The sequence below is a fragment of the Podarcis vaucheri genome (assembly GCF_965113315.1).
Source record: "Podarcis vaucheri genome assembly, chromosome: 17".
Classification (NCBI taxonomy): domain Eukaryota; kingdom Metazoa; phylum Chordata; class Lepidosauria; order Squamata; family Lacertidae; genus Podarcis; species Podarcis vaucheri.
Window position 1 is genome coordinate 14,580,594 of NC_138755.1, and position 63,316 is coordinate 14,643,909.

Genomic DNA, 63,316 nt, shown 5'->3' on the forward strand with positions numbered 1-63,316 from the left:
GAGGTCAGCGAAGTAAGTATAAGAAAATTAGAGACTGAAATTATACTTGTTTTTTTGTCTGTGTTTTGTTTGTTTTTTGTATATAGTTTCTGAAATTTTAATAAATATCTATTTTTTTAAAAAAACCAATTCTCTCTAACCAAAACCAAGTTTTTAATACGTGATGACTCCAGCTGATGCAAATAAGAGGAGGAAGACAACATCCCATAATAAGCTTTAGGGCACCACAAATCATACACTGCCACAAGCTAGAGAACGTCCTGCACAAAACACTATAGTTTTGTGCTATATTATGTAGCATGTAAGCCAGGGGTCAGCAAACATTTTCAGCAGGGGGCCGGTCCACTGTCCCTCAGACCTTGTGGGGGGCCAGACTATATTTTTTGGGGGGGAGAACAAATTCCTATGCCCCACAAATAACCCAGAGATGCATTTTAAATAAAAGCACACATTCTACTCATGTAAAAACACGCTGATTCCCGGACAGTCCATGGGCCAGATATAGAAGGTGATTGGGCTGGATCCGGCCCCTGGGCCTTAGTTTGCCTACCCATGATGTAAGCTGATGACATTTTATTCCTGCTGCCATGCATGAGGTTGTTTCATGTCTGAGTCATGCCAATGTATATATGCTACACTGGAAAGGCATATAACCTTTCTGATTCAACTGGAATAGAAATCAGCAGCCATTCTTTAAAATCTTGGTCCTACCTGAGCACTTGGACAGCTGGTGCTGGAAATCAGATTAAACTAAGAAATTATGTAACTTTAAACAGTTCACACTTACCTTTGTATTGTTACATATTTTTTATCCTACTCTCCCACCTACATGACTCGACTCCCCCAGCCACCCACTTTGTCCAGCACATCAACCCTGCAATGTAGGATAGGCTGAGAAATAGTGATTGGCCCAAGGTGACTCAGCAAGCTTTGTGGATTTTCACCTGAACATCTCTAGCCCTGATCCAACACCCTCACCCTCATGCCACACCGTTATTCCCTTCTGCTGATTCAGAGTCAGGGTGTTCACACATTACACTCGGGAAGTATACAACCTGTGTACACAACAGCTGAGCTGCAAAATTAAGTTTACTGTCTTTCGCACAAAAACTTGTGTCACAGACAACTTGGACTTGTGTCAGTGCAACATACAAACAAGCCTATTGATTTGTGATATCCGCTCTCATTATCCCTCTAGGACACCCCTCCAACTGTAAAAAGTTAGAGTAGAGGCCTGGTGTGTCAGAAAAACAACAAGGTGGCTTCTTTCCCCATCTCTTCCTGCCACTCAGCACTGTGCCATCTTGCTTCAGGAGAAGGCCTGCAGGCAGCTCAGTGAGAGAGTTGCTGCCTTGATGTGGGTCGGGGCAAGAGAGTATTCTCCTCCTTTCATCGCTCAGCTTGCAGCACATCTCTCACCATGGCAGCACCTCTTGACCAAGCTATTGGTCTGCTGGTTGTCACCTTCCACAAATACACGGGCAAGGGTGGCGATAAGAGCAGCCTATGTAAGAAGGAGTTGAAGGAGCTGATCAAGAACAAGCTGGCCATTGGACTGAAACTTCAGGACGGAGAGATACAGGCACTGCTTTTCATCATATGTGGTGGGATTGTAGCAAAATTAAAAATTTTGGGAAATGATATATAAGGAATTGAAGAAAATGTTCCAACTAACATTTGTTTAAAAACCTGAAGCATTTTTGTTAGGGATTGTAGGGAAAGACCTGCCAAGGAAACTGCAAAATATCTTCATGTATGCGACAATGGCGGCAAGAGTTGTAATAGCACAAGGATGGAAGAATGAAGAAATCCCGACCAAAGAACTGAGGAACTGATGGACTACGCAGAATTGGCAAAACTGACACATAAATTACATGACAAGGATAACTGTGACTTTAAAGATGAATGGGAACACTTTACAAAGTACTTAGAGAAACAACAAAATGAACTGGACTCCTTGGCAGCTTTTGAATAAACATACACAAACTTTTTACTGATAACATTTAGATAGATAAATTAAGGATCTGTACAATTCTGTAACATGCAGAGAATAACAAATGCTGAAAAAACAGAGAGGAACTGGGGGAAGTCTGGGGGGAGGGGAGGGTTTTCTGTTTTCCAGGGAGGGGGAGAAATGAGGATGATGTTTCTTTGAAAAACTGTTAATTTGAAATTCCTAGTAATTTTTTTTTTTAAAGAGAGACAGAGAGATACAGGCACTGAATAAATATCTGAGCCACAATGGGGATAAAGTGTTGAACTTCCAGGAATACGTCACTTTCCTGGGTGCCTTGGCAATGATTTACAATGAAACTTTGGCTTTGTAAATGTACCCCCCCAGTGGGGTGAGGTGCTGTGGTTTGGAATCATACCTCTGTAGGCGGTTTCACATCCAATAAAATTTAAGTTTTGTAAAGAAAAGAAAAGAAAAGAAAAGAAAAGCAAGAAGGCAATACTTTTCCTACTGCTAACCCTGCTCAAACAACCCAGTGAATGTAGCCTAGACCACCAGTACATTGTGGTTGACACATATTTCTGGCATAGTCTTTAGGTGTTCCCGCTAAAGTGTTAGCAGGAATGGAGCTGTCCTTGGTCCTATAGGTTTGAGACAGAGGGAACGCTGCACCCTAATTCGGTAACAGACAAGCTTGTGTGCAGCGAGAACTCAAGCAAGTCACGAGAGATCTGCTAATGTGCATTGAGACATAAACAGATCAAAGTGCCCACTGGCAAGAGGTGCTGCCCGCAGTCTCTCTGCATAATCTATTGCTTTGCCATTTGCCTTTACACGGTGACGTTCTTCCACATCAGGTCGTGTGGCTCATTCAATCCCTCCTCTTGCAAAGATGCAGTAGAACAAGCTACCCTCTGAGAAGGCAGCCTAGTATTAGCAGGGGGCACTGGGATCTAAACCACTGAGCCTCTTGGGCTTGCTGATCAGAAGGTCGGCGGTTTGAATCCGTGCGACGGCGGTGACCTCCTGCTGCTCTGCCCCAGCTTCTGCCAACCTAGCAGTTCAAAAGCATGCCAGTGCAAGTAGATAAATAGGTACCACTGTGGCAGGAAGGTAAACAGCATTTCTGTGCACTCTGGTTTCCATCACGGTGTTTCTGTTGTGCCAGAAGCAGTTTAGTCCTGCTGGCCACATGACCCGGAAAGCTGTCTGTGGACAAACACCGGCTCCCTCGGCCTGAAAGCAGCATGAGTGCCGAACCCCATAGTCGCCTTTGACTGGACTTAACCATCCAGGGGTCCTTTGCCTTTTACCTTAATGCGATTAAATTTATATCCTTGCCTACAGCTGGCTTACAGGAATAAAGAAAACAAACTGGCAACCTAGTGAAGCCACAGCTTCAGAAACAAGTCCCAGCGGCCTGTCTCAGTAAAGCATTGTCATATTCCTCCATTATATTCTGTGCCTCTTTTTACAGAAATTTCTTGCCTTACACAGAAAACAGCTTCCAAAATGGGGCTTTAAAAACTTGCTTCCTGGTCCTCACTAGCAAACTTCTCTCTCTTTTTGTGAACAGATCCACTCCCGCATAAAGCATTATTCCTTCGTGTGTTATGCAAACACTGTACCACCTGAGAATATGACATTGAGATCTCAGATGGTGACTTGGCCTCTGGGCTTAATTCAGCTGTTCCCATGACAGTCCCCTCCCTTATCACATTTCTCTGCACTGACATAATTTACATTACCTTTAGCACCCTTGATCGGCCACGGGCAGTGTGCCAGGGAATTTAGACCTCATTTCTGAGAACAAGAAAAACAGGACCTGTGCGGTTCATGAAAAGCAAACTAATGCAATCTCCTAAGTCTCTTCATGCCAAAGTAGAACTCAGAAAAACAAGCCAGTTCCATGCTGTTAGAATCATAGAATTCCTGCAATGCAGGAATATGCAGCTGTCCCATTGGGGGTTTGAACTTGCAATCTTGGCATCATCAGCACCAAGCTCTAACCAACTGAGCTTCACTCTTCACTCTTCACTCTTCATCTTCACTTAATGAACACATTGAGGCTTTTTATTTGTATTTTGGAAGTTCAGAGATTTAGGAACAATCCATTTAATCCCAGAAGAATATACAGGCAGATGAATAATAAACAGTAAGAGGGGGTGCAGACAGGAGGGGGTGCAGACAACAAGGGGGGGTGCAGACAGAGACACGGTTGGGACAAGATTCATGTGGGATGTGAAACACAAGAGCAGTCAAGTACAACATTCCTAGAGTGAACATCTTTACACATGGGGAATAATGTTTGTCCAGCCAGCAGGTAAACTTCCTGTTTCCTTCTGGGCTGGGACAGACTTCCTCTGCATGGGACTAGAGGTGGGCATGGCCTCACCTGTGCAGGTAATGATGAAAGCACAGGGCAGGGCAGCCACCTCTCTCTCTTTGACTACATGCATCGAAGAAGCAACATCTGCTTAGCCAAAGATGCTCTCTGCTTAGCCAAAGATGCTTCCAGCCAAGAGAGGACAAAGGGGCTGTCTCTTTATGAGATAGTTTCCAGGTGTACAGTGGTGCCCCACAAGATGAATGCCTCACAAGACGGAAAACTCGCTAGACGAAAGAGTTTTCCGTTTTGGAGGTGCTTCGCAAAACGAATTTCCTATGGGCTTGCTTCGCAAGACGACAATGTCTTGCGAGTTCCTGCTGGGTTTTTTTTCCTCCCCCCCTTTCTAAGCCGCTAATCCGCTTATCAGCTGATCCGATCAGCAGATAAGCCGCTAAAAGCCGCTAATAGCGCTAATAGCGCTAATCCGCTAATCTGTCAATGGGCTTGCTTCGCAAGACGAAAAAACCGCTAGACGAAGAGAATCACAGAACGGATTCTTTTCGTCTTGCGAGGCACCACTGTATGTTACTTTTCTAAGATAAGTCTGCCTTCTGGGATCTGATTGTGAACAGAATGTGAGTGAGTAAACTCTTTTTATACTTCCATAGAAGACTGTGTCATGTCTTATCTTTTATGAGGGAATAAGGGGAAAATACCAGAACAGTTATTATAGAGGCTTTAGCGAGCGTGAGCAAACGCATCCACTGCAAGTTTAAAAGGGGAATGTTACTCCGCTAAGTTGTGAACTTGTTAACACAAGTTGGAAAGGCTATTATCAGACAATATATCCTCTCCTGCATCCCTGAACATTCCCACAATTCACTCGCCCACTGTAGGGAGAGAGTAAAATTTCCAAGGCATGAGAAAAGAAAAACTAGGCTGTCTTCCTGTGCCTTCAGCAGAGCTTTGAGAGCTCAGTGGTGAAGCTTTTCCCAGCACAGAGCAAAAGTTTGCCATCTTCCAGTTGCTCAATGCAGTTGCACCAGCTGCAGTGAGAAGTGGCAGACATACAGTCTGCTTCAAAAATTGGCAAAATGTACCGCAAGGGAAATTTCCACATACAGGCAGGCGTTGACAGTGATATCAGGTGAGTATCTCCCCAAAGGAGGGGGAGCTGGGCTGAGACGAAATGGAAAACACCGGTGACACAGCACTCTTTTGTTCTTGCCAACTCCTGATGAGCATGTAAAGACGGGAGCTGTCTGTTGCAATGATTTCCTATATGTTTTTCATGTCTTCAAAAGCACCAGGAGGCTTGGCTATGTGCACCATCCTCACAAAAGCCTGATTGCAGTAACCAGTGGCAAGCCAGCTGACCTCCTGTGCAGCTCCCATCTTTATCTCCTAGCACTGGGATGTGGAACCTGAAGCTCTCCAGAAGTTGCTGCACTACACCCCCCCTACCGGTCATCCCTGGCTGTTGACCATACTGGCTGCGGCTGAGATGGTTGCTGGGAGTCCAATAACGTCAGGTTCCCCATCCCTGTTCTAGCAAGCTTCTGATGTCTCTGAAAGCAATTACATCAGCCTGTCTCACGTTGCCCAATGGTAGTGCTGGCTCTGCTCACACTGATGGGACCTTGAAGCACCTGCCTTATTTCCTATCACAGTGGGGGGTTTTCCCCTCAGGTAATTCACAAGCTCACCTCCTGTGAGCCTGATGTTAGAGCTTCATTCTTTCTTATTACATTGGTACCTCGGGTTAAGTACTTAATTCGTTCCGGAGGTCCGTTCTTAACCTGAAACTGTTCTTAACCTGAAGCACCACTTTAGCTGCCGCCGCCCCGCCGGAGCACGATTTCTGTTCTCATCCTGAAGCAAAGGTCTTAACCTGAAGCACTATTTTTGGGTTAGCGGAGTCTGTAACCTGAAGCGTATGTAACCTGAAGCGTATGTAACCCGAGGTACCACTGTATTAGTATTTTATTATTTATACCCAGCCCATCTGGCTGGGTTTCCCAGGTGGGTGCCTTTCATTGTAAAAAGCCTATCCCCGTTCTGTGCTCTTCTGGAGAGTCATACAATCGTAGAGTTGGAAGGGACCTCAACGGTCATGTAGTCCAACCCTCTGCAATGCAGGAATATCCGCTCAAGCTTCCATGACAGATGGCCATCCAACCTCTGAGGAAGGAGAGTCCACCACATCTTGTGGGAGTCTGTTCCACTGTCTAACAGCTCTTACTGTCAGAAAGTTTTTCCATATGTTTAGTTGGAATCTTCTTTCTTGTAGCTTGAAGCCATGGGTTCGAGACCTACCCTCCAGAGCAGGAGAAAACAAGCTTAGTCCCTCTTCCATGTGACAGCCCTTGAGATATTTGAAGATGGCTCTCATATCTCCTCTCAGCCTCCTCTTTCCCAGGCTAAACATCCTCAGCTCCTTCAACTCCTCCTCATCAGGTTTGGTTTCCAGACCCTTGGTCGCCCTCCTCTGCACACCTTCCAGCTTGTCAACATCCATCTTAAATTGTGGTGCCCAGAACTGGACACAGCATTCCTGTCCTTATCCTGTCACCATTAAGGATCACTTTGTAAAGTCATGTGACTTGTCGAAAAGCACGCTTAAACTGTCAGGTGTAAAGGCTGTGTACAATTAAAGCACACTTCTTCCCCCAGAGAAGACTGGGAACTGTAATTTACCACTCAGAGAGCTACAATTCCCAGCAGCCTAAAAGAACTATAGGATTGTTTCAGGGATGTCATGTGCTTTAAATGTAGGGCATGTAGTTGTCTAAGTCTGAAGAAAAAGCACCTGTGAGCCCACATGCCAGTTTCCTTCTTTAAAAGACCATATTCTTGCCCTTATAGCTGTTTTTATTGCAGGGGTGCCACAGCAATGGAGAATTCTACCTGTGATACTACTGAGTGAAACTTTGCCAGCTTCCAGTTTCTAAATGAGTTCCCCTAGGGCAGGCATGGACAAGTAGAGCGGAGGACAAGTACAAGTATATTCAGAGCTGATGAAATGGCTGGGCCAAAGCTGAAACGTCGCTCAGTTGCGGATATGCCTGGAAGCGAAAGGAAAGAAAATTATTTACAATGCTGTAAAGAAAAATATTGCATAGGAACCTGGAATGTAAGATCCATGTACAATGGTAAGCTGGATGTGGTCAAAAATGAGATGGCAAGAATAAATATTGACATCCTGGGCATCAGTGAACTAAAATGGATGGGAATGGGCGAATTCAGTTCAGATGACCATCATATCTACTACTGTGGGCAAGAATCCCGTAGAAGAAATGGAGTGGCCCTCATAGTCAACAAAAGAGTGGCGAAAGCCATACTGGGATGCAATCTCAAAAATGATAGAATGATCTCGATACGAATCCAAGGCAGACCTTTTAACTTCACAGTAATCCAAGTTTATGCACCAACTACCAGTGCTGAAGAAACTGAAATTGACCAGTTCTATGAAGACTTACAACACCTTATAGAAATGACACCAAAGAAGGATGTTCTTCTCATTATAGGGGATTGGAATGCTAAAGTAGGGAGTCAAGAGATAAAAGGAATAACTGGCAAGTTTGGCAAGGTTACCACAACAAAAGACAAAAGTGGAAAGGACCTAACAGAAGCAGAAGGCATCAAGAAGAGGTGGCAAGAATACACAGAGGAATTATACCAGATAGATATGGAAGTCTCGTACACTCCAGGTAGTGTGGTTGCTGACCTTGAGCCAGACATCCTGGAGAGTGAAGTCAAATGGGCCTTAGAAAGCACTGCTAATAACAAAGCCAGTGGAAGCGATGATATTCCAGCTGAACTATTTAAAATTTTAAAAGATGATGCTGTTAAGGTGCTACATTCAATATGCCAGCAAGTTTGGAAAACTCAGCAGTGGCCAGAGGACTGGAGAAGATCAGTCTACATCCCAATCCCAAAGAAGGGCAATGCCAAAGAATGCTCCAACTACCACACAATTGCACTCATTTCACATGCTAGCAAGGTTATGCTTAAAATTCTACAAGGCAGGCTTAAGCAGTATGTGGACCGAGAACTCCCAGAAGTGCAAGCTGGATTTCGAAGGGGCAGAGGAACCAGAGACCAAACTGCAAACATGCGCTGGATTATGGAGAAAGCTAGAGAGTTCCAGAAAGACATCTACTTCTGCTTCATTGACTATGCAAAAGTCTTTGACTGTGTCGACCACAGCAAACTATGGCAAGTGCTTAAAGAAATGGGAGTGCCTGATCACCTCATCTGTCTCCTGAGAAATCTCTATGTGGGACAAGAAGCTACGGTTAGAACTGGATATGGAACAACAGATTGGTTCAAAATTGGGAAAGGAGTATGACAAGGCTGTATATTGTCTCCCTGCTTATTTAACTTAAATGCAGAATTCATCATGTGAAAGGCTGGACTGGATGAATCCCAAGCCGGAATTAAGATTGCCGGAAGAAATATCAACAACCTCAGATATGCAGATGACACAACTTTGATGGCAGAAAGTGAGGAGGATTTAAAGAACCTTTTAATGAGGGTGAAAGAGGAGAGTGCACAATATGGTCTGAAGCTCAATATCAAAAAAACGAAGATCATGGCCACTGGTCCCATCACCTCCTGGCAAATAGAAGGGGAAGAAATGGAGGCAGTGAGAGATTTTACTTTCTTGGGTTCCATGATCACCGTGGATGGTGACAGCAGTCACGAAATTAAAAGACGCCTGCTTCTGGGAAGAAAAGCAATGACAAACCTAGACAGCACCTTAAAAAGCAGAGACATCACCTTGCCAACAAAGGTCCGTATTGTTAAAGCTATGGTTTTCCCAGTAGTGATGTATGGAGGTGAGAGCTGGACCATAAAGAAGGCTGATCGCCAAAGAATTGATGCTTTTGAATTACGGTGCTGGAGGAGACTCTTGAGAGTCCCATGGACTGCAAGAAGATCAAACCTATCCATTCTTAAGGAAATCAACCCTGAGTGCTCACTGGAAGGACAGATCCTGAAGCTGAGGCTCCAATATTTTGGTCACATCTTGAGAAGAGAAGACTCCCTGGGAAAGTCCCTGATGCTGGGAAAGATGGAGGGCACAAGGAGAAGGGGACGACAGAGGACGAGATGGCTGGACAGTGTTTTTGAAGCGACTAACATGAGTTTGACCAAACTGCGGGAGGCAGTGGAAGACAGGAGTGCCTGGCATGCTCTGGTCCATGGGGTCACAAAGCGTTGGACATGACTAAACGACTAAACAACAACAACAGGGCAGGCATAGGCACACTCGGCCCTCCAGATGTTTTGAGACTACAACTCCCATCATCCCTGACCACTGGTCCTGTTAGCTAGGGATGATGGGAGTTTTAGTCAAAAAACATCTGGAGGGCCGAGTTTGCCTATGCCTGCCCAAGGGCAGGAGCAACCAACAGGGTGCCTTTCAGATATTCCAGCGATGGGGTACCTGTCGTCCTCCAGATGTTCTTGAACTACAAATCCCATCATCCCTGACTATGGACCAGCCCTTCTGGAACTGATGGGAGCTGTAGGCCTCAACATCTGGAAGGCAATTCCCAATAAACTGGCAGAGAAAACAAATGCATGATGCAAAATCAGGTAAGTTAGAGCAGGGGTAAGCAAACTTTTCCAGCAGGGGGCCGGTCCACTGTCCCTCAGACCTTGTGGGGGATCAGACTATATTTTTTGGGGGGGGGAGAGAACAAATTCCTATGCACCACAAATAACCCAGAGATGCATTTTAAATAAAAACACACATTCTACTCATGTAAAAACACACTGATTCCTGGACCATCCGTGGGCCGGATTTAGAAGGCGATTGGGCTGGATCCAGCCCCTGGGCCTTAGTTTGCCTACCCATGAGATAGCACCTTCTCACCACCACCACCAATGTCAGAAAACACAGGCTTACTTAAGTGAAGCATCAGGTTTGTAAATAAATAAACACACACAAAAAAAAACAGAATCGCAAGACAGGCCTGCAGCCGAATATTGCAGTATGGAGTAGTCCTGAATAGAATGTTTCATTCTGTTCCTTGTCTCCCCTCCTTTTCTGTCATTTGCCTTCTGTGGCCAACTGAGCACAGCTCTTGGGGCTATTTTTATTTATGTATTTCTGCACACCTCGGGATTTGCTGATACTGCGCCATTTTTGTGTGGGTAGTACTGTTTCGGCTGCTTAAACAATAGCACTCTGTACGCTGTTGTGGAAAGAGAAGGAATGATTCTGCCCCATCTTATGGGCAAAGGCAGCAGCTCTGAGTAAAAGCCCAAGTCCCCGTCTGTTGCCCTGGAAGAAGATGGAGTTCAGGGAGCACAGCTTCTGCTGCAGCCCTAACAAAAAAGTCAGCTGTATATTTATAGGAGTCTAGAAACTGACTGCTCAGCACAAGTCCGTTTCTGGGAATGAATCTGTAGCATATGACAGGACAAGTCTAGGCTTGTTCTGAGAGGGTTCCCTGTTACGGAACATACTAAATGGAGGCAAGTCTAGGCTTGTCTAGCGAATACATATTCTCTGTCTGGAGTGAAACAGATGACAAGGAGCTTTGCCACTTAAAAATGGTTCAGAGGCTTCAAACGCACCGTGCATTGAAAGCAGGTGGCATCTCCCAAAGAATTCTGGGGATTTTAGTGGACCCTTCACAGAGAGCTACAACGCCAGGTAAGCACCCTTTACAAACTTCAGTTCCCAGGATCCTCTGGGGGAAATCGTGTACTCCAAACATACGGCGCATACGCAGCCAGGTTTGCAGAGAAAGTGGGGTGTCGCAGGAGTCAGAAAGTAGAGGAGGAAAGAAAAGAAAAGAAAAGACGAGGCTGAGGGCACACATCTTGCCCAGATTTTTTTTTTTAAAACAGGATACTTTCTTCACGGGTTCCCTCCCCGCTCCCCAACCACCATCAAATCACAGAGCACGTCTCTCTCCATCGCTCTGAACCGGTCTTGCGCTGCCAAGCCGGGCTATGGTGCAAAAGCATAGATCCAAGTCCTTGTGGGTCCCCATATATATTTTTAACAAACTCTCTCCTCAAAACCACCATCAAGTCACAGGTCACCCGCTACGGCCAGAGGTGGGTTGTGCGCTTCGCAGCCATGCTGCGTAAAAATCCTACCTCCGATTAGTCTTTTTGTGATACTTGCCAGCAGCGGATCTTTGAATTATTATTATTATTTGCTATTAATGTAAATCAACTTGCTTCTGACTTTTGGGGCGGCGGGGTGTAAAACCAGAGGGATTCAACATCACAGCAAACGTTTTGCCAGACCCTTGTGGAAAAGCAAACAATGACTGCACCAAAACTATACATTTAGAGCACATCCTTTCGCACAACGTATCCCGGGAGCTGCAGTTTGTTAAGGGTGCTGGGAATTGTAGCTTTTCGGGGGGCAAACTACAGTGTGATGTGTGCACAGCTAATCTGTGTGTGTGTGAGAGAGAGAGATAGGTGTTCCTATGAAGGCTTTCTTGTATGTTTGTATGTGAGGAATGCGAGAACGGGGTGTGGGGGGAGGAGAGAAAGGCGGGGGGGACGACGATGATGCACAGAGCACTCTCAAAATGCCAGATGCGCCCACAGCTTGGCGACCCCCTGGACTGTGCATGCAGAAAAGCAGCACCTCAGGGTGGCAGGCTTTATGCTAGCTTGCTACAGGCGAGGACCTCTTCCCAGAGAGCCCTTAAGGGGGAGCGGATGTCCAGCTGCCGTTCTCGGAGTGACCCACTTTTGATGGGGACGTTCCTGCACATTCGCCTCCGCTGTCCCGGTCCTAGGCTTGTTCCTCATCGCGACGTCGGGCCGCCGAGAGAGGGAGCCAGCGGGCCTGGATAGAGACCTGCGGATCCGTGGGAAAGGACGAAGGGAGACGCAACCCAGCGCAGGATAAGAGTGGACTGGACGGCTCCGCCCGCCGGGGAAGGTCTGCTCGAAGGGCGTCCGCGCCGTCGGGAAGCGGGCAAAGTCGACCGAGAACCGAGTCCTGGTCACAGGCGAAGGAGGGGAGATCGCTGCTGCGTCCTTGCGCGGACGCCGGGAGGGATCCCTCTGATGATCTGACGGATCCTTTGAGGGAGCCCGGCAGTAGGGCACCAAGGGGGCCGGCTGCATAGATGCCCTACTGACAACCCGTGAGGTCTTCGGCTTCGTGGGATGGATCCTGCCCCCGGCTCGGACATGGATGGAGGGGGCGGCCGCGGCGAGGCGGATGAGCTGGCCAACGCCGCTGCCCGGGGAGACCTGGAGACCTTGAGGCGGCTGCTGGATGGTGGGGCGCACCCCAACGCGGTGAATCGCTTCGGCAGGGCCCCGATCCAGGTAGGTCCGTCCGGGGACAGTAGGAGGAAGGCCGGAGAGCCATAGATAGGTGGGTGAGAGACTGCCGGGGGGAGTAGCCAGGATTTAAGTTGGGGTGCGGGCAGGACACCCACCTGTCGCCATTCTCTGTAGACCAAATTCGGAATGAAATGTCTCCACACCAATTGACTTGTTTTTCACTCTAAGTGGCCAGGAAATAAATGGTCAAAACTTTTCAAATATTCTGATCATTTCTACTTTAAGTTAAGTATTTTTTATTATTATTTGATTTAGGTGTCAGGGCAGCTGACCCCCTGATCCCGCCCATGGCTGAAATTTTAAACGTGAGGTTTAGAGGTGCGGAGTATGAGTACCACTCGGGGGCTAAACTAGATTTATTGGGGGCTTTGCAGAGAGGGGCTTATTTTGGGGAGGGGGTTAGTTTTAACAACCCATAGTCAACCCGTGTCCAGTGAGAGTCAGATCCTAGTAGCTGTTCATTCCTAGCTATGCGCGCGCCATACATTTAACGCGCATCCATTCCTCTCAAAGAAACTTGGGAACTGTAGTTTAAGGGTGCTGAGGACCCCGCATAGTACCGTGGTTAGAGTGCTGGACTTGGACCTTGGAGTCCAGGGTTCAAATCTTCACTCAGCCCTGAAGCATACTCGTAGCGACCTTGGAGTTAGTCACTGCCTTCTGTCGACCTAACCTACCTCACAGAGTCCTTGTGAAGATTAAACAAGGAGGGGCAGAACCACAGAGGCCGTTTGAATTCCTTGGAGGGAAAAGGTGGGATTTAGCTGCAGTAAATAAATACACAAACTGAAGCTCTGGGAGGGGGTGAATTAAGGTTCCCAGGATTTGGAAGGGGTATGTGTGCTTTGAACTGTATGGCGTGCACGCAGTAACCCAGGTGTGCTTTAAAACAGTGGCGTAGCGTGGGTTGTCAGCACCCGGGGCAAGGCAAGTAATTTGCACCCCCTAACCCGTGGATTTGCGCCCCCTAACCCTAACCCCCAGATGTTGCGCCCGGTGCGGCCGCCCACCCCCCACCCCCCACGCTACGCCACTGCTTTAAAATCACCTTCCTGGAAGTAGAAGGCTTATGCAGGGCCCTGATCCAAAACACGCTTGCTCGGAAGTCCCCTCGATGGCACTGGAATTTACCTTCCTAGGCTCAGCCCACGATGCAACCTACAAATTTGGCGCGTTCCAAAACACAGGACTGATCATCCCCCCACCCAAAAAATAACCACACCCAAACTCAGGTGGAAGAGGAGGAGTCAAACCAGATTACACCCAGATCCGCAATACAGTAATTAATCACAGTTTGTGTGTGCCGCTGACTGACCTAGCGAGCGAGCAGCCTGTTTAAAATTGGGGGGGGGGGCAGGATTTAACGTCCACCCTTTTAACGTCCATCAGTGGCAAATGGATCCATGAAAAGTTAGAAAAGTTGTTCGGATGAACCCTAAACGCTGGAGGATTGGCTTCTGCCACCCCCAAGTTTGGGTCCATGTTGCGCAGCTTGCCCTGTCCGAGGAAACTAAAAATAAATAAAATAAAATAGAAAGGTGAACAAAATGATTGGAGAATAAAATTATTGGAGCAATCGCTGTCCCAGGTTCGGACTCTCATCCCCGCGCCCACCGCCAAACAACAGCAACCACAGTGTCGTCTTTGGAAAATACTACAGTATATTTAAATAAGGATCTTGTTTCAGTTTATGTTTACGTAACAGAAGTACAGTGGTACCTGTGGTTAAGAACTTAATTCGTTCTGGAGGTCTGTTCTTAACCTGAAACTGTTCTTAACCTGAAGCACCACTTTAGCTAATGGGGCCTCCTGCTGCCGCTGCACGGTTTCTGTTCTCATCCTGAAGCAAAGTTCTTAACCAGACTGAGGTAATATTTCTGAGTTAGAGGAGTCTGTAACCTGAAGCGTATGTAACCCGAGGTACCACTGTACTGTATAGAACAGATCCCCACTTCGGAAACAGATTTCAATACCAAATATTAACATTTCAAGTGAGGAGAAACAGCTCCCTAATAATACATTCAGTTACCAGAATGTGTCCTGTTTTATTCTCAAAACGATTTGAGACCCTCCCAAAGTCTGTCTTCTCAACCTTATAAAACGCAACCATTTAAAACACATGACATCCCCCCCCAAGAATTCTGAGATGTGTTGTTTACCCCTCACACGAAACTACAGACTGGGGGTGGGGGGTGGGCTGGAGTCGTGTGCTTCAAATATATGGTGTCTGCCTAGACTGAGAAGAGAGAATGAAAAATCACTGCAACCCCGAAATGACTGGAGACATTAGACTAAAATCTAGAATTAATCATCAACCATATACATATTCATCTCACTCTTATTCATAAGCTGTCAACTTTTCCCCTTTTTTCAGGGAAATTCCCTTATTCCGAATAGGATTCCTCGCAAGCAAAGGGAAAAGATGACAGCTATACTCTTATTTAACCTCATTGGGGTTTCTTTGTTTTTCACAATGGGAAAAGTTGCTTTTAAAAGTCACCTGGGGGTCACACATCTCTCAAAAACTACCTCCCCTTTTCTGTTCTGGGTTTTATTCTAACTTTTTGATTCCGTAGCTGGAGATCGAGAAATCCAACTCAGATTTCAACCGACGGCGGCAACTCAGCCTCACTGACCGATTAATTTAAAGTTCTTTGCATGAACACACACGAAACCTCATACCAATAACTAACTTAGTTGGTCTCTAAGGTGCTACTGGAAGGAATTATTTTGTTTTGTTTTGTTTCGACTACGGCAGACCAACACGGCTACCTACCAGCATGAAATGAGCTAGCGAAACAGAGAAAAGACTTCGGGTATGAAATGCTATTCGTGTCTACTCAGAAGTAAGCCCCATTGAGGTTAACAGAAGGCTAGCGCTCATGTAAAGTGAGTATTACATGCAATCATGAGAGCCGACTCCTAGGGGCCAAAGTCCCTTCGGGCCCCCACCCCCATAAAATATTGAGGGGCCCAGGCTGCCATGGACTTAGCCAGGGGGAGGCAGGGAGGGGCCAATTAAGTAAATAAATAAAAATACTTAACTGACCAATTGTGTCACAGATAACTGGGTTCTGCCCCCCACCCAATAAATCGTGGCTACGCCCATGGACGACCTCCCCCCCCAGTTGAGGGGGATTCTCATTCAAATGGTGTGTGTGTCACATCATGTGATCGATTATGCGGGGTAGGGCTTAGTTGCCCCCCCCAATATTTTAATCAAGTTGCCCCCCACCCCGCGATTCTAACCGCATTAACCTGGGAGTAAGCCCCGCGCTGGATTTTGTAAGGCTCCCTTCCAGCCTTGCATGTTTTTAAAACTAAGATTTGCAAGCTCTTCTTCGGCAACCGGAGTTGCCCCCAAACCTCCAACGTTTTTAAGCTCAATGGAGCTTACTTTCGAGTGATCGCGGATTATACGTTCGCGCTCTTAGGCAGCTGCACTCTTTGATTTTATCAACGCGCGAAATCAAGCAGAAAACGGGCATGACATTTTGAAGCAGAGAGAGGCAAAAAGAGGACCAGAGATATCAGTACAGTATAGTGGTACCTCGGGTTACATATGCTTCAGGTTACATACGCGTCAGGTTATAGACTCTGCTAACCCAGAAATAGTGCTTCAGGTTAAGAACTTTGCTTCAGGATGAGAACAGAAATCGTGCTCTGGCGGCGCGGCGGCTGCAGGAGGCCCCATTAGCTAAAGTGGTGCTTCAGGTTAAGAACAGTTTCAGGTTAAGTACAGACCTCCGGAACGAATTAAGTACTTAACCCGAGGTACCACTGTACTATATTCCAGATTTGGGTATAGATAATTAGAATTACAATAAGTCTGTTTTAAAATAAAAACGCAACCCGCACGGATATCCCTTCTTTTACAGAGGAGTGAGCTTTTTACAGAGGAGTGAGCACAGAGGTCGTGCTTTTTCATTTTGAAAACAAATGCGTTGTTTTTAAAATGGTGCCGATTTAGCACAATCGGGCGCTTAACTCCTTCCATGAACCTGCACCTCTCAGCATCCTAACCTTTGGCCATGCTGGAATTCCAACGTCTGAAGGGCCACACATTCCACATCCTTGGTTTAAACTGCAGGCATAGGCAAACTCCGGCCCTCCAGATGTTTGGGACTACAATTCCCATCATCCCTAGCTAACAGGACCAGTGGTCAGTGATGCTGGGAATTGTAGTCCCAAACATCTGGAGGGCCGGAGTTTGCCTATGCCTGGTTTAAAGCTTCTGCTGTGACGCGTCTTCACTTTTCCTCCTGGCGTCTATAGTTTGAATCCGGCTTCCGGGAAGAAAAGTGAATTCTGGTAGACTTTTACTTCACTGCGCCTCTTTTAGAAATGATACCTTTGTTACTAATGCCAGTCAGTCATTGTATTAAACTGAAGTGGGGCGGCCCACCCACATTTCTTTGATGGTGCTAGCCCGACTGAATGAAAAAGGGCAGCTTTCATGTTCCCAATTGTAGCAGCTCGTTCCCTCTCCAAATCACAACCACGCGCCAGTTGTTGCATTGCGTTTGTGAATCGATTTACTCTACCTACTCCGCCTCAGCTGGGCTGTGAACAGAGAGCAACGCGGAAGGATGCACAAATTAAATTAAATTAAATTAAATTAATACTGCTTTTTAGTCCTTTTAGGGTCTGAGGCAAAATGGTTCCGTCAAGCAGAGGTTTCGTTTGCGTCCGTCCAGCTTCGCACTCGTCTCTAGAGATGGCTGCAGCTTTTAATTTAGCATTAGATTCAAACGTCAACCTTGCAGATATAAAAAGCCCTATTTTATTCTATTTTTTTTTAAAAAAAGACTCCGACTTCCTTCCAAGAAAACCACCACCTGAAGATCCAGGCCTTTGGTAAACATTTATTTCTTATAACATTAAAAATGTCAATATTTGGCATTTGATAAGAGTGGCTGCGCTCACTCCCTGCTGCTAGTTCAGCTTTTCTTTCTTCGCTTGGTTTCCTCGCTCGTTTCGTCTCCCTGGTTTTCCTTGCTGCTCAAGAACCGCCCCTCTCACTACAGCCCATCTGGAGAGTTTGCAGACCCGCCTTTCCGAAGCAAGCGCAACGTGCGCGCCAGTTTGGGCTGAGATTGATTCCGTGGGAGCCGTCTTTCTCGAGGGGAAAGAAGCAGCAGAAGCGAATACGGATCCTTTTATCTCCAGCTGGGATCCTTCTGAATAACTCTCTCGAAAGAAAGAATATTAAATTATTATTATTATTATTATTAATAATAATAATAATAATAATAATAATAATAATAATAATTTATTTATACCCCGCCCATGTGGCTGGGTTTCCCCAGCCACTCTGGGTGGCTTCCAACAAAGTATTAAAATAAAAGCCGAGCGTGCTTCCAAAAATATGTATTATTATTATTATTCGGAAGCATGTCCCACCATTTTCAGTTTTATGGGACGCGTTTCCACCCCAAAAAATTGAATGGTATGCACCGTTCGTCATTCTAGGTGTCATGCTATGAATGACTCAACCGGATACCACCTTTAAAAATCTTATTACTGTTGATTATTAAACTTATTAAAACTACTACTACTACTACTTACTCCATCCCCGAGAGAGAGAGGTCTATCAGAAACCTTTCCGTTTCTAGAGATTTGCCCAGTTCCAATAAAGAGCCTCTTGCCAATTTCTCCGAAATGGTCCCTTCGAAGGGCGCGGTGTAAACGCAACTTTAGCCGGATAAAGCCTAGCGGTGTCCTTACCAGACTTTCCGAGGCGTTTGTGGGATGCTTCGCCCCAAGGAAACCCTCTTTATCCCTAGCTTCTGCAACTTGACGTGCGTTCTTTTAGGACTCGCCTTATTTTGTGTTTCTAAGTTATTTTAAACTCTCTTTAATATCGCTTTAATGTTGGGAAACCCCTGGGACCTTAGACGGAGGGGCGGGCAAATAATAATAACAATAACAATAACAATAACAATAACAATAACAATAATAATAATATGATCGCATGATTGACTTTTCAACTTTGACACTGCGCCTTTTAAAGTTCAGATCCAACTTAGGGTACAACAATTCAGGATAAAATAGGGGGGAGGTAAGCCCCGCCCCAATCACATAATCCTATGACGCAGTGCACACACACCATTTGAATGGCAATACCCATCAACTTTACGGGGCGTCCCCCTCAAATATTTTATTGGTGGGACAAAGCCGCCTCGACCCATAGGAGCTGGCTCCTATGAACAGTACACAGATTAGCCCCCCCCAAATTATTTAATCAGAATTATCAGGAGCTAATTAATGCAGCGTGGCGGTCAGGATCTTGGCTATTTCAGCCCGCAGAACATGGCCGCTCCAAGCGCCTAGACGGAAAGCGTAAAGATGCGCAAATCTTGACTTTCCTCTCCTCCTCTCCCTCCAGGTTATGATGATGGGGAACCCCGGGGTAGCTCAGTTGCTTCTGCAAAGAGGAGCGGATCCCAACCGCCCCGACCCGTCCACGGGCACGTTCCCGGTCCACGACGCGGCCCGCGGAGGCTTCCTGGACACGCTGCGGGCGCTGCGCCGAGGGGGCGCTCGCTTCGACGTGCGGGACCGCTGGGGACGCCGCCCGCTGGACTTGGCTGAAGAAAGTGGCCAGAGCCGGGTGGTCAGTTACCTCCAAGAGGCATCGGGCTGAAACTCTCTTGACTTGAGATCCGGGATGAAGTCAGAGGACCAAGGGGAGAGCTCCCCACCCCGCCGCCGCCGGAGGAGGAGAATCGCGGGTGCGTAAACTTAAGACCCTTTGGCTTGGCTCTTGAACGCCACCCGTCAGAGACAAGCGATTTCGGCGCCAGCATAAACTCTACGATCCCGCTTCGTTTGAAATGTGGCTTGTTAGATGTTTACATGCTTCCACTACTCATGGAGAATGGGTATGTCGGTTCGTGGGACAGTGTCTCCTGGTCTCTCACCCATGCCAGTCTCCCATGTACAATGATGTTCTAAAAGGAAACTGAGACAATAGTCCGGGGGTTGGGGATTTATGGCTCCCCAGATTTTGCGGGATGAACAATTCCCATTTATCCTTGACCATGATTCCCCACAGTGGATGGGGTTGGTGTGGCAGTGCTGGATTTAGGGCAGTGTGGGCAGGAGACACCCACACCCTACTCCACCCACAGGGCACTGAGCCAAGGGGGTGCAAAATTGAGAAGATTCATTCTGGGGTGCCTTGCACAGGTTGCCATAGAACCATAGAATTGTAGAGTTGGAAGCCACCGCAAAGGCTCACTTAGTGCAACCGCCTGCACTGCAGCTCTGCTCTGGTTTGTGTTATGGATGTTAACAGTGTTCCTTGTGTGAAAATGTAAATAGCACTTTGAAATGTAGTATTGGGGAGTATTGGGGACGCGGGTGGCGCTGTGGGTTAAACCGCAGAACCTAGGGCTTGCTGATTGGAAGGTCGGCAGTTTGAATCCCTGCGACGGGGTGAGCTCCCGTTGCTCAGTCCCTGCTCCTGCCAACCTAGCAGTTCGAAAGCACGTCAAAGTGCAAGTAGATAAATAGGTACCGCTCCGGTGGGAAGGTAAACGGCGTTTCCGTGCGCTGCTCTGGTTCACCAGAAGCAGCTTAGTCATGCTGGCCACATGACCTGGAAGCTGTATGCCGGCTCCCTCGGCCAATAAAGTGAGATGAGCGCCACATCCCCAGAGTCGGTCACGACTGGACCTAATGGTCAGGGGTCCCTTTACCTTTACCTTATTGGGGAGAATGAAGATTGTGCCAACCTGTCACCTCTTGCCTAAATGCACTCTGCTTCTGTTGCCATGGATTTTCATTTGCACAAGTTATGCCTGTTAGTTTTTCCTTGAAGGCCCCAAGGGAAAAATTAACAGAGGAACAAAAGGGTGAAGGATGGCCTGTGCAATATAATTATGAGGCTAATGCTAATAACACACACATCACCTTGTTTTTTTTATTCATCCGCCAATTTCTTTTTAAGAAGTTCACACAAACGCTTTCGAATTGAATCAAAATGAATCCTTCAATCTGACTATATGAGATAGATAATCCTTATTAACGCCATGCAATCAGGTTTCAAGGAAGCAATGCCTGAATAAATGTGAAACCCTGAAAATGTTAAATATGCAGTCAGGGTGCTTCCAGACAGAAACTGAATATATTGCAAATGGGTCATTGGCAACAAGTTTTAGTTTTTTGCTTTTCACTTATCTGGTTTTTCCTGGGAAAATCTGGATTAAAAGTGAGTGAGGATAGAGATTGCCATTTGTATGCCAACAGCGTTGTGTGACCACTATAAAAAAACATACATACTCAATAGGTATTCTGGATACCTTAGTCAAACCGGCTGAAATGGGAGAGCGTAATTCATTTTATTTGCATTTGTACACTGGCTTTAAGCAGATAACTTTATTAACATAGTGTAGAATCCAGAGAAAGTTCAGGACTGCATTGAAGCCGTGGACAAAGTTAGACATTTAATTCCCAGTTGTTTAATAAAGATTGGTACACACCTAACTTGCACTGGGCTTTGTCTAGGAAAGCAAATCATTATATCCTAAGCCTTCCCTGTAAAAGGAAATCACCGCTAACAACTATTTAAGACAACTTTTTGATTCAGGAAGTGTAAGTTACCGGTAGTTGTTAAGGAGATATCTAGGAATAATCATAAATTAATTAATAATATTTTTTATTTATACCCCACCCTTCCCAGTTCAGAAAACCGGGCTCAGGGTGGCTAACAACAAATTTAAAACACTTAATTGTAGAAGCAGCATAAAATACAGTATAAAACATGAATAACAATAAAATTCAAAGTTCAAAAATTAATTTGGGGAAAATCCACCCAATAAGCATTAGATAGTCACCAGGGCTAGCTGGCTGAATTAGTCCTACTTGGGCCAGCGAGGACTCCAGGGGAGAATTAGCTGTGGAACCAAACAGGATCCTACATTCAGCATCTATGTGCCCCCTTCAAGGAAAGTGTGGAGGGTGGGAACATGAAAATGGGCCTTTTCATGGTGGCTCCCCACTTGCGGATATATGTATCACAGACATGTATGAATGAAAATTGTTTTTTCCCATGTTTTCTGTTGTGCTTTTAATCTTTGCACTGTTTTGTATATTGCTTTGGGTTACATGTTGCAAAGGAAAGCAACTATTAAGTGCAATTAATAGTAATATTCTGGAAATATTGAAGTGTTGTACCGGCCAGGGAGAGACAGGCCCTCACAGAGGTCTACAGAGGCCTGGGCCTCTTCCAGATTTTGAGGCCGTAAGTCATAATAACAATTAAAAATGATGACACATTGAAACAAAACAAAGCACTCCCCCAAAACAGTGAGTTGCTTGCTTATATATAATCAGCTAATTATATGTCAAGGGAGCCCCACTAATTACAGTCTAATCTTGTGCCACCATAACCAATATATATTTATGAGTAGTTATGCAAAAAAGTAAGTTATTTAATATGAAATTATTCTTTATAAGTTAAGAAATCAAGTCGTCTACCAAATCACATCTCTTATTAGCTTAAATTTGCAGCTCTACCCTGAGTGGGTATGTCTCATTTTCATCTGATGTGCACAAAAACAAGTTATGAAACTTATCACGTGCCAAAAAATCTTCAAAGTGGCGCCTTTGAGCTTGAAGCTCAGGTCAAATGGCTTTCCTGGCTCCCTTTCAAATTGGCCCTGGGTAGGAGTATGTCATCTGTAGTCAGAGAGCTACTGCAGGTTCTGCTTGCTGAATAGGGAAGAGTGAGATTTCTTCAGCCTCCTTGCTTAGAACCAAAACTCTCTCTCTCTCTCTCTCTCTCTCTCTCTCTCTCTCTCTCTCTCTCTCTTTCACTGGCCATGAACCAGAAATAGTGAAATTTCCATTCACAGGTTATGATCCACAGAATGTGTCGTGTACATGATTGACACAGACATCCATGGGTGACAGCTGAGAAATTCAGATATATGAAGTGGTATTCGAGTAAGCTGGACTCAGTGTAGACCTGCTCCAATTAATGAACCTAACTTAGCTATGCCCATTGATTTCAATGTATCTGATAAAAACTTACTTGAATATCTCCCATAGTAACGGACTCTTTCGGTACTATTCATGTGCAGCTTGCAAGTTGAAAACTAGCCTCTGTCATCCCAATTTTCAGCAACATCTGAATAGTAATACGTGTAATATGTGCTCCAGCTCTGGCAGGTTTCGGTGGAAGGGTCACTGCTGAATTATTCTATAGTCATTAAGTATAGAGGACTTGAGTAGAAAATGTTTGATCTGCAGATAATCATGGAAGCATATTCTAAGTGAAGGCATTAACGGTTGGATCAGAGAGCCCAAATGGGATGGTTATGATGCTACCTTTCTGAGCCCATTGAACTCAATGGGACTTCTGAGTAGAGCTCTGTGAAGGATCAGGCTCCGGGGGAAGTGAATCTATCAAGTACTTGGACTAGTTAGTATTTCTTAGCCTGTGACAGATTACCATTGGGCTTTACTGACTTGTTTTACTGCTGTTTGGTATTCATGTTATTTAAATAAAAGTATCAATGGACCGCTCACAAGAATCGCCATCTGTTTTTATCCAGTGCCTCTCCTCTTCAGCAGTCAAGTAATTAAATTCAGGGTGAACTTTAAAATCAGTTTTATTAGATTAATTCACAGTAAAGCAAGTGCTTTATTAATTAAAAGCAGACCAGAAAAGCAACCTTTTAAGAAGTTGCAAGCTTACCCAGTTGCAGTGGTGTAGCATGGGGGGTGCAGGGAGGCCGTCCGCACCGGGCGCAACATCTGGGGGGCGCACGCTCGCACTCGTAGCTCTCTGCCCCTACCTGGCTCACTCACTCTCTGAAAATAAACTTGTATTTAGATGCATTTTACTTTAATTACATCAGTATTTCCATAACAAACAATACATGTGGTTAGGGGGTAAGGGTTTCTTTAACTAATCTAGTGGAAGAGACTCGAGTGCTAAAATCCATGGGTTAGGGGGCCTTGCCTTGCCCCGGGTGCTGACAACCCACGCTACGCCACTGCCCAACTGTTAATAATCTATTTAACTAGAAGAAGAAGAAGAGTTTGGATTTGATATCCTGCCTTTCACTCCCCTTCAGGAGTCTCAAAGCGGCTAACATTCTCCTTTCCCTTCCTCCCTCACAACAAACACTCTGTGAGGTGAGTGGGGCTGAGAGACTTCACAGAAGTGTGACTGGCCCAAGGTCACCCAGCAGTTGCATGTGGAGGAGCAGAGACACAAACCCGGTTCCCTAGATTACAAGACTACTGCTCTTAACCACTACACCACACTGGCTCTCACTAGAGCTTCACATTTTTGCTGTTACAAAAGCAAAAAGCCCAACCCCTTTGATTTCCCCATGTGCTCAGAGCAGCTGACCACATACTGTATCTTGTGAACACACAATCCCCAACATCTCCACATAGGGCAGGAAGAGATCCCTTCTTTAAAACCCTGGAGAGGTACTGCCAGTCATCATAGACAATATTGAGCCAATAGGCCTTTAAGACTATAGAAGACAGCTCATGATCATCTCTAGGTGCTAGCCTGCTTTTTCACTGTACTTTAAAAACAAGTATTTTAACCGGTGGTTCCAGTTAGATCATTTTAGCATCTGGACTTAGACTCACAGGACAGGGTCCTTTTTAGGTGACAATATGTAAAACACTAAAGGGACACGGGTGGTGCTGTGGGTTAAACCACAGAGCCTAGTACTTGCCAATCAGAAGATTGGTGGTTCGAATCCCCGCAACGGGGTGAGCTCCCGTTGATCGGTCCCTGCTCCTGCCAACCTAGCAGTTCAAAAGCACGTCAAAGTGCAAGTAGATAAATAGGTACCACTCCGGCGGGAAGGTAAACGGCGTTTCTGTGCGCTGCTCCCGTTCTGCAGAAGCGGCTTAGTCCTGCTGGCCACATGACCTGGAAGCTGTATGCTGGCTCCCTCGGCCAGTAAAGCGAGATGAGCACCGCAACCCCAGAGTCGGCCACGACTGGACCTAATGGCCAGGGGTCCCTTTACCTTTATTATGTAAAACACCACTTACTTCAAAATGAGGGGGCCTTCTGCTCTTTCTGCTGAGAGGTACCCCAGAAGCTGACCCAAAGTCACAGCTTTCAACATGTTTGGGTTGGTTCTTTCCATCTTTATCCCTGTTGGTGAGTAAAGACCAGAGCATGAAGAAATAATACATGAACAACACAAATTAATAACCCTGGGAGCATGCTCCAGAATTCTTAACAGCTTTTGAAATAGGCCTTTTCTCCCTAACAAAAGTGCATACATAGTAATTCAGTGTCTCCCCAGCTTCCAGAAATCCTTCCTCCAAACCCAACCTTTATGTGAGACCTTCGGGTATTATACTTTCACCCTCATACCAGCTGTGATGAAGGCTGAAGTGCACAGAACTCTTTGAGCCAAAAAGGATGCAGAACCTTTCACAAAAGAAGGGTTTGCTCACAGTTATCCAGTGATACCGTGGTCTCTTCTGTTCCTCTACATTTCCCCCTTGGTCTACAGTATTTCAAATTGAAACAGCTTCCAGGGGTGGGGATTCTCCCCCCCCCAATAATCTGAAAACCACTCCTTATTTTAATTGTGCTATAATAAACCACATGCTCTTAGGACTTTTCAAACTGACTAGCCCTTATGCAGTCTGAGAAATAAAACCATGCACAGATACCAGAGTCAGGACTTTCTCCCAGTGAACAATAGGGCTTGTTCATCCTGGAGCAAAATGTAGATTTGCACCTTTCTGTCTCCCCATTAATGCAGAGGCCTCCACGTGACACCCCCAATCTCATTGTTGTTTTGGACCCTTCCCTCTTTAAATGTGGGGTTTCTTTCATTGGAAACTATGAAATCGCTGGGATCAACAAACTCTAAATTTAAAAGGAGGGGGTCAGGTCCAGGGCTGTGAGAATGTTGAGGAAAGGTAGGAGAGGATATATTGATGAAATATTATCTCTCCTCACTCAGGCTTGTGAGTAAGTAGCAGAGCACATTCCCTTGCACATTGCTGGAATCTAGTTGATGGATTCGTGAGAATCATTTGAGTTAAGCAATCCAATCTGGCTTGCCCAGTCTGGATAGTTCCTGGTAAATTTCCCCTTCTGCTTCCCTCTTAAAATAATAACACAACAGTCTTCATTAAAGGTAACAGTAAAGTTTACTTACATTCAGTTCATAGTAGTTTCCTGAAGGCAGGCTTTAGCTTATAGTTGCAGTTACATTTATAGAGATACAAAGTGTGGCTTCATCCTCTGTAAGGATGAGGCATGTGCTGTTAGCTAAGAGCCAGCAGAAAGTAAAGGGCAAAAGTGAGCAAAATGAAGAAAAGAAGGGAAGATGGCTGCGTGACTGACCCTTTTACAGGGTCTGCCAGGGTCACACCCATCTACCTGGTCACACACAGGAGGAAGAGGCTCCAGACCAGGTGTGACAGGAAGTCCTCCTGGCTGAAGCAGCATTCCCCTGTGTGTCGTCTCTGGGCAAACAGGAAATGCTGTATTTGATTGCTTCCGTGATGTTACATCCCACAAGCGCAACACCAGGATGAGCAGGGCATCATGTGGAAATCCCTGCATGAATACAGGAAAATGCAAATGCAAGACCAGGTGCAGACCAAAATACCAAGGGCAACCCACTTACTTGACCTAAAGATGGGTCCTTTTTGCTCCAAACTAGTAGGTAACTAGTAGAATACACAGAGGAATTATACCAGAAAGATATGGATGTCTTGTACATCCCAGGTAGTGTGGTTGCTGACCTTGAGCCAGACATCCTGGAGAGTGAAGCCAAATGGGCCTTAGAAAGCACTACAAATAACAAGGCCAGTGGAAGTGATGGTATTCCAGCTGAACTATTTAAAATTTTAAAACTGCTTGCATGATGCTGTTAAGGTGCTACACTCAATATGCCAGCAAGTTTGGAAAACTCAGCAGTGGCCAGAGGATTGGAGAAGATCAGTCTACATTGCAATCCCAAAGAAGGGCAGTGCTAAAGAATGCTCCAGCCACCACACAATTGCACTCATTTCACATGCTAGCAAGGTTATGCTTAAAATTCTACAAGGAAGGCTCAAGCAGTATGTGGACCGAGAACTCCCAGAAGTGCAAGCTGGATTAAGAAAAGGCAGAGGAACCAGAGACCAAATTGCAAACATGCGCTGGATTATGGAGAAAGCTAGAGAGTTCCAGAAAGACATCTACTTCTGCTTCATTGACTATGCAAAAGCCATTGACTGTGTCGACCACAGCAAACTATGGCAAGTTCTTAAAGAAATGGGAGTGCCTGATCACCTCATCTGTCTCCTGAGAAATCTCTACGTGGGACAAGAAGCTACAGTTAGAACTGGATATGGAACTACGGATTGGTTCAGAATTGGGAAAGGAGTACGACAAGGCTGTATATTGTCTCCCTGCATATTTAACTTATATGCAGAATTCATCATGCGAAAGGCTGGGCTGGATGAATCCCTAGCCGGAATTAAGATTGCCAGAAGAAATATCAACAACCTCAGATATGCAGATGACACAACCTTGATGGCAGAAAGTGAGGAGGAATGAAAGAACCTTTTATTGAGGGTGAAAGAGGAGAGCGCAAAATATGGTCTGAAGCTCAACATCAAAAAAACGAAGATCATGGGCACTGGTTCCATCACCTCCTGGCAAATAGAAGGGGAAGAAATGGAGGCAGTGAGAGATTTTAATTTCTTGGGCTCCATGATCACTGCAGATGGTGACAGCAGCCACGAAATTAAGAGACGTCTGCTTCTTGGGAGAAAAGCAATGACAAACCTAGACAGCATCTTAAAAAGTAAAGACATCACCTTGCGAACAAAGGTCCGTATAGTTAAAGCTATGGTTTTCCCAGTAGTGATGTATGGAAGTGAGAGTTGGACCATAAAGAAGGCTGATCGCCAAAGTATTGATGCTTTTGAATTATGGTGCTGGAGGAGACTCTTGAGAGTCCCATGGACTGCAAGAAGATCAAACCTATCCATTCTGAAGGAAATCAGCCCTGAGTGCTCACTGGAAGGACAGATCCTGAAGCTGAGGCTCCAATACTTTGGCCACCTCATGAGAAGAGAAGACTCCCTGGAAAAGACCCTGATGTTGGGAAAGATGGGGGGCACAGGAGAAGGGGACCACAGAGGACGAGATGGTTGGATAGTGTATTTGAAGCTACCAGCATGAGTTTGACCAAACTGTGGGAGGCAGTAGAAGACAGAAGTGCCTGTCGTGCTCTGGTCCACGGGGTCACGAAGAGTTGGACACGACTAAACGACTAAACAACAACAACAAAGTAGGGACGCGGGTGGCACTGTGGTCTAAACCACTGAGCCTCTTGGGCTTGTCGATCGTAAGGTTGGCAGTTTGAATCTGCACAACGGGGTGAGCTCCCATTGCTCTGTCCCAGCTCCTGCCAACCTAGCAGTTCAAAAGCACACCAGTGCAAATAGATAAATAGGTACCACTGTGATGGGAAGGTAAATGGTGTTTCCGTGTGGTCTGGTTTCCGTCATGGTGTTCTGTTGCACCAGAAGTGGTTTAGTCCTGCTGGCCACATGATCCAGAAAGCTGTCTGTGGACAAACGCCGGCTCCCTCGGCCTGAAAAGCAAGATGAGTGCCGCAACCCCATAGTTAAATTTGACTGGACTTAACCACCCAGAGGTCCTTTACCTTTTTACCTTTACCTGCTCCAAACTATGGTCAAACAGTATGTCATGCACACAGGGAGACAACTTGATGTGGGATGTGAAACACATAGCAGTCAAGTACAACATTCCTAGAGTGGACATGCAAGAGGATGCTTGGTCCAGCCTGTAGAAAACTTCCTGTTTCCTCCTGAGCCGGGACAAACTTCCTCTGCATGTGACTAGAAGTGGGCTTGATCTTACCTGCCCAGGCCCAAAAGGGGCAAGGCAGGCAGCACACTGTCTCTTCTCCATCTTGCTTTCGACATGTGAGCAGCAGTGACTGCCTGTCTACCTGCAGTCATTTGGAACTAACTCCCATATGGGATAGTTCCACGTGTATATATTTTGTAACTGAAGTCTGCCTTCAGGGATCCATCTGTGAAGTGAATGGGTGTGAGTAAACTTCTTTTATACTTTTTACACAAGATTGTGTCATGTGTATTCTTTTTAAGAGGGATATAAGGGAATTACCAGGAATCTTATATTGAGAGGCTAAAACTAGCCTGCAACAAGCTAACCGCTGTGAATTTAAAGGGGGAATGTTATAGAACTTGCTAACTGCTTAGAGTTGAAAACATATTTTTAAAATGGCAAAGTTAATGTGACCGTGCTGGTTTTGAACTCAAAATATGATAGACATTTGAAATGTGTTATTGTTTCACTTTTGTCTCCCATGTGAATGGGTATTTCCCCCATCGTATACTTATTTCACTTATTATTGCAAGTTATTTAACACAATTGTGTGTCTACTGTCAATTAATATTGTATTTTTACATTGTTCTGTGGTAAGTTACTATAGGACTACTATTGTATTGGTAACATAGGCCCTTCTCTTTGAAACAGGGCCACTTCCATTTAAAATAGAGCCCTTTCCATTGGAATCTCCTTGAGACATCAGTAGTTGCTATATCACACTTTGCAGTACTGGGATAAACTTTTTCTTAGAGTGTTGAAATTCATACATGTTTTAAACCCTAGATTAAAATCCTTTATATTCATGTTATTACATCACAATGCCTCACAAACAAAACAGCCAACAAGTTGTTATAGAGAAAGTCATCTCACAGGAAGAATGAGAAGAGAAACTGTTGCCTCATTTCCTACCCCAGTGTAAGATTCTTAGGACAATGCCCCAATTCAGGGAGAGGAGGAGAGTCAAACAGAAACATAGTTTTTTTAAAAAAATGCTACTAGCCATCTCAAAAGTAACAGCTTATTAGCTAGGTTTTAGTTGTTTTTATTGTAATGTTATGTTGTGAACGGCTCTGAGATCTATGGTTAAAAGGTGATATACACATTAATAACAATAACAATAACAATAACAATAACAATAATGAATGTCAGTTATGATTTAGTAATTTGATCATATTTGGACCCTGTCATTCTTCCAAGGAGCTCATCCACAGGAGTCTCAATTTTATCTTCTGGGTATCCTTGATTTCTGGGTATCCTTGATTTTCCAGAAGAGTGACAGATAGCAGTTACCAGAGTAAACTGTCACACATGGACAAAACAGCAGCAGACAAACTATGGTGGACTTAACGGCTTAATATGAAAGCAGGAGGAAACAAAATGGAAGAGGGTGGAGGAAGTTGTGTCAGGCCTTCCTCTGCTTGCATAACGTGGCTGACTAGTTGTACTCCAGCATGCAGGAACCATGTGGCTGCAGCCTTGTGTGAGACTTTTAGAAGACATCTGAAGGCAGCCCTGTTTACGGAAGTTTTTAGTGTTTGATGTTTTATTGTATGTTTAATATTTTGTGGCTGTGGACACCCAGCCAGATGGTTGGGGTATAAAATAATAATAATAATAATAATAATAATAATAATAATAATAATAATAATAATAATAATTCCCTGCCCCACACGACCTACACAATATCTGCAGACAGTTTGGGCATGCAGGCACTAATCCTCACTAAGTAAAATGAAAGAGAGCATGCTACTCAGAAGGGAAAGAAAAGAGACATGAAAGCAAAGGTTGTGCAGGTGAGCAGAAGGAAAGCTTAGGAATGTAGCAGGTGAGACTTTTTAAGTACTGTTAACTCGTGACTATTTTTAATATTAATAATAATTGAATTTATATACCGCCTTATACCCAGGGGTCTCAGGGTGCTTCACAGAACAAAATCAAAATATAAAACCACAAAATATATAATCAAAATAAAAACAACAGCCCAACAACTGCCCTCCCCCCAACCCCCCCACTAAATCCTACAGAATTAAATGTATCTATTGCTTTTATATCTCACGTTTTTCTGCAATGAGACCAAGGTGGTGTCCTCCTTCTTCCCCTCATTTATACCCCACAACAGCCCTGTGAGGTAGATTAGGCTGAGAAGCAGTGGCTGGTCCAAGGACACCTAGTGACCATATGAATGCTGGTCTCTCAGATCCTACTCTGATTACACTCGTAATCAGTCCGTCCCCCGAGCTCTCCAGTAGTTCCAATGTGCAGAAGCAGATTATTCCATAGATAATGGAGAGACAGGACAACTGACAGTTATTCCTCAAGGAAAATAACCTGGGATGAGCAGCAGAAGATGTTTCAGATCCCTCTCCTTGTAATCATTTAAGTCCTGGGATCTACTGCTGGCAGCTGAAATGGCCCTTCAGCCATTAGACACAGAATGAGTTTCCTCCGTGAGGGAGATCGCACCCTTCCTTTTGTTTCTGTTGCAATTTAACAATGAATACTATTCTACTAGAGTTAACAATAATCGCTTCGGGCAAACCGCAGGTCTCATGGGGGTGCGGTTGGGGCACGCAAAATATTTTAGAGCGGCTCTGAAATATTTTCTTTTGTGCGCCCAAGCTGCTGTCGTGGGAATAGAAGACAGATAAAAAGGAGGAGCAGGAAGTTCTTCGGTTCTGCCAGTCTCGCTTAATTCTAAAGCAAACCTTTTCTGAAGGCGGTCGGATGGACACCGGACTCCACCGCTCTCGGGGCTGTTATTGAGATTCACCCGAAACCGAAACGGACCTGCCACGGCGCAGCAGGAAATGCGCTGGTTCTCTTGCTAACCATCTTGCACGAACAGCTTGGGCCTTTTCTTGCGAGCTGAGGGATCTAAACTGGCGTATTCGCGTCCCTTACCTCCACACAGAACGGGGAATGATTTCTTCACGTTGCAGTCGAGACGGCTTCAGCGTCCCCCTTCGGATCTGCGCAAGGAGACAGTGTGGTTTGGGGAGCCCGGGAGAGGTAAGGTCTCCCGAGAAGAAGGCTGAACCTCAGGCTACCAGAGATCTCTCTCGGACTCCTTGCTAGTTTAGCACCAAGTAAAAATCGTTTTATTTTTGTTTATTTTTAACAGAAAAAAGCGTGGCCAGCTTCCCTTGCTTTCCGTTTCGGCTAGCGGGATGCTGACGTCCTCGGGGCTCTGCGGGCAGAAGCTGACGACGCCCCGGGACGAAAACACGGCTGGTGAGGCCGGCTTCCAACGGAAAGCTAGACAAGCCCAGCTTGGCAAGCGCCTGCGCAGCTCCTGCTCTCCACACCCACCACCAAAGGAGCCAACTTCTAGGGGCCGAAGTCCTGTTGCGCCCCCATAACATATTTGAGGTGGCGAGGCTCTCCCAAAGTTGATGAGCATTGCCATTCAAATGGCGTGCATGCGCTGCATCTTGTGATCGGTTATGTGGAGCGGGACTTTCCTGCTCTCCCCCCCCCTCCACGTTTAATTCAAGTTGGCACCCCTGCCCCCCACCCCAAGAGAAGATCTCACTCTTATCCGACCCGGGGAAGCGAAAGGGGGGCTGTTGCGCCGCGTCTGCCGCTCGCCTGACAGCAGCAACGTCTCCCTTCCAAGCGCCGCCCTCAACGCGGAAATGCGCGCAGCGGATACGCGCAAGCGAGCTCTCCTGTTCAGGCTGCCCGCTACTCGCAGCCTTGCCCCGATAGGGCCGCTCTCGGCCCGCCTCCCTTCCCTCCCCTTCACCGGCGGAGACCGGTTTGGGCCGAAAAGAAGCCGCCCGCTCCCTCTGCGCCACGCGCGCCTGTTCCCCGGCAGCGCAGCGGGCCGAAAGCGAAGTGGCTTCAGCTGCAGCCCCGTTTAAAACAAACAAAAACGCCGAGCGGCTTCCTGATTGGCTGCACGGTCGGGTCAGATGGTGGTGCGTGTTTTCCACCTAGCAATTTCTTCTTTGACGTTTCGAATGGAAACAGAAGGGGAGGAGAGACAGTGGCTGGAGGAGGAGAAAAGGGGATGGCCGTGGGGTGTGATGATGATGATGATGGGGGGGGGGGGAGAGTGCAGAGCGATCTCCTTCTAAAGCTCTTTTTTTCCTCTTCCTCCTCCCCTTCACTGAAACATGGTGTGGTCCAAACGAACTGGAGGAGGACATCTACAGGGGACGGGAGGGGAGGAACGGAAGGGGAGTAACTTTTTGCGCCTGTGGGGACGCGGGCAACGTGAAACCTCCTTGGCAGAGTGCCAGGGAGCTGAACCTGCTTACATTAGGCTCTGGAGAGAGGAGCTCCCCTCCTCCAGCCACCCTCTCTCTCCGCTCCCCGCCCCCCCCCCTCGCCACACGCTGCTCTTCTCCCCCGGATGCCAGAGCCAGCCCAACCCCCGGGCGCCAAGGAGAATCCGCGTGCGCTCTCCCTTCCAACGGACCCCTCGCAGCTTCGCCCCCGGAGCGACGGGCCCGATGGGCACCCGCGTCAAATGCACCATCCGCTGCGCCAGGCCCAAGAAGCTGCCGCGTCTCCTCAAGCCCCTTCTGGTGAAGCTCATCCGAGATCTCCTGAGGAGCCCGGGCAGGAGAAGGCCGCTCCACCATTCCTTGGTGCTGATCGTGCGGAAGAAGCCATGCCAGCCCGCCGAGCCTGGAACCTCGGCCCGGAACAGGTAAGGGAATGGCGAAGCCCTTTTAGACGCCCGCCCGCCTGCCTCTCTCCCTCCCTCTCTCTCCCTCCCTCCCTCCCTCTCTCTCTCTCTCTGTGTGTGTGTGTGTGTGTTCTATCTATTCTATAGAACTCATTTTCCTAGTGAACAAAAGCCAGGAAAGTTCCATCGGCCAAGTCTCCCCTTCTTCCCCCAAGTGGGGAGCGCACTGTTAGAACTCCTGGAATCTGTTTACCCTGGTTAGCTTTAGAACTGCGGACATCTTTAATTCGAAAGTAACTTCATCATGTCCCTGGTCTGGAGTCCTGAAAGGAGCAGACAGCTCATCCGTAATCGTTCTGTCTTTTGTTGGAGGCTAATTTTACCTTGAAATGCCCCAGAGTATGTATGCATGTGCAGAAAGAGATCTGGAGTATATTTATTTGTGTGCTTTATAAATGAGAGATTCCATGTGTTTTATGTATGGGGGGGGCTCATTTCGGTGAAAGATGAGACTCGCAGGTAAAACAAACGGCAGAAAGGTAGATGAATGGCATATATCTTTGTACATTAGAAGCAGAACAAATAATTAGTCGGCGCATTCAACTGCATAGAAGGCTGCTTAAATGGGGACAAATCATTTTGAGAGAAGAATCTCACAAAAACACCACCAAACATTCATATCGAGAAATCTCCCTAGGGTTGACTAAGGAGTGAAATGAGATTACAGATAATTTGCATAATATTTCAATGCAAAATAAATAGATTACATTAATAAAAAAAATAAAAAATAGGCCTCGAAGATCCGGCCTGCTTCTTTGTTTTCTCTTCCTAGATTAGGTAGGCCTATGCACATTAAAGCAGCACTGCACGTTCTGAAATTCTCGGTGGTTGTGGACCACGACATTTAGTCTCTTGAAATAACCACAATCGTTTATATTCTAGGGGGCTCTTTGTAAATTTAGTACTTATTATTTGGCTGTGAGGGCACAAAACGGAGTTACTGAACTGTGCAAAGCTGAAAGTGTGTATGTTGCAACTGGTGTGTGTGGAGAAATCTTTTCCAAAATCCAGTATCTATCTTAATTACATTTTATAGGTGCTCAGCTAGGAATAGATCTGAAAATGTCAACTCCTGTCACCCCCTCTGTTCAAATTTGTTGCTATTACGTACAATTGCATGTTTGTTTTCCAAAGAGCTCATTATATTGCATGTTGACTTTCACTTTACAAAACTCCTTATTGTACGAAAAATAAAAACTCAATACTGTCCAATGTGGGGGACACTATATAATATTAGAAATGATTTTTTTTAATGGGGCAATATTTATTCCCAATGATATCTGGGCATTAGCTGCGCGAATTAATTTCCTAGAAGAGAGCAAAACGTTATCCTCGCCTGGTGTGTGTGGGCTCCTACGGAGCGTGGCTTCCTTCTGCGAAACAAAGAAACGTGCAATATTTTGAGGTTTATTTCGCTGGAAAGCCGATCTCCGACATTAATTGCCGAAAGCATGAAATTCTGGGATCAAAACAGAAAGGCAAATTGGGAAATGCAGCGGATGAACAGACGCCTTGGAGTCTAATTGACAAGAGTTTAGCACTAACACAGGATATTTTGAAAGGAAACTGTCACAGTTATTTTACACTGATTTTTTTTAATATTACTATTGTACAACTATTTCTAAGTTCAAATATGCACCATAAATATTCCTTGCGCAATAGGAAGATTTATAGATAAGGCAGATGCATTTTACAGTCTCGACCCTCGTTTTTGAAGCTACACTCCTTTTGGGTAGTTTTTCAAGAACTTTTTTGAATTTCGTAAAGTAATGAATTCTCTATTCCACTTTAAATAAACTCTCTCTCTCGTGCTTTCACATTAAAAAAAAATAGTTGTAATCGTTACGATCATTTGCAGAGAATCTCTGGGCAGTTTTTATGGGCCCGAGCCTGCCAAAAGTATATCATGTCGAGCAACACCGTTGGGGCGAGGACAAGGCAAAATTAAGCACTTTGGCCCAGTTTGAATATTAAAAAATAAAAGTAAAAATCAACAGGCACCTCCCACGGACTTCACTGTGCTAAAATTGCAAGCTAAGGAGCAAAGCGAAGAGGGAAATGGTTGAGCTAATAACTTGGAATAGCTGCATTGGTTCGTGGTTGCCTGGTTCGCCTTCTGGCAATTGCCGCTTTAGAACAGCAATGCGGATGGTCTGTCTTCAACCCACACCCCTCTGCAAAATATTTTATTCTAATGGAGAACCGTTATTTTCTCAACTCTGACTAGAATTAGTGGTCACCAAAGCAGCAAGTTTGCGGCACAATCCTACACGCATCTACTCAGAAGTAAGTGGTACTGAATTCATTCCGGTTTTCCTGCGCGGATCATGCTACCAGGCGTTTATTGCACCCTCCCCTCCCCCCGTGCACGCTTATGCTGTACCCTATGCATGCAATCCTATGTGCGGGAGTAAGCGCTGCTGAATGCCATAGGCCTTCCTTCCGATTAAGCACATAGGAGCGCAGTAAGCATTTTAGAGTGCTGCGAGATTCTTCGCTGCAGTAAAGGAATTGGGTTTCCCCGTTGGAATCTACTGGATTCCTGTTACAGTTATGTCTCTTCTCAGAATTCCGACGATGGTAACCTCCTCAGAAAAAAGCTGGAATGCAAACCAGATGCGTTTGCATTCGCTGTAGCTCGGTGCGCTCTGGTCAGACCAGATCTCTACAGATTTAAGCCATCCTTAACGCCGCACCCCCAACTAGGATCTTCGGATCCCGCCTAGTTTGCCCGCCTTACAACGCAATCCTGAGCGACGATCCCAGAGTGTTCAGTGAGAATTACTCCCTCGTAAGCCTGGGTTGGGCCTTTGCAGTCCTGAGAAGTAAGGCTGCAATCTTACTCCCACGTAAATAGAGTTAAAACTGCAGCCTTAGCGCTGCTCACCCAGGAGTAAACCCGCTTTGACTTCAGTAGGACTTACTTCTGAGTAAACATACTTCTGAGCGCAGGACCGGGCTCCACACGCCTGCGTCCCGCAACCATTGAACCAACAGTATAGCTGCTGTTGATGAGCTGGAGCGGCTGGCCCGACGAGCCCTCCTAAGGGTTCCGATCCAAAGTGCGCGCCCAGAGCATCCCGGCACGGAGCGCAAGCGGCGCGTTTGGAGCAAACGCAGTGTCACCCCATTCACTTCTGTAGAGTGCTCTCTGGTGGGGAGGGATCTCGAGGGGGTCTCGTTGCAGGTGGGAGAGAGGGCTGCGCGGCTCCTTTTGCCAGCCTCGGGAATCTGTCGGAATTTCGGGGAGCGGGGCCCAGCATTTGGGGTGTAGGGAGGCGAGGAGCAAGGACGCCGGCGGGTCTGCGCGCAGAAGGAGCCACAGGTAAAAGCAGCCCGCCTGCGCGCATCCTTCTGGTCATTCCTCTCTAAGGCCTGTGAGAGGCGAGGGGCGGCGCGTGGCAGTGGCGTAGCGTGGGTTGTCCGCACCCGGGGCAAGGCAAGTAATTTGCGCCCCCTAACCCGTGGATTTGCGCCCCCTAACCCTAACCCCCATATGTTGCGCCCGGTGCGGCCGGCCCCCCTGCACCCCCCACGCTACGCCACTGGCGCGTGGCCTTGCAGGAGATATTCTGCAGGATCGCGCGCACCCAGGGGACTTAGCAGTCCCCGCCTATCCCAAACCAATCATTCTGTGACACCTGTATGGGGAGATGCGGGGTTGTTTGGGCACGCAGGCAACCGGCCCTGACCCTGATTTTTAAGAGGGTTGCTCCTGTTAGCAGAGGAATTGAAAACAGGAACTTGGAGATTTCAGAAATGAAGTCGTTGCTGAACGAGGTAGGCGAGTGAGCTCCTGATAGAACAAACACCACTATCACATACTGTATGTATATATATTTTTCCCCAAAAAAAGGAAGTTGCGCAATCCTCTCTTGAAAGCAAGATGCCCTCCCTCCTTGCCTTCAGGAGGATCAAAATGGAGCACAGCTCTTATTTTATTAGAATTGTTTTAATATGAAAAATAAAAGCAAGGTTTTCCAGAGTGGGCCTGGAACAAATCTTGGGACAATAAACTATGAAAAGGTAGGAAAGGGTCCCTTCTTGAACGTACAGGGAGTGGATTATAATTAATTAATTTACTTATTTACTCCTAGAATGCATTAAGCTGTTTGTAGCGGTGTGCCTCAGTTTCCCCGTCTGTCAATGGCGAGAGAGGAAGAGGCCGTATTTCAACGGCGCCTGCGTGAGCTTAAGGAGATGGTCAGCGAAGCCGCCTTTGTCTCGGATCCTGCAATCTCCTCACACACTGAAAAGCAAAGGCTGCTGATTTTACTCTCAAGCGAAGGTGGCAGAGAACTCTGTTCTTGTGAAATTCTTCCCTCTCTGGCTCCCTTTCTCCAGAGTAGTCTCGATAAGGTGAATCGCGTTAGCTGTGGGATTCAGAGAAGGAAGATCAGGTGAAATCAAATGAGCCCCCGCCTTGCCACCCAATGAATAGCAAAGAAGAGGGGCGGCCCTAGCCCCTCAAAAGGTGTGGCTGGGAGAGACACCCTCTGAAACGCCGGAGATCTGCTGCCAGTCAGTGTTGGGCAATACTGACCTATATGTTGACTAGTGGCCTGACTCTGTATGAGGCAGTTTCTGCGTTCCCAGGTGTCTGTCCTCTTTAATTTAAAGCGCAATCCAGCACGGATGGGTAGGTCAGTGATCACTGTACCCTGTGCCCTGACTCTTTACACCCTTATTCAAACCGACACCAGCAGGGCGCTGGGCGACTTGGCTGCGAATGAAGGGCATTTTAAACCAGTGCCGTTCACTGCGGAGCGAACGTGGCCTGGATCCGGCTCTCAGAGTCTTTGCGTTCGCTCTGGTCTCAGCAGCCCCACTGATTTCAATAGGGCTCCTTCCTTTGACCGGCGCGCAGACGGCAGATAAACTCTGCCATCGGAGTAGCTTGACTCGCCAGGATCTCTCTATCTCTACAGTCGCTTTAAACACCATTTTTGTAGGCCCGGAAAGCCTAAACACTTGGCACGAGTGTTCTTTGGGTGTTCATCCCATTTAATGATAATGATAATAAATTGATAGCAAGGTGGGTGGGGGGACTCAAAGTCACCGTCTTTCACTCCCCTCCCCTGAAGATAATATTTCTCTCTCTATTACAAATTGCATGCTCTTCCTTAAATTTATATACTGTTTTATAATAAAAAGCTCTCAGAATATTCCACAATTAAAAAGACTTAATGAAATAAAAATATAAAACATCAAATAATCAAACAGCATTTAGAAACCAGGCAGTAAATAAAGAACAGTTTGTTTTAAAACATTTCAACAGAGCCTCCACCGTCTTTAGCGCTCCTGTTGAACTTGACCAGGCTTAACGCGTCTGGGGCTCCTATTCCCCTGGCAATTGACAAGGCGGACCATTCTGAATGAAGGCACTTCGGTTGTCTCACATGGGATGCCAGAAGACTTTTCCTTTCCTCTCTCCAAAACCAAGGCTGTGTAGGGAAGCGCTTGTTTTTGCTTTCGTTTTCTTTTTGCCATTTTAATTTTAAGCTCTCAAACTCATTCGGCTTGAGAGAGGCCTACTGCTTCAACTCAAACCTTTCTCTCCAGGGAGGCCTAGGAGCTAAACTACATATCGCACCGCATCCCGGGAGTGCAGCGCCGCGCTCGTTCCCACAACCCCTTTTTGGAATTCGCTGCCAGGCGGTTGGGATGGCGGTTGGGTTAGAGGAAACGGACTGAGACTGGAAAGGCGCGAATTCGTAGGAGACGGGCCTCTTAGCCATGTTTATCTCAATGGCTCCTTTTAGAGAGTTCAAAGGCTGCCGGGCTGCCAGGGGTTGGGACACGCAAATGGCAAAGGGTGGATCTTCTTCTTCTTTGGCAATCCCTCGTAGACGAGTAAGATTGTCTTCCATGAACACGGTTTTAACATAAAAAAATTCCTTCCAGTAGCACCTTAAAGACCAACTAAGTTAGTTCTTGGTATGAGCTTTCGTGTGCATGCACACTTCTTCAGATACACTGAAACAGAAGTTGCCAGATCCTTCTATATAGTGAGAAGGTGGGGAGGGGTATTACTCAGAAGGGTGGTGGGAATGGGAGATTGGCAGATAGCTGAGATGAGCCTGCTGACGACTCTTAACGACTGCAATAGGTCATCTCAGCTATCTGCCAATCTCCCATTCCCACCACCCTTCTGAGTAATACCCCTCCCCACCTTCTCACTATATAGAAGGATCTGGCAACTTCTGTTTCAGTGTATCTGAAGAAGTGTGCATGCACACGAAAGCTCATACCAAGAACTAACTTAGTTGGTCTTTAAGGTGCTACTGGAAGGAATTTTTTTATTTTGACTATGGCAGACCAACATGGCTACCTATCTGTAACGGTTTTAACAGTGTCCGTAGGTGACTGTGGAGGCCAGTTCTGGATCCACACGTCCTTCCACAGTGGGGACATATTAGTTTCCGCGCGGGAGTTGATCACGGTGTGGATTTGCCAAGCATGCCTTCCTCTTAGCACATTTTCCCCTTCTGTCCTGAATTCGAGTGTCTTCAAAGTCCATGACACCTTTGGTAAAGGCTGTTCTCCAGTTGGAGCCTTGGCAGGCCAGTGTTTCCCAATTGTTGGTGTTTATACTACTTTTTTTAAAAAATTGCCTTGGGACAGTCTTTAAATGTCTTTTGTTGACCACCAGCATTACGCTTTCCATTTTTAAGTTTGGAATAGAGTAGTTGCTTTGGAAGATGATAATCAGGCATCCGAACAACATGACCAGTCCAACGAAGTTGAGGTTGAAGAATCATCGCTTCGACACTGGTGATCTTTGCTTCTTCCAGTACACTGACATTAGTTCTAAAGGGTGACTATCGCTTCCCTGACCTGTTGTTGTTTAGTCGTATCCGACTCTTTGTGACCCCATGGACCACGCCAGGCACTCCTATCGTCCACTGCCTCCCGCAGCATGGTCAAACTCATGTTGGTCTCTTCCAGAACACTGTCCAACCATCCCGTCCTCTGTCGTCCCCTTCTCCTTGTGCCCTCAATCTTTCCCAACATTGGGGTCTTTTCCAGGGAGTCTTCTCATGAGGTGGCCCAAGTCTTGGAGTCTCAGCTTCGGGGTCTATCCTTCCAGTGAGCCTCCCTGACTTATTTGTGGGTTATTCGCTGTTGGAAGCGGATGCCTCTTACTTTAGAGACGCTAAACAGCTCTTCATATATAATTCTTCTTTCATTTGTTGATTGGTTTTTGTTTACTACAACTGCTGACGAAAGTGGGAGTCACCTCGAAATGTTGAAATATGAAATGCACCTCGTGTTCAGTGTGCCAGCTAGCCAGCCAGCCAGCCCTGCCCTTTTCTAAGGCACGCCATTCCGCCCCCTGATCCAGCAATCCTTTTTGCCTTCCCTCGCCCGCCCTTAAAGAAGCGGAAGGCATTCCGTGGCCAATGAGTGTGCGCTTTCTTCCTCGGTGTAGATTCTGCTTGAGGGTCCCCCTACAGTCAAAATATTATTTGATTGTTTGTAGCTGTACAAACTTTTGGGTCCCCCCAAGCTTGTTGCTTCCTCTGTCGTGTGTTTGGATGGTGCCCTTTTGGCTAGCGCTGGGAGAACTTGCCTGTTCTTCGTATGCAGGTATGGGCGTAGCCTGGCTTTATGTTGGGGTAGGTGGAGCAGACCCCTTCATGGATCAATGCCTTGTCGTGGCGAAGGGGCTTGAATAACTTAGAGAAGCTATGAGCTCTGCTGTGCAGGGACACCCAAGACGGACAGGTCAAAGCCGAAAGTTTAGACTAAATGTGATCCACCTGGAGAAGGAACTGACAAACCACTCCAGTATTTTGCCAAGAAAACTCCATGGGCATAAAAAAGGAGAAGCTTTGAGAAAAAAGTGAGAGTTTCCAAGGCATGCTCTGGTTCATGGGGTCACGGGGAGTCGAACACGACTAAGACGACTAAACAACAACAACAACAGGTGGAGCAGAACCTCAGTTAAGTATTTTTATTGATTTGCTTGATTTACTTGCACCCCTCGGCTACGCCAAGTATGTTGGGTGATAAAGATCATCATATTCTGCCCACTTCCTCTGGCGAGCTGAAGAGACCTTTCAGGCCTCTCTCATTGGCAGATGAGCGTTTCAGATGCCTTAGGAAATTCCCCAGTAACTGCCGCTGCTTGAGGGTCCCGTCTCAGCTTTAACCATAGAAACCAATAAAATATTTGAGGGGGCCGGCCCACCCCTCTTGTTAATGGGCATTCCCATTCAAATAGTTTCCTTGTGCCATGTGATTGATTATGTGGGGCGCTGTTTACCCGCCCCCCAATATTTTATTGAAGTTGGCACCCCTGGCTATAACTCTGCATTAGTGTGGGGTGTGGGGGTGTGGCTGGGGGGTTGCGAGCGAGGGGGGTACTTTTTTCTTTTTTCTTACTGTTGAAGCGCCCGTCTTAAGAACCAAGGTGAAGCGGTTTCAGAAAAGGCAATTGAGAGGTGTCATGGGAGAAGTTTTATGGAGTTCAACGTGGCATGGAAAAAGGGAAAAGGGGAAGGTTTTTTCCCCCTCCCTCTCTTCTTGACACCAGAGCTCGTGGACATGCAATGAAGCTGAATTTTGGGCGTTTCGGGGTGCATACAGCGCGCGGTCCGACTAGGGAACTGGCTCCCGCAGGAGGGCGTGAGATCGCCACCAACTTGAATGGCTTTCAAAGACGATTGGGCAAGCCTAGGTAGGAGAGAGCGATGGGTGGCTAGCTGCCACGATGGCTCGGCTCTGCCTCCCTCGTCAGAGGCAGCAAAGCTTCAGAAGACCAGTTGTCGGAAAACACAGGAGGGGAGAGAGCTCTGGTGCTCAAAACCTGCTTGAGGGTGTCTCATTGGCTGGTCAATGGCCGGGGTGGGACATTGGTCTGATCTAGCCGGCTCTTATGGCGTGTGTGTGTGTGTGTGTGTTTGTAAGCTACAAGTACTGTGGTACCTCAGGTTAAGAACTTAATTCGTTCTGGAGGTCCATTCTTAACCTGAGATACCACTTTAGCTAATGGGGCCTCCCGCTGCCGCCGCGCGATTTCTGTTCTCATCCTGAAGCAAAGTTCTTAACCCTGGGTACTATTTTCTAGGTTAGCGGAGTCTGTAACTTAAAGCGTCTGTAACCTGAAGCGTCTGTAACCCAAGCTACCACTGTATCCCTTGGATAACCCAAGCCACAGGTCCAATGGCATGGGCGTAGCCAGGATTTATTTTAAGGGGGCAGGCTTTATGTTGGGAGGGGGGGCAGAACCGAGTTATCTGCGATGCAATCGGTCAACGAGTTAAGTATTTTTATTTACTTACTTGATTTGGGGGAGGCGGGCAGCTTCCCCCTGCACCCCTGGTTATGCCCAAGACCTGTGATCCGCCTGCCAATGGATGTGACCCTCCTCGTCCTCGTCTCCCCTCATCCTACTCTCCACGTGGAGCCCCTGCAAAGTCCTGAAAGATTCCGCCTTCGAGACTGCAGCAGGAGGGTGGGAGCTGTCCGGACGCCGAAGGCGAGCACGATTTCGAAAGGTATTTTCTACTCTTAATATAGGCCTACTTGGAAAAAAGCTGCAGGATCCTTCTGTCACAACAACACAGTTCTCTTGCAGACACACCATTGTGGGACAAACCAAGTTTGGGAATTACTGATTTAAGAGTATTAACAAAACGCATGAACGCCATATTAGCCCGAAAGCGAACTCTAGATTCTTTTCCAGAAGATCTTTGCTGCTGGTGGCAACGTATTTCTAATGCAACCTTTTGAGTAAAGAATGCTAAATTAACGAGGACAAATCATATTTTTTTTGCTGTTGGCTAAGGACTTTGCAAGTTTACTTTGGGTGTGCATTCAGAACCCGCACCAAATATGTGTGGCAGAGTAGACAATTCATTTTACTTCGGGACAGTTTTGAGAAACTGCATGGTTTATAATTCATCACCTCCCTGCTCTTTCACCCTCGCCCAATTCCCAGAAATGTTCGCAAAGGAAAAATATTAATACGTAGGAGCTTCTCAGAGGTTAAAAAGTGTGATTTCTTCTATCACGCTTGAAATTTGCGTGTGAATTCACAGAACCAGAGAATTGTAAGGTTGGAAAGGACTCTGAGGGTCATATAACCCAACTATCTGAAATGCAGACGGCCGTCCAACCTCTGTTTAAAAACAATCCGATGAAGGAGAGTCCGCCACCTTCGGAGGAAGTCCGTTCCGCTGGCCAACAGCTCTTACTGTCGAAAGGTTCTTCCAGATGTTTAGGTAGAATTGTTGTTGTTGTTTAGTCGTTTAGTCGTGTCCGACTCTTCGTGACCCCATGGACCAGAGCATACCAGGCACTCCTGTCTTCCACTGCCTCCAGCAGTTTAGTCAAACTCATGCTGGTAGCTTCAAGAACACTGTCCAACCCTCTCGTCCTCTGTCCTCCCCTTCTCCTTGTGCCCTCAATCTTTCCCAACATTAGGGTCTTTTCCAGGGAGTCTTCTCTTCTCACGAGGTGGCCAAAATCTTGGAGCCTCAGCTTCAGGATCTGTCCTTCCAGTGAGCACTCAGGGCTGATTTCCTTCAGAATGGATAGGTTTGATCTTCCTGCAGTCCAGGGGACTCTCAAGAGTCTCCTCCAGCACCATAATTCAAAAGCATCAATTCTTCGTGGATCAGCCTTTTTTATGGTCCAGCTCTCACTTCCATACATCACTACTGGGAAAACCATAGCTTTAACTATACGGACCTTTGTTGGCAAGGTGATGTCTCTGCTTTTTAAGATGCTGGCTAGGTTTGTCATTGCTTTTCTCCCAAGAAGCAGGCGTCTTTTTAATTTCGTGACTGCTGACACCAAATTAAAATTAGGTAGAATTACCTTTCTTGTAATTTGAATCCATTGCTACCCACCTGAGCATCCGAAAACAAACTTTCTCCATCATCCACGATCTGTCAGCCCTTCAGGTATTTGGAGATGGTTATCATATCACCCCTCAAAACGCTTCGAGGTGTGTTATGGAAAGCAATCCAAAATTTGGGATTAAATAAGTAAACACAAACAAAACTTTGGAATCCCCCCTCCAGCCTAAAGCTAAAGAACGAAAAAGTCAGGCAATCAGATTTATTTTAGCAAAAATGCAAAAGGCTATTGAGGTACATTTCACCCTAATCGGTCTCTCGCACACGGGACCACATGTTGGGCGACGAAATCTTGTCTCATCTCTTGGGCTCCTGAAGCAAAGCCTGTGCTGCCTTGGTCTGTCCCCGTTCGCCAGCAAATGCCTCGGCTTTCCCTCTGCTCTTCAAGAAAGGAGCTCCAGCGAGTCCACCCTGCTCAGTGAAGTCACAGCGCGATTTTATACACCTCTACTCAGAACTAAGCTCCACTGTGTTCAATGGGACTTACTCCCAGGTAAGTGCGTACAGCATTCAGCCTAAGGAAGTTGCTTTGAAATCACTCAGTGTGTGGAGAAGCCTGGAGATGCATTTACCACAAGGAAGCCTTGGAGAGACATTAAAATTAAGAGAGAAAACTAGGGAAAGCCGCTGAGAACTTGGGGACTTCTGATTCATTTTGTGGACCCTAATAATGGAGCTCTCTAGCAGTCGTCCTTGGTCTTTGCCCCATTTTATCCGCAAAAAACCCCCTGCGGGGTAGGCTAGGGTGAAAAGCAGCGGTCAAGTGGTACACACAAATACTGTACACATTAGTAGCAGTAGTCATTATATCCTGCCGTTCTCCGAAGCTGGGATTCAACGTGGTTTCGTGGAGTGGCTTCTTTTCCTCAACCTAGAAGCTCTCCACGCCCCCAGCCGTCAAGGAAAGGAGGGAGGAAAGCAAATGGGGGCGCAGTGTGGAAAGAGTAGTGGGAGATTTAGAGAGAGGGGATAGGCACGCTCGTGGAGAGAGAGAAAAAACAGTCCCGTTGAGCTCCATGGAAACCTGAGCGGCCGCCACCTGTGCGCATCAGGGCTTGGGTCCTGGGACACTGTTGCAGGCTGAAGTCTCCAGGATGAGGGACGGCGCCCTTCCAGATTTGTCTGGACTCATCCAGCATGACCAAGGGACTGGAGAGGGGGGCGGTACACCTTCAGGGTCAAAGGCTGCCCATCCTCGGCCTGCTAAGCAAGTTTACTTCGGAGTAAATATCGCCGAGTTCAGTTCAGGCGCCTTCCTATGGCTCTTAGGCTGTTGCCTTGCGTCTGGTTGATTGGAAAGCGAATCTCGCTGCCTGCTTCCGTGAGATTTCCTCCGACATCATCGCGCATAGAACTATAGCCATGCATATAGGATGTTCTGGACATTGATCTGTCTTTTTCTGAGGTTCTCAGTTCTATGCATGGTGCTATTATTATTTAGATTTATAGTCCAGCCCTTCACCCAGAACTCCCCCAGGGTGGTAAACCACAATCCTTTAGAACAGAAGAAATCATTTTAACATAAAATCCTTATAAGGGGGGCGGGAGAAAAACTGACGGCAAAAGAATATGGCTCTTTATATCAGCTGCATAACCTGTACATGATCTGAGAGTAAGCCTCATTGAACTTGCTTCTGCGCAAGCAAGCAAGCATGAAGATTTAGACCGCTGCTTCATATTGAGGGAGCTCTCCGGGGCAAGGACTCCCAGTTCTAAGACTTGGGTCCAAGTGCATGAGACTATAAGGTGTCTTGTGTCTAAAATGGCTTTGCTTTACCAATGAGCGGCTAGAAGCAGGCTCAACACTTCTGGGGGGAGGAAGAGGAAGGGAGTAGGGGAGAATCTGACTTCCATTCATAACTTGATCCCCACCCCTTTCATATCTATCTATCTATCATCTATCTATCTATCTATCTATCTATCTATCTATCTATCATCTATAATCTACCTACATTGTGCAAATCTTTTTTAAAATTATATTTTATTACATTTTCAAAAGTTTAACATATGATCCTCTTGTTAGCTCAGTTGGTTAAAGCGCGGTGCTGATGACGTCAAGTTTGCAGGTTCCATCCCCGTATGGGACAGCTGCATATTCCACCCTTTCAGAGGGTTGGACTAGATGATCCTCAGGGTCCCTTCCTGCTCCACAAATCTATGATTCTATGATATACACTCCAATACATAATAATTTTTCTTTCTCTTTCGTGGACTACCCACCCCGTTTCCCGTGGTGTTTCTTTTCTATCTTTTATAGCATGACAGCAATACTTTAATCTCTAATTCCTTCTGCTGCTCATAGTTCAAATCCTACTCGCGAGTCCATCCATGCAGCCATTCTGCAGTTTCTTTACGGTCTGGAAGGGTTGCAGAAGGAGTGAGATGCCCTGTTCAGGGAGAATTAGGTATTTGCAAGTGAAAGGGCTCTGGGCAGAGAATGAATCGAGACTTCTCTTTTACCCACCGGAAAGGCCACGTGCGCTTTTCGAGCTGATCTCATCTAAGTCAACCCATATCCACAAAGCATTTCCCCCTCGCCCCAATGCATCTAGGCATCTAGAGACAGCAATCTAGGCGCGGCAATGCAAGGAGACTTTTACAAAGGCTTGCCACTACAGCTTGCCACTATAGTAAATCTAACCGTCCGAACGCTCATGTAACGTGTGTTAACATTTAAGCTCAGGCGAGACGACCCAGTAACTCTCTCTACAAAAAAACAGCTTGGCAATGCCGCCGGTCTCCCCCTTCCGCCCTCGAGCAGAGCTCTGCAGGCTTTGTGCGGGCCAAGCAGGGCCAAGAGCCACGCCCCCCTCTCGCTGAAAGTGCGCCTGTCATTTGCTGTCCGGGGCGGGGCGGGGCGGGCGCTGGCATTAAGTTCCTGCACCCAATTGGATCAGCAGTGCGCGCACGGCAGCCGCGCGCGATCGAGGTGGGACCGCATCGCGTCGGCCTGCCTCGTGGACACGCGTGGCGCACTCGGAATGGGGACGCAGCAAGCCAACGCGCTCACGCGCGCGGCCGCCGAAGGGAATTTGGCACAAGCGCGCAGGCTGCTGGACGCGGGAGCGGACCCCAATGGCCTGAACTGCTTCGGCAGGAGTCCGATCCAGGTAGTGGTCAGGGCGGAACGGGCTGCCTGTTTGACAATGAAAGGGAAAAAAGTGCTCAAACCGCAGCTTTCCGTCCTAAGTGCGGGCACGCATCTGGCGCGCAAAGCGCGCTTGGAAACATTGCAATGGAACCCCGGGGGATGGGTCGGTAATAGGAGAGCGAGAGAAGGGGGGAGAGAGAGAGAGAGAGAATCTGCGATCTTACCTCTGCTGCTGTCAAGAAAGATTTTGGAGAACAGGACAAATAAACTTTCTTTGTCGTTGTCAAGGGGACAGATTTAGGAAATTGCCCATAAAAGGATTTCTCTTCTCTTTCGCACCATTTTTCTCCGTCTGCAAAAGGGTTTGCACACGCGCCCGCCCGCACACTCCTATAACGTTTCTGAGTAGCCTAGCTCTGCTAAGCACCTTCTGAAATATATTTCCGCTTCAAGGGATTCCTCCCTTTTCAAAGTTATATATCTGCTTTCGTTTCTGACGAGAGATATCCCCTCCTCCTCAACGAATCCCCATATTAAATAGCAATTATCATCTTCTCTTAAGGAGTCGTTTAGGACGTGCGCTTTCTCTAACTTACATTGGTCTTCAGCACGTGGCTTTCCGGGGAGGGCACGTACCCAGGAAATAAATAGAATTTCTTAACTGCTGGCGTGAATGGAGCGTCAAACTCCGGTCGCAAACGTGAGGCGATCGCGCCTTTGATCAATTCGGGTTGCCTCGCAGCCGTCCCGACGGACCTCCATTTTAATCTGCATTATTCTACATCTCAGCAAAATGCTCTTGCCCACCTCCCAAAATGGCTGGCTTCTCTGTGGATGGCGACTGTTAGAAACACCCAGGAATTTGTGTGAAACCTATCTTTTTGCAAAGCTGATTTCTGTATTAATTTGTTGGAGGAGGAACAGAAAACTTTTGCAAAAATAAAATTAAAGGGTGGGGAGCCTCTGAGGCGCAAGACTGCCCGCGAGGTTTAAGCACTGGAGGAAAGTATATATTATATTTCCTTTATAATAATAATCAGAAACCGGAAATGCTCCTAAAAAACATTATAACCAGAAAGGGGAAGGGGGTGTCTAGCTCTCGATCAACGCTTTGCGCAGAAGATCTGATTCCTAGGCTGCAATCCTGTGCGCACTTAGCTGGAAGTAGGACCCTACTAAATTCGGTAGCACTTGCTTCTGAGTAGACATGGATAGGCATGCGCTATGAATGATCTTTTTCTCGATTTTTTTTTTTGTTTTTGTTTTTTAAAAGGACACCTTTAACAACGCGAGTCCGTAGCTGGGAGTCAGCCCTATTGAATTTAATGGTACTTACTCGTGAGTAGGACAGTGCAGGTCAAATTATATGGAACTCAAGTATTTCTGAGAAGATATGGCTAGGCTTGGGCAGGGCTATAAATTATTTTCCGATTTTTATTTTCATTTTTGCTCCTAACCGTTCTTGGAATTATATAGCTACCGGCGTTGCCGAATGTATCCCACAACTGTTTCCGTCTTTCAAATCTGATAAAAGTTCGACCATATAGTCCCATCAGCATGTGTCTCAGTGTGGAGAAAGAGTGTCCCTCGGTGGTACTGCACAATATTTGCGTGGCGGGGTTGACTGTCCTGGAGAAATCGCTGGCTCAAACCCTGGACTCCAAATACACTGCGATCTGCTCACAGTACATTGGTACCTCGGGTTACATACGCTTCAGGTTACAGACTCCGCTAACCCAGAAATAGTGCTTCAGGTTAAGAACTTTGCTTCAGGATGAGAACAGAAATCGCGCGGCGGCAGCGGGAGGCCCCATTAGCTAAAGTGGTGCTTCAGGTTAAGAACAGTTTCAGGTTAAGTACGGACCTCCGGAACGAATTAAGTACTTAACCCGAGGTACCACTGTATAAAAAACCTGACAGTGGACCAAAGTTGTTGAGCTTTTGTTAGGAAGCCCAAGTTCCCCCCCTATTTTTATTGGGGGGGGGAGATCACTGAGGGGCCAAAGATCTACCAGGATCTACCGGTCGATCACGATCATGCCAGGTCAGTGTAAAGAAAGGGTTTGCTAGATGGACCAGAGGTTTGACGGAGGATGGACCAGCGCTTAGGCGCGTTCCCAGCAGTGAGTAAGACCAGCCCCCTCCGTTTCCTTCTCAAAACAGCGAGCCTTGCAAGGCAAACTGCTCCCCCGCTCCTCATCACAATCCATCTGAATTCAATTGTGGTTTTCAGTTCGATTCCTTTGCGGAGGAGGGTGTAAAACGGAGGCTTGACATCAATAAATCTACTCAATAAATCTACTCAATCTAACGTTGAGATTCTCGCGTTAATAAAGTCCCACTAACTGAAACCACTCCTAAGTCAATTATTTCGTATTATAACTTTTTTTAAAAAATGTGTTACTTATTTAGAGGTACGGGGAAAGGGTCGGCAGGAGCTGTTCTACCGCTGAGCGATCTTAAGCCTCCTCGACTCCGACGGCAGTCGAATCGCCCATTGAGGTTTCCCCGATTGACACAACGGAGAGACAGCGGTGGATGGATGTTGTTTCTTGATTTCAGTTTGATTATCCAGTTAGTACAAGTGATATACCAAAATCACTACCGTAAGAGACACGCGGTGCTTTCAGAATTATCAAATGGAACTGGGCAATTGTTCTTTTTGACAGTGCTCAAGGGCAGGATCCCTCTAAGGTTGCGCTAAGGTTATCCTGAGCCGTAGCTGTCAACTTCCCCCCTTTTTAAAGGGAAATTCCCTTATTCCGAATAGGATTCCTCGCAAGAAAAGGGAAAAGTTGACAGCTATGTCCTGAGCCTGTCCACTTAGAAGTAAGACTCGCTAGGTCTCCATTCCCTCGTCCCCGAAATACCTATGCCAAAAGATTCAGGTAGGTAGCCGTGTTGGTCTGACGCAGTAGAATATATATATTTTAAATATTCTAAAATGTCAACAGTTCTACCACACCTATCAGCCAATCACCCATTCCCACCACCCTTCTGAGTAATACCCCTCCCCACCCTCTCACTATATATATTAAGGTCTGGTGACTTCTGTTTCAGTGTATCTGAAGAAGTGTGCATGCACACGAAAGCTCATACCAAGAACTAACTTAGTTGGTCTTTAAGGTGCTACTGGACAATTAAAAAATAAATAAATAAATTCTACGCCAAAAGATTAGTGAAATTTAAGGTTGCAATCCTGCCCTTACAGACCTGGGAAGAAGTCCCACTGAATTTAATAGGATTCTGAGTAGAGCTGGTTAAGATTCTGCGGTAAATCTCATTGAACTAGTATGCACTTGCCTGGGAGTAAACACCTTTCTGCTTAATGAGGCTTATTTGGAGAGTGGTTTTCTATTATTATTATTATTATTATTATTATTATTATTATTATTATTATTATTCCGCTCTTCATCCGTAGCTCTCAGGGCAGTTCACAACATAAAATTACAATATTAAAAACCACAAAGTACAGAATAAAAATAAGAACAGAAGAAAACCGACAATCCCCACTCCCACAATTTACATTTACACCCCGACTTTCCTCAAAGGACCTCAAGGGTGAAGTACATCTCCTCCCTGTGAGGTAAGTTAGGTTGAGAGGGAGTGACTGGCCAAAGGTCCCCCAGTGACCTTCATATATATATATATATATATATATATATATATATATATGTGTGTGTGTGTGTGTGTGTGTGTATGTGTTCTATCGTGACCCAAGATAATCATTTAATAAAATCACACACACACACTCTGTGTATATATATATATATGTGTGTGTGTGTACATATATAAATATATATATAAATAAATATAATATATATTTATATTTTATACATATACATAAATACATATATAAAAACATATATATATAATACGTTTTTATTAAATGGTTTTCTTGGGCCACAATAGAACATACAGAGTCTTTGTTTTCAGGGACTGATTCAAACAAATCAGTCATATTCATAGTGAGACATTCCTGTTACAGGCAATATGGGCTTGAGGGAAAAGAGAAGAGGGGAGGAAAGGGGAAGGAATTAAAATTTCATTCCTGTACATAGTATATCAGGAAAGCTTTTGTGTCAGCATCACATAAACGCTCACTTTATTTATGGCTGGCTGGGGCGGCGGCGGGGAAACAAGAGGTCCCACGCGTGGTTGGTTTGCCGTGTGCTTTGTTTGGTGTAGGGGTTGCCTTAATGGGGATTTAAGGCCTCGTTTCCCGGATCCTGGCCTAGCACCCTAACCACTACACCACACTACCTCTCTTGCACTGTAGCATTGCACTGTCAATCTGCATCCAACCCCAAGGGCTGAATTATTATTTCACTCTCTCTGTGGCGCTGGGTGAGTTCCCTTCCACCTCTTCAGTCCTATATTATTATTATCTCCTGCTATTATTTTGATGCCAAGTCTGGATCCATCCCTTAAGGAGATGAACCCGGAGTAGCTTACAGCAGCCCCTCGGTCGTGGGGGTGCTGTTGTTTTTTTAGTCGTTTAGTCGTGTCCGACTCTTCGTTTAACCCATGGACCAGAGCATGCCAGGCACTCCTGTCTTCCACTGCCTCCCGCAGTTTGGTCAAACTCATGCTGGTAGCTTCGAGAACACTGTCCAACCATCTCGTCCTCTGTCGTCCCCTTCTCCTTGTGCCCTCCATCTTTCCCAACATCAGGGTCTTTTCCAGGGAGTCTTCTCTTCTCATGAGGTGGGCCAAAGTACTGGAGCCTCAGCTTCAGGATCTGTCCTTCCAGTGAGCACTCAGGGCTGATTTCCTTCAGAATGGATAGGTTTGATCTTCTTGCAGTCCACGGGACTCTCAAGAGTCTCCTCCAGCACCATAATTCAAAAGCATCAATTCTTCGTGGATCAGCCTTCTTTATAGTCCAGCTCTCACTTCCATACATCGCTACTGGGAAAACCATAGCTTTAACTATACGGACCTTTGTTGGCAAGGTGATGTCTCTGCTTTTTAAGATGCTGTCTAGGTTTGTTATTGCTTTTCTCCCAAGAAGTAGGCGTCTTTTAATTTCATGGCTGCTGTCACCATCTGCAGTGATCATGGAGCCCAAGAAAGTAAACTCTCACTGCCTCCATTTCTTCCCCTTCCCGGTCGTGTGGGTACCTCCGCTTTAATTCAGAACACCGAAAATGGAATACGTAGAATCGGACCACGCAGCTAGTGGCAATCCTAGGCGGAGCGCGGCGCTGGCGCCTGACTGACGACGCATCTTTTCTCCTTTGCCTTCCAGGTCATGAGGATGGGGGACCCGCGCGTGGCCGAGCTGCTGCTTCGATGGGGAGCGGATCCCAACCTGCCCGATCCCTCCACCGGCTCCTGCCCCGCGCACGACGCGGCCCGGGAAGGCTTCCTGGACACGCTGCGCGTGCTGCGCTCAGGCGGAGCGCGACTCGACCTGCCCGACCGCAGAGGGCGCCTCCCGGTCGACGTGGCTGAAGAGAATGGGCACCGCCACGTCGTGCGTTATCTGGCCCGGCTGGCGATCGGGGAATCCTGGAGATAATCCAGCAACGATCTAACGCTATGGTCAATGCTGCTTATGCTTATGGTAGCACTTCTCCCTTGCATTATTTTGCATGGGTCTTCTTTGTCAAAAAATAAAGCTTTTTTGCAGTAAGTTGCCTCTTCCTTCCTTCCTTCCTTCCTTCCTTCCTTCCTTCCTTCCTTCCTTCCTTCCTTCCTTCCTTCCTTCCTTCCTTCCTTCCTTCCTTCCTTCCTTCCTCAGCAACAGCCGGAGGGTCTACTGTTCCCAATGCTTGTTTCAGAGCAAGACACACATGTAGAGAGGATCCCCCCCCCCCCCCAAACGCTGCAAAATATATTTTCGGGGAAAATATCAGGCTCACGCTGTTCATTTGCTCTCCTTTGTGCCTGCAGTTGCGATATAAGGCACACACACAAAAATGAGTTCCAGTTAAGGGGCAGGAAAACGGAGGAGTTTATAATACTTAAAATAACTCAGTTGGAATATGACGTTTGTTCTCCACACCAAGCCTGACGCGGATTTGAATTGCAGAAAGTAGAGTTTGTAAAATTGCAACCGCATAAGCATTCAGGGGCGAGCAAACTCCTATTGGCAGTCGAAGCGAAGGGCCTTACTTGTGAGTAGACATGTATAGGATCCAGCAATGCAAAACACGCTTATCTGGGAATAAGCATCTTAGTAGGATGAGGATCTCATCTTAATGAGGATCTCATTGTCTGGCCTTCCAAGGTCCAGATCATGATTAAACGGAGAGGAAATCGAGGCGGTGGGGAATTCGACTCGAATTCCCTGGTGGGAGCATCTCCTTGTGGATTTCCTCTACAAATTTATCTGTGGACGGCTTAGAGAGCTCTTTGCACAAGCGGTTTAGAAATCATCTTAAGGACGTAAATAAAATTAGACAGGATTTATTTAGAATACAGTATAGTTTCTCCCAGAAAGCCTTTCTTTAGGAGGCACCGCTGACCACGAGTAGAGTGATACATATTTAACACGTGTCGCTCTCCCCTCTCTACTCGCATGGGCCGAAGGCTGCTAACTGTGCTAACCGTAGTCAAAATAGAGGCCACATACAAAACTATGCGCACTTAAAATTTCTATTGAAATAAATGGTTTCAACGCGCATTTCTGAATTATGGCTGTGGCGTGCATGCTATTTCCTCTTTATTTAATTTTTTAAAAAATGTCTGTACTATGCTATTTCCACTTGATTTACTTAAAAAAAACCCTCTTTGCTGCGTCTCAGGAGCGCAACGCAGAATAAGTGGAGGGGAACTGTCTAAGTATGCTGACATCCGTTGTCTTTTTAAATTGAGGGTTGTTCTTGTTCTTGTTTTTATTTTGTATTATGTATTTTTTATATTGTGAACCGCCCTGAGCTCTGGGGATATACGGCGTTATCTTAAATAATAATAATAATAATAATAATAATAATAATAATAATAATAATAACGTATTATCTTAACAACAACAATGTCACACAACCCTCCACCCCGCCGCCTCCCACTCCTCCCTCCTATTGAGCATTCCCACGTTATTATAATTCTAGAGAAGTGCCGTGTAAGGCGAACCAGCAGCAGATGACAGTCGCTGGATGAGCCCCTTCACACGATCAAGGAAAGGAGGAATGATAATTTCACGCTAAGCAGCTAACGTAAACACACACTGTCAGTCTCTAGACTACGGTCAAGTGCAAGAGCGACAAACCATTGTCGAGAATGAAGCTATTTTGTTACTTATTATCCTTTGGCAGGTGGACTAAAATTAAGTCAATAGCCCCGTCCCTTTTCCAGCCAAAGGACTATCAAGGAATGATTGTTCACGCGCAAGGATCGGGCAAGGGAAAAGATTGATGCCTTTGATCAGCCGGACTTTCAACCAGAGTGGAGTAAAAACAAAAAAGTGGGACTATGCATAGTTCTGATTGTTATGGAAATCTAAACCTCGTTAGGGGCGAAAAAGATAATTATGCCACCACGCTAATTAATTGATCCGGCTTCGAATGGGTTGCTTTTAAAGAGAAAGAAAGAGAGAGAGAGAGAGAGAGAGAGAGAGAGTGTCAACCGTTTCTTTAGGGAAATACACCTATCTATCATCTATATTATCTATCTATATCTACCTACCATCTCTCTCTCTCTCTCTCTCTCTCTCTCTCGCCAGTCACACACAGATGAATCAGGCAAAAACATCTCACCAATTTTGTTTAACTAAGAAGGCTAACAAAGGCCTGCATTTTTGGCAAATTAATATAAGTAGCTCTATAGGTTGACAGGTGTGTTTTGCTATAGGGTGTGAACAAACTAGATGTCTTATTCAGGCGCCTACTTTTCACTAAGCTTTCACCAGAAGACTTGAAAAGGATATTTGCATTCAGAAAGAAGAGAAAAAAAATGTCAAAATCTGGTTAAGAGTGTGGTGTTGATAGGGCCAAGGTCGCAGGTTTGATCCTCGTCTGGCACAGCTGCATATTCCTGCATTGCAGGGGGTTAGACTAGATGATTCTTAGGGTCCCCTCCAACTTTACAATTCTATGATCTTGCAGAGAGAGCTCTCATTTTCTCCGTGCTTGGTAAAGGCGTTAAGTTGTGGGTGAACATATCAGACGACACAGCGATTCTTCAAACAGCTCTTGTTTATTCACAGGCCAGAACTGAACTGAACTGAAGGGTTCAGCCAGCCTGCTTATATAGAGCTCCACTAGAACGCAACAGTAACCATTTTCTGTAACAATCCAATCACTGAACGTCACTTTCAATCCCTTATTTGCATATGTGGACCTGAGTGAAAACTATCTACAGTATCCCCCTGCTGGCTCAGGGTGAGAACTTCAGTACATAACAAAAGGAGAATTGAGATATATACACACACGCGCACACACACACACACACACAGGGCCACTGCAGATCTCAATCTTTCTTGTTATCACGCACAGATCTTGCTTCCCATATGTCGTTTCCACACTCATGGATTCCGAACGGAATTTTTAAAACCTCGCAGCCACCAATGACTGTTGTTTCGTTTTGCCTTTCCACCAAAAGGAGAGGCTTCGATTGCCGAGAGGAACGAGGAGGGCTTTGGCACGGACCCTGCGCCTCCTTCCTTCCCAGCCTTTGGGAGACCACGATTCTCTCCTCCTTACTTGGGAGATGCGCTTTTTTTTAGGCGCTACATGTAAACAACAACAACAAAGCAGTGTAGGAGGAGGGGCTTCCACAGAGGCCCCGCCCCCTTGCCTCTATCTGTGCCCTGGGCGCAAACGTCTGAATGGCGACAGGGCGCCTCCAGGAGGGTCCCTGTCATTGCAGGCGAAGCATCTCTTCCTACTTTGAGATGGCAAGCAGGGAGGGCGGCGTTTACAGGTGCGTCCCCGCTCTCCCGTTCATTTTAATGACACAGAAATAATGCCAATAATACAATTGCTAATAATACACGCAAGTCTGAAGAGAGGAAGGCCGGGCTCAGTTGCAGAGGGGAAGGAGGGGGGCTATTTGGCGTCCCCTGCCGGGGAAAGGAGGTGGGGGATGCGGAAAAGGGATGCAGGGGCGCAGCCAGGGTGCAGGGGCGCAGCCAGGATTTAAGTTTTTTTGGGGGGTGAGGCAGGACACCCTCCTTTCGCCATCCTCTGTCTGGCTCTGTGTAGTGGATTCGAAATGAAATGTCTCAACTATAGTGGTTTTACATTACAGTGGTCCCTTGGTTCTCAAACTTAATCCGTTCCGGAAGTCCGTTCCAAAACCAAAGCGTGCCAAAACTCAGCAAAGAGCAGTTAAAAGAGCTGAACATAGCAGACCTAGTAAAAGAGGCACAAATATTTTATCCCACCACAAAAAAGTGTCTGCTGGCCTCTTGCTCAGCCATGCACCACTTGTACCATACAGCAGTCATTACGCACCTTCCGGAGAGTAACGACCTGGCTAAGGCTTGACACCATCCAGGAGAAGGAAAACTCTGCCCCATAACCTCTGATGCCTTGCAGCTATATTCCTTTGTGAGAAAGCCTTCAGGAGCAAACCCGGAAGAAAAAATTGTACCCCCTGCCTTGTGGGGCATCTTTGGGAGAAGAGGCTAAGGAGGAAACCCAACACAAATCCCCCCCCAAATATACTTCTTCTTAATTGTATTTCACCATTAATATACTTCCTCTTAATTGTATTTCAGTTCAACAATTTCTTTGATAAAATACATATTTTGTTATGTGCAAATGGCTTGAGATACCTATGAGGTCCATAAATTACCATACAGCATATACTCAACACAAAAAAACAGTGACCATTTGTTGTTGACAAAGGACAGCTGGACCTATAAAGGGCCCCATTACCTTCAGGAGCTTAAAGGTAAAGGGACCCCTGACCATTAGGTCCAGTCATGGCCGACTCTGGGGTTGCGGCGCTCATCTTGCTTTACTGGCCAAGGGAGCCGGTGTACAGCTTCCGGGTCATGTGGCCAGCATGACTAAGCCGCTTCTGGTGAACCAGAACAGTGCACGGAAACGCTGTTTACCTTCCCGCCAGAGCGGTACCTATTTATCTACTTGCACTTTGACGTGCTTTCAAACTGCTAGGTTGGCAGGAGCTGGGACCCACCAACGGGAGCTCACCCCGTCACGGGGATTCAAACCACTGACGTTCTGATCGGCAAGTCCTAGGCTCAGTGGTTTAACACACAGCGCCACCCGCGTCCTCATCAAACCTAAATCCAGTCCTGGTGTCAGGCTTCATGGAATCTCCCTCCCTCACAGCAGGCTGCCAGTAATGGATGGACAAGGAGTTCTTACCAATGTCTTTTATTCAACATTCACAGAGAGAGGATTAGAAATGTCGTCTCTTGGGGTAATGGTGTTGCTCCAAGTAATCTCCTCCCCGCTTCTCTTCTCAGTCGTCAACAGCACCAGCCCCCCTACGAAGGCGCTGAAGGCCAATTGCCTCTTAGCCCTCTGTTCTCCTTCTTTCACTGTTCACCATGTTCTGGTAGAAGGGGGGTCTGGAATGCTCTATAGTGATAACATGCCAACCAGCTTCTCCAACTCTGCTCCTCCCCCCCTCTTCTCCCATTATTTCCCAGCTTTGCCCCTCTTCTGTCTCTGAGCTGTGACCCTCTGCAAACCAATGTTGTAAATCTATACTGTCCTCCTCTTCTCGGGAAGGTTTCCTTCTCCAATGTCCTGTCCCTGACAGGCAGCCTAGGACCTTTAGGCACACTGCCCTGGGGAGGTCCCTTCAGCGCAGCTAATGCAGCAGAAACAGGGCGGGAGGCAGTAGTTATGAGTTAGCAGTCTCTGCAGCCACAGCAGGTGCTGCGATTCTCTAGTTTGACTTCATGCCTGGATGCACACTCCATTCTCTCTCCAGACAGATAGATGCCAACAAACAACCTTTAGTACATTTATTTCCTCCTGTTTAGCAAAAAATGGCAGATGAGTGAGAGATTTTACTTTCTTGGGCTCCATGATCACTGCAGATGGTGACAGCAGCCACGAAATTAAAAGATGCCTGCTTCTTCAGAGGAAAGCAATGACAAACCTACAGCATCTTAAAAAGCAGAGACATCACCTTGCCGACAAAGGTCTGTTAAAGCCATGGTTTTCCCAGTAGTGATGTATGGAAGTGAGAGCTGGACCATAAAGAAGGCTGATCGCCGAAGAATTGATGCTTTTGAATTATGGTGCTGGAGGAGACTCTTGAGAGTCCCATGGACTGCAAGAAGATCAAATCTATCCATTCTTAAGGAAATCAGCCCTGAGTGCTCACTGGAAGGACAGATCCTGAAGCTGAGACTCCAATACTTTGGCCACCTCGTGAGAAGAGAAGACTCCCTGGAAGAGACCCTGATGTTGGGAAAGATGGAGGGCACAAGGAGAAGGAGACGACAGAGGACGAGATGGTTGGACAGTGTTCTCGAAGCTACCAGCATGAGTTTGACCAAACTGCGGGAGGCAGTGGAAGACAGGAGTGCCTGGCGTGCTCTGGTCCATGGGGTCACGAAGAGTCGGACACGACTAAACAACTAAACAACAACAACAAGAGCCAGCCTACCTCCCCCAGACTCGCAACACTCCACCCCCTCCTACAGAAGAAGACTAAGCAACAACAACAATCACATTGGACGATGAGGGTGAGGAGCCCTTGCTGTTGTGGGTTGCATTATTGGGTCCTATAAATGGTGATGCCAGAGAAGCACAGAGGCAGACTTGGCACTTGTGTCTGCAAGTACAGCCCAACCCCAACCAAGGAGAAGGAAGTGCCTGAAGGTCCAGGATGGTTTGCACTAGGCTATGGTTTAGTGGCTTTTTTCTGCCACCGACGATTCACTGAATATTTCTCTTATGGCGAGTGCACCAGCCCACAACTCTACAGCTACTATCTTGCCAGCACACTTTTGGAGAGTGCACAGACACACCTCAAAGGTTGCTTCTACCTACACGTAACATCATTTGCCAGAAGTAAAAAAAAAAAGATTTATGTAAACACTGGAAGTCCTCCAAGCCTGTTAAGGCCTCTCTTTCATACACAGATTTCCCCTTTTATTTTATTTTGGTCACACAAGGATTGGCACCCACTCCTGAACTCAACAAAGGAAATTACAGATGTTTCAACTTCTGAAAACCTTGCTTGTCCCTCAATAGCCCTGTTTTGTCTACGCAGACGTATTAAATTAGCACCTTCAATCATTATAGAGAGAATGGTTTTAGATCTACTTCCACCAGAGTAAATAAGACTTAAACACAATGCTTTAAAACAGTGATTTTTAAACCTTTTCCACATTGGCTTGTATGTCCTAGAACAGGGGTCAGCAAACTTTTTCAGCAGGGGGCTGGTCCCCTGTCCCTCAGACCTTGTGGGGGCCGGACTATATTTTGGAAAATAATAATGAATGAATTCCTATGTCCCACAAATAACCACAGATGTATTTTAAATAAAAGGACACATTCTACTCATGTAAAAACATGCTGATTCCTGGACCGTCTGCAGGCTGGATTTAGAAGGCGATTGGGCTGGACCCAGTCCCCTAGCCTTAGTTTGCCCACCAATGTCCTAAAACTCCTGCCACTGTAGAGGATTCTGAGGAATGAAATAGGCACTGAGTTTGTGCCTGGCACTGGTGAAGCCAAACAGGTCTCACTTTTGCCCTAGCTAAGCAGATCGGTTCCCAAAGCACAGCTGAAGTTTGTTCCGCAGCTGCTGCTTCTTCTTTGGCGATCACTTGTAGCCGAGTAAAATTGTCTTCCATAAACACGGTTTTAACAATGAGTCCGTAAGGGACTGTAGAGGCCAATTCTGGATCTACACGTCCTTCCACAGTGGGGTCATAGGTTTCCGGATGGGAGTTGATCATGGTGAGGGTTTGCCAAACGTGCTCTCCTCTTAGCTCATTTCTCCCATTTGTCCTGAGTTTGTGTTTCTTCAAAGTCCATGACACCTTTGGTGAAGGCTGTTCTCCAACTGGAGCACTCGCAGCCCAGTGCTTCCCAGGTGTCAGTGTTTATAACATTTTTTTTAAAAAAAGATTTGCCTTGAGAGCATCTTTAAACCTCTTTTATTGTCCACTGGTATTTTGCTTTCCATTCTTAAGTTAGGAATAGAGTAGTTGCTTTGGAAGATGATAATCAGGCATCCAAACATGACCAGTCCAATTAAGTTGATGTTGAAGAATCATTGCTTCAACACTGATATTTGCTTTTTCCAGTACACTGAGTGTTGCACTCAGTCAAGTTTGACTGGACTTAACCCTCCAGGGGTCCTTTACCTTTTACTGGAATAAGCAAAGATCACCGCAGCTACACACTACAGGAGAAGGATAGTAGTGACGGGCAAGCTGTGCTTCAGAAGAGGTTGCACACCATTATTTATCTAGTCTATCAATGGTGTCTCTGAAATTTTTTTACACATCACCTGGGAAGACAGGTGAACTAATACGAGTGTACAGGAAGAAGCAAAGATCACCAGTGTTGAAGCAATGATTCTTCAACACCAACTTCGTTGGACTGGTCATGTTGTTTGGATGTCTGATCATAGTCTTCCAAAGCAACCATTCTATTCTGAACTTAAAAATGGAAAGCGTAATGCTGGTGGTCAACAAAAGAGGTTTAAAGACTGTCTCAAGGCAATTTTTTTTTTAAAAAAGTAGTATGAATACCAACAATTGGGAAACAGTGGCCTGCGAGCGCTCCAATTGGAGAACAGCCTTTACGAAAGGTGTCATGGGCTTTGAAGACGCTCAAACTCAGGACGAAAGGGAGAAATGTGATAAGAAGAGAAGTTTGGATTTGATATCCTGCTTTATCACTACCCAAAGGAGTCTCAAAGTGGCTAACATTCTCCTTTCCCTTCCTCCCCCACAAGAAACACTCTGTGAGGTGAGTTGGGCTGAGAGACTTCAGAGAAGTGTGACTAGCCCAAGGTCACCCAGCAGCTGCATGTGGAGGAGCGGAGACATGAACCCAGTTCCCCAGATTACGAGTCTACCATTCTTAATCACTACACCACACTGGAAGGCACACTTGGCAGCCCCTCGCCGGGATCAACTCCCGCTTGGAAACCAATGTCCCCACTGTGGAAGGATGTGCGGGACATTAGGGACTCATTGTTAAAACCGTGTTTATGGAAGACAATCTTACTCGACTACAAGGGATCGCCAAAGAAGAAGTAGTCTTGAAGGACCTCTAGGAAGTATCAATGCTGCAGAGTTCCACAGAATATCCTTTTGAAAATCTCTGCATTAGAGTCACCCATTTTTTTATTTGTGCAGAATGAAGTTGCTGCTGTCCATGAGGCCAGCGAAGCTCAGAGGAAGTACGCCCCTGAATGCCAATTGCTTGGGAATACAAGCAAGAAGACTAATGCCCTGCTCCCCTTCTGGTGAGCTTCCCCAAAACATCTGCTTGGGCACTGACAGGGGGAAAGCACACAGGGCTGTTGTTTAGTCATGTCCAACTCTTCGTGACCCCATGGACCAGAGCACGCCAGGCACTCCTGTCTTCCACTGCCTCCCACAGTTTGGTCAAACTCATGTTTGTAGCTTCAAGAACACGGTCCAACCATCTGGTCCTCTGTTGTCCCCTTCTCCTTGTGCCCTCCATCTTTCCCAACATCATGGTCTTTTCCAGGGAGTCTTCTCTTCTCATGAGGTGGCCAAAGTATTGGAGCCTCAGCTTCAGGATCTGTCCTTCCAGTGAGCACTCAGGGCTGATTTCCTTAAGAATGGATAGATTTGATCTTCTTGCAGTCCATGGGACTCTCAAGAGTCTCCTCCAGCACCATAATTCAAAAGCATCAATTCTTTGGCGATGAGCCTTCTTTATGGTCCAGCTCTCACTTCCATACATCACTACTGGGAAAACTATAGCTTTTACTATACAGACCTTTCCATGGATCACTGCCTTGCCGTGGCAAAGGGGCTTGAATAACTCAAGAAGCTATGAGCTGTGCCGTGCAAGATGGACAGGTCATAGTGGAGAGTTTTGACCAAACATGATCCACCTGGAGCAGGAACCGGCAAGCCACTCCAGTATCCCTGCCAAGAAAACTCCATGGACAAAGACAACAGGCACACAGGGCTACATAAGGCTTTTGTCTGATTCGTCAGGTCTCTTTTTAATAATCAGTAAAGGCAACTGACAAGGGAATCTTTCCTATTTGTGGACAAGGGTGGCACCAAAAATGTTGGCTTTTGGAACTTCAAACCTGAGCATTCAGCCTTGTACTTGTTTCCCAGGCCAAGTGAAATGTTTGGATTTATAGGAATTAGGTCAGAAGGGGATTCACAACCAACAGTCAGAAGCCTTCGTTGCCCAAGCATGCAGTGTATTAAGCAACTTTCCTTCCGCCAAACAAGTTAGGGAAAACCCAGAGAGCCGGCTGCATCAACAAAAACAGTTCCTGCAGTCTGCCAAGAGCAATCCAGCTATAATGCTGGCATTCGTTTATCTTCCTATGTACGTAGAAATGCAAGACTGTCGTCGCACAGGCCTCATTGGAAGATTCGTAGTGCCACACCACGCCCCTTGGATTTGCATGAAGGCAGGGAAGGACAGAGGGTCAAAGGAGAAGGCAGGTTTTAAAATGGCGGTTTAAACGAATAAAAGAGGCCTGAATAAAGGTACACATGTGCTGTAAGGATACTGGAGCGGGGCACTTGGAGGAGCTGGAAGGTTATGGGGATCTTGGAGGAGCTGAGAGGCTGTGGGGCTGGAAGGGGCTGTGAGAATATGGGGCCTTGGAGAAGCTGTGGGGGGGATTGAAGATGTGAGGTAATGGCGGGTTGGGGTTTGGTGGGGGTAGGCAAGGTTGGTGAGTAACAGAAACAGCGGTAGCAGTTCCTAGGTGTTGTGATGAAAGCAGGGTGGGGTGTTGTTTTTTTGGTCTCAGAGCAATTAGGAGAGAATACTAATTACAGTGGTGCCTCGCAAGACGAAATTAATTCGTTCCGCAAGTTTTTTCTTCTTGCGAGTTTTTCGTCTTGCGAAGCACGGTTTCCCATAGGAACGCACTGAAAATCAATGCGTTCCTATGGAGACCGTCCGGGGACAGAGGGGAAGCGCCGCTCTGTCCCCTCTTTTGTTGCAAGGGGCGGAGGGGAGAAGATCGCTTCTCCCCCTTGTCGCCCCTTGGTTCAAAAGGGGTCCGGGGAGAGGGGAAGGCGCTGCGCCTTCC

The 63,316-nt window shown here is 46.5% G+C and overlaps 2 protein-coding genes across 4 annotated transcripts; both read left to right on the forward strand.

Annotated features, from left to right (window-relative positions):
- Positions 1-10,715: 10,715 nt before the first annotated feature.
- Positions 10,716-19,884, forward strand: LOC309522073 (cyclin-dependent kinase 4 inhibitor B-like). Of its 2 annotated transcripts, none has more exons than XM_082205288.1 (3): positions 10,716-10,953; positions 11,871-12,605; positions 19,012-19,884. In XM_082205288.1, exons 2-3 carry the CDS (start codon positions 12,441-12,443, stop codon positions 19,267-19,269), a joined length of 423 nt encoding a protein of 140 aa, XP_082061414.1. In that variant the 5' UTR covers positions 10,716-10,953; positions 11,871-12,440; the 3' UTR covers positions 19,270-19,884. The 2 variants fall into 2 exon arrangements, with proteins under 2 accessions (XP_082061414.1, XP_082061415.1); XM_082205289.1 differs by having other exon boundaries at positions 12,065-12,605.
- A 12,887-nt stretch (positions 19,885-32,771) lies between these two features.
- On the forward strand, positions 32,772-53,800 carry LOC309522051 (cyclin-dependent kinase 4 inhibitor B-like). Of its 2 annotated transcripts, none has more exons than XM_082205263.1 (2): positions 32,772-33,163; positions 52,413-53,800. In XM_082205263.1, exons 1-2 carry the CDS (start codon positions 32,864-32,866, stop codon positions 52,683-52,685), a joined length of 573 nt encoding a protein of 190 aa, XP_082061389.1. In that variant the 5' UTR covers positions 32,772-32,863; the 3' UTR covers positions 52,686-53,800. The 2 variants fall into 2 exon arrangements, with proteins under 2 accessions (XP_082061389.1, XP_082061390.1); XM_082205264.1 differs by lacking the exon at positions 32,772-33,163 and adding an exon at positions 46,982-47,180.
- Positions 53,801-63,316: the final 9,516 nt, after the last annotated feature.

Excerpts from the sequence above, each read along its gene's own strand:
- LOC309522073 (XM_082205288.1), top strand. The coding sequence starts at position 12,441 with ATGGATCCTGCCCCCGGCTCGGACATGGATGGAGGGGGCGGCCGCGGC. Across the intron at positions 12,606-19,011 it reads TCGGCAGGGCCCCGATCCAG|GTTATGATGATGGGGAACCC; the intron begins GTAGGTCCGTCC and ends CTCTCCCTCCAG.
- LOC309522051 (XM_082205263.1), top strand. The coding sequence starts at position 32,864 with ATGCCAGAGCCAGCCCAACCCCCGGGCGCCAAGGAGAATCCGCGTGCG. Across the intron at positions 33,164-52,412 it reads GGAACCTCGGCCCGGAACAG|GTCATGAGGATGGGGGACCC; the intron begins GTAAGGGAATGG and ends TTTGCCTTCCAG.